Source organism: Myodes glareolus, chromosome 12 (assembly GCF_982192425.1).
Source record: "Myodes glareolus chromosome 12, mMyoGla1.1, whole genome shotgun sequence".
Lineage (NCBI taxonomy): Eukaryota > Metazoa > Chordata > Mammalia > Rodentia > Cricetidae > Myodes > Myodes glareolus.
In genome coordinates, this window is record NC_142037.1 from 45,881,406 (window position 1) to 45,953,494 (window position 72,089).

Below are 72,089 nucleotides of genomic sequence, written 5' to 3' on the forward strand. Positions count from 1 at the left end.
TTCATGAACGACACTTGATTCCTTATTTTGTCTTTGGTTATTTTGAAGGCGTGTACCTTTCCCTCTTCCTTCCCCGTTCCTGTCTCTCCATCTTCCTTCTGCTTTGTCCCCCTCTTCTTCTCTTCTTTTTACTCATTCAATAAACTCTTTCAGAACTTGTACTTAATCATAAATTGTGAAAGTTGTTATTTTATATACCCAGTATAAAATGAGAAGCTCTTCTCCTTTTCTCTTCATCTCCTGCCTTATTGATTGTAGACTAGTTATTTTTGGTAGATGAATTAGTATGATTTTTCAGGATGTTGAGCTTTTGTGATTTTACTTTTTTATCATTATAATCAATTTTTTTTCAAAGATAGAACTGCAAGCAAGTCTTCTATCTTGAATTGTTCTAGGAAAGATACTTTTTACATTTCCACTCAGTTCTGACTTTTACTGATAATTTTCTTTTCTTTTGTCATTGACGTGTATGACTTCTTGCTTTTATTTTGAAATTATTTGAAAACATTTAGTACTCAAACATCTGAGATTTTTTTCATTCAAATAAGTGTTAAAATGTTTCTTATTACCAGATCTTTTAAGATTTATCCTAGATCTGGATTCTTGTTCTTTGATGTGCTTATGTATACATGCACACATATACAGGCATGTGTGTGTGTGAGAGTGTGTAAGTAGTAGGCAGTGTAGACAAAGCCCTGCTCTTTATTTAAACATTAGTGTTTATTTTTTTCACTTACATGATTGGTGTAAGGTATCTGGCACTATAGTAGCACTCAGTAACTCATCTTAGATGATGACTCAATGTGTATTTATCTACTAATATTGTTGATTAATATTGTTTGCTTTTTGACACTCTCAAATTATTATCAAATTTCAGAAACATCAATTTCATTTGGAAAAAAGAGATTTATCTACAAGAGAGAGTTCCAAAATCCCCCAGTTACAGTTTTCCTGCTATGCACATTTGTTTCTTGGTGGTCAGCACTTCAGCTCTGGCTATGAATCATCTTACATGAATATTAAAACTCTTATGTTCATCTTCACATTAACTGCTGTGCTGTCAGGGGTTTTATAATCTCAATAGGGTTACTTGAGGGTAGAGTGTGTTCTTTCTCTCATGTAATAGCAGAACAGGGTGTTCTTGAGAGGTGAGGTGACTAACCTAAGCTGTACATCAGCGGAACAAGGCGTTCTCTGTAGAGTTCAGCTGTCCTGACAGCCGCAGCTTATAATTCATGCTGCATCTTAATGCGGCTTTTAAATATGTATGATAGCATTCTTCTTCACCGACCACACTGTGTTGATTGTCTAGAGTTTCCAGTCTCAACTCATGTGTGTCTGATGCTCTACCATCCTTCCCTAAGTTTCAGCTGAAAATTATATGAAAACTGTCTTCATATATTGGACAAAATACATGATCAGGATTTAATAGATACTTGCTAACTGAAGGAAGCAAGTGTCCTTCCTTTCATGTTGGGCAGTTGCAGTACCATTTTGTGCTGCTTAGTTTTCAGGACACTGGGTCACTTACTAGCTTGTTTCGAAGATTCGTTCCTACATTTATTAGGTACTTACGGCAAAAGATGTCAAAAGAATAATGGATTTGTGTTTTCAGAATTTTAATAGGTAAGTTATACTTGAACACATCGTAAATATTTTTGATATTGTGAATCAATATTTTTAGCGTTAATTACAACAAATAAAGATACTCATAGAACTGGGTGATAGCTAAAAGGTTGAAGTATTGTCCCACAAGTATAAGGACTGGAATTCTGATACCTAGAGACCAAATAATGATCCTGCAACTTTGGCCTCAGAAGGTAGAGAGGGGTTTTCCTGAGCAAGCTGGCTAGGAGATTTGCCACATTATTAGGGAGGTTTGCACTTTCTTGGAAGACCGGGACTTAGTGAGTAAAGTAGATGAATGATAAAGGATGATTGCTAACATCAGCCTAAGGTCTCCTTGTGGTACAAGGACAATGCCATACACATGCATGAAAACTTCAAAAGAAGTTCAAAAGAAAAGAATGTTACTGTAGCCCACAATTTTAATATTCCAGAAAAATTTACATCCCTCCCCCACACTTTGGATACAGTTTATACATATAGCCATATCCCAAATTCCAGGTACTGATAATACTTCTGTCTCATGTTACTAATTAGTAGTAATATATTTAAGAAATGACATTTTTAATAAAATAATTTAAAAATTTTCTAAATCATAGACATCTATCTGATGCATCATTGAAAATGAGAATGTCAACAACAACAACAACAAAAAAACTTTTATGTAGCCTTTTAGACCTAAAACTTAGTTTTACTTATACTGACTGTGGGAATTTCAGCAAAATGCAACAATGACAATACTAGGCCTAATTAAAAATTAACTAACAGCTGTATGGTACTTGATTTTATTACTGTGGGAGTAGCTAACTCAAAAACCAGAATTATGTGATGGCTGAAAGAATGACCTGTATGTTATACACAGTGCTGTGCTCATCTCTGAATATGTAGATTGACTAAACAAGATGGCGAACTGGAATTGAAAAATACACCTCTTTTCACTACATGCAATGACAGGTGGGTAAAAACGCAATTTATATAGCTATGGTCACATATTGACATTTTGGTCAGCTTTAAGTGTATTCTTACTTGGAGAAGGAAAAATGGGGTGAGAATCAAGAATAATAATGAGGACTTTAGACAAAAAAAAAAAAAAAAACCGAAAAACCCAAACAACATCTTTTATTCCTTCCTTCCTTCCTTTCTTCCTTCCTTCCTTTCTTCCTTCCTTCCTTCCTTCCTTTCTTTATCTTTTTTTTTTTTTTTGGTTTTTCAAGACAAGGTTTCTCTGTAGCTTTGGAGCCTGTCCTGGAACTAGCTCTTGTAGACCAGGCTGGCCTCAAACTCACAGAGATCTGCCTGTCTCTGCCTCCTAAGTGCTGGGATTAAAGGCATGCATTACCATTGCCTGGCCAAAACAACATTCTTTATATGTGTTAAAGATGATAGTGTGCCAATGGTTGTGATTATAATGAACTGAAATCTCATCAGCAGAATTAATTATATCACAATGGTCCCTTTTGGATAGACTCCTGAACTGAGTCAGAAAACTTCCCTCTATTCTTTGTTCTGCCATCTTTTCTATGTGACTGGCTAGCAGGTTAAGCCCAAACTAGATCAACTTTTGAATTTGAATTTCCTCCTTGAGTGGCAGGTTTTGGATAGTATGCCCCATACATCTTCAGATTTCAATAAAATGTATTAATTTGTTTATATGCACAGAAAATGGCGTACATAGATATGGTTGCCAAGATTATTGGTGGATAGTTCTTTCTCTTTCTGTTCAGGGTTAGGCTAAGTGCTTCCCTGTTCGCACATTTCAGGACTCCTGATGTTGGACATCTTAGCTGCCAGTACCTTGGCAATACTGTGGTAGTTGCTAAACACACACACTGAGTGACTATACCTAAAGGTTAGAACCTTACAGCCCTAAGCACTGGGATGACCCAGAGTCTGGTTTGTACCTTTAAGAGTTGTTTATTATGGCAAATAGGATGTTTGGATAGATTGTCTTCTGTCTGGACTCCTGACTTCTCATCTCTGAAGTCAGCTTCCGGCTTCCTCTTCTTACCTGTCTGGCTCTTCGTCTGGTTATTGCCTTTGTCTAGCTCTAGTTTAGATGGGATGCATCTTAGACACATATAGTGATTATTGTTAACAGCTGCGAGTACTTAAAAGCTTTGCTAAAATAAAGCAGGGTCCTAATCCGGGGTCCTAACACCTCTCCCCTGTAATCCTGTTGCCAGCACTGCACACGTCCTTGCTTCCAATGGGCTCTGACATTTGCCTTTGCTAACACTGTGAAATCTTGGATTCACTGACTTATACTAAATCACTCAGATAAGGTATACTCCTCTAACACAATAAGTTCAATTTTCAACCTTCTTGATAGAAGGACCTTTTGTTGAATTTCAGTCACTGACATCTAAATGAGACTTCTCTAGACAAAGTTTCTAGGATTTGTAGTAAATTACAATTTTACAAAGATTTGAGTGTTTATGACAGTCTTACATAAAGGAAAGTCTAGAAGACTTTTTTTCCCTTCTTGCATTTTTTAAAATGTATGTGAAAACCTATTTTCAGACTTCATGAAAATATAAGATAAACTTCTGATTTTACTTAGTGGGAGACTGATTTAACCCGGATAATCTATTAGAAAGAGAATTTTAAGTACACACTTACAAAAGGGAGTAGGGCGGGGGAGATAGGTAAATGATCATAAAATTTGGAAATAGAAACCCCAGATGTCTACATTAGAGGTTAAATATAAAGCAGAAAACATTCTCTTTGATGTCACAGCACATTGAATTCTAGTTCTAGTGAAGAATCCAGAGACCCTAACTGAGGTTCTAACCCAGGGACAATTAGTAGGAGCGAGCTGTAACTAATTCATGTGTAACCGTGAACCCCAGAAGTATTGCCTACATGGAAAATTCTAAGCTGTCTCTAAAGTTCTGGAGATCAGAGGAGTGTCCCATAAGCAGTCAAAATTACAAGCTATACTGTGTTGGAGTCTAGAACTGAATTTATATCATGACCTGGTGTAGTTACTCTTTAGCCAAGAAACTATGAAATGAGTCACATATTAGAAAAGTGTGTTGCTCTTTTTTGGAAAAATAAAAACACCTCTATAATACAGAAAGTCTTCAAAACAAATAAATAACAAAACAACACACACACAAAGAAAAATGACAAAAACAAAACAATAAAAGATAAATAAATAGCAACAACAGATAACAAATAAACGAAAACCAGGCTACACAAAGTTCTTTGAGTTGGCAAAAATTTCAAATCACGCGAGGATTGATTACTGTGGAGAACCAGAAATTTGGGCGCGCATCCTGACCAGCAGGAATGAACGCCACTAAAAACGAGAATTCCTTCCCTGGTCACGTCTTTATTTGGAGCCCTTTGATTGAGGAAAATTGGGGGAAGGGAAGATAGACCAGGGACGAGAGAAAGCTTAGAGAGAGGAAGTAGAGTCCCGAGGCAGCTGCTTTTAAACGGTGGAGAGGCTTGAATGCTGTCCTGATTGGTTAATGCCATTCTGCTGGTCTGAGCATGTGCAAGCAAGGGTGCAGGCAAGGGTGCTCAGCCCCACATGGCTACCTCCAAACTGCAGGACCACCTGTGCCTCCAGGTGGCTCCCAACAAGAAATCACTCACCAGGAATTTGGTGTGGGGAGCAGGAAGAAAATGACAAAGGGATATAGGAAGGAATATGAACAAAAATAAGGAAAAATGTTAAAGAAGTCTAAAAAAAGGGGGAAAAGAAGGTTCTGAACTTTCACATAATCCACTGGATTGCATTTTCCTTCATGTTTGTCGTGCGCTCTTCCAATTATGTTTGCACTGTGCCCTGAACAACACAGATAGAACATGAATTCACACACACGCGCGCGCGTGCGCGCGCGCGCACACACACACACACACACACACACACACACACACACACTTTCTATTTTCTTAATTTTAAATGTGTTTACCTATCTTTCTTTTCTCTCTTCCCTTCTGGAAGTGTGTATATAGGATTCTTTTTGTTTGTTTTACTTTTTTGTTTTTTTTTTAAAATTGATTTTTTTTGAGCTCTTCATTTTTCTCTGTTCCGCTCCCTGCCTCTCCCCTCCCCTTCCACCCTCTCCAAAGGTTCCCATGCTCCCAGTTTACTCAGGAGATCTTGTCTTTTACTACTTCCCATGTAGATTAGATCTATATATATCTCTCTTAGGGTCCTCATTGTTGTCTAGGTTCTCTGGAATTGTGATTTGTGGGCTGGTTTTCTTTACTTTATGTTTAAAAACCACGTATGAGTGAGGATTCCTTTTTTAAATAGATAATCTCAATTATATCAGTCTTCCACTTAGCTGAAACCAGAAGTTTCTTTCTCTACTTTATTAATTCATACAAAAAGATTTTTTGCATTCTTACAAAAAATATATATGTACATGCACATATGTATATATACATATATATGTATGTGTGTCACATGAGGACCAGTCACATTCTTTGCAGAACAAATGATTGTAAGCCTTACTTAAATTTTTTCTAATTTCATTAAAAATTTCAAATAAAAATAAACTAAATTTAATTTTTTTTATGATAAAGACCATTTTTCATACTTTTGAAAAGTATCTTATAAAAATCTAATTTCTTTAGAGATTTCATTTTCTTAGACTTGACCATTTTGAGCAATTAAATTACATAAAAAATAAATGTTTAATCTGTGAGCTTCTTCATGTTTTCTGATACCAGGACAAGGTATGTACTTGAGTCATTGCATATTCAAAATAATTGGTACTTTGCATATTCACGACAACTTGTGTCCTACACAAAGTGATTTTTCACTCAGCTACAAACAGTGCCTTTCTAAACTATCTTTTCCTGAGCACTTTGTATTTTATTTCATATTCGATGTTGTAATGCTGAATTCGGCACTGTGGTGATGACTTGTCTCAGTTGAATTCCAATGCTAGCCTTTCCAATTGTTCTGAAATGCACAGTTCCTTACTTATGTGCCATAGCTGTCTCAGAACTTAGAGAATTCCAATCAACATTCCTCAGGGCACTTTGCATTCTTTCAAAGTCTGCCTTCCCAAAGTTAAAAAAAAAATGCCTTTGTTGTTTCTCTTCATGAGTAGAACATCCTCTCGACCATTTCAAATCAAATAATACGTTGATAACTAGATTTGAGATGCTCCTGAGATTCAATTTTAATTTATCATAGTAGGAAATAAATAAATAACGAAACAACAGCATGAGAAAACTTGTTTCTCTTATAGAGTAGGCCGGGAATCTCTCAGAAACAGGAAATAATTGCTGCGAGGACAGAGTGTTTGCTCTTCTCTATAATTAGTTTTCCATTATTCTAATCAATATCAGCATAATTAAAATCTTTCCTGGTCGATATTTCAGCCTTTCCATGATTGTTCATTGTTAGTCTTATGAAAAGTTACTCTTCTTCATTTTCCTACAGGTTGCTTTCAGGTAGATAGTGCATTTCACAGACAACAGTTTCTGATTTTTGAATTAGGGGCTTAGGTAAAAGGAGGGAGGAGGAAGAGAAAAGAACACCCCAACACACACATTGAGGTGGATAACACAGACATTTCTCAAATCACAGCATTTTTTTTGGAGTAAATGTTAAAGCAGAATAGCTTATTCTTAATGCTTTTGTATCATGTTAAAAAACATTTGCAGTTCTTGTGGATACTCATGGATCTGCTTAGGCCTTGAACAGTTAAACTGACCTGAACATAGTGAGTCCATTTCAAGTCTTTGGGCACAAAACCTCAGGGCTGGAGAGATGGCCAAGCAGTTGGGATTGTTCAAAGCTTTTGCAGAGGACCCAGTCCCAGGACCTGTGTCAATCAGCTCCCAACAACATGTAAGTGCTCCAGGGGATTTTATGCCAGTGACCTCCAAGAATACCTGCATTCATGTATACACAACATCCTCTCTAATACACACTCACAAAAATCATTTTCTAAAGATATTATTCTTGAGTTAAATCAAGAGAAAGTATTAATGAGAAAAGCAAAATATTATACTCTATAATTTTACCTATAAGATATCAAACAATACATTTGATAGAAGTTTGCATATTTTTTTCTTGTGTTTAAAGGAGGTAATTATTAAATTCTGTGCTTCCTCTTTGTGCCTCATAGTTGTTTTTTTTTCTTTTAAATTTATATCAGGGGATACAAATTCATGGCCTGAAGAAGTTTTCAGAAATTATCACAATAATATTTAAACATCTGATTTTTTTTCTCAACAATTAAAAAGTAAAGAAATCGTAAAAAGAAAGATTCTGGATTTATTTATTTTTTTGACCATGCACATGATCCATTGACAGTGGGTCTGATTTCACAGGTGAGCAATCTTGTGGAGTAAAAGCTTCCCTGCTAGCTTGGGGTTTTCCTCCTCCCTTAGTTACCTATACTTCTGCCTGTTGTCAGTTCCCGTTCCTGTCCTTTGCCCATAGGTTACAGAGTCCTAAAGCCTTACATGAACACGACAGTCAGGTGAAGAACTTTAAAAGTGTGAGAACACAGGCGTTCTTACCACTAGATTCCACCTACATAGGATAGGATTTAGGGTCTGATCATTTGCATGTAGATAACCATTCCAAAATCAAGAGAGCAGGCAGTTTTTATAACTTAGAAGAGAGCCGTGACTGGGATGTTCGCAGTTCTGTCTGCTGATTGTTCCATTTCAGTGGTTGAAATGTTAAAGAATATCTACCTTCAAAAGAATGGATGTAGATTTATATCTCTCATCCTTCACCAAAATAAGCTCAAAATGGATGAAAGACCCTAACTTAAAACCTGAAATCCCGAAACTGCTGAAAGAAAATATGGGGACATTTAAAGTTATAGACATAGGCAAGGGCTTTCTGGGCCAGCACAGGCAACACTCCGAAGAATCAACAAATGGGACTACATGAACCAAGAAGTCTCCGTACAGCAGGGAAACTATCAGCAAAGTGAACAGTCAGCCTGCAAAATGGAAAGCATAGTCTTTGCCAGCTATACCTCACACAGGGGCTGATATCTAGAATATTAAAGGAATAGGGAAATCGAAAAACAAAACCAAAATCCTGTTAATCAGCAATGGACTGGAGATATGAACAAATAGTTCTCAAAGGAAGAAACATAAAACACCAATTATTATTTTAAAATTTTCAAGATCCATAGGCATCAGGGAATATTCTTGGAGATTCTATTTCAATCCAATCAGAATGGCTATATTCAAGGAAACAAGCATTGGTAAGGATGGGGGGAAAGGGGAACCCTTATCCGTTGCTAGTGGGGGTGTAAGCTAATATAGCCACTATGGAAATTACTCTTAGTGGTTTCTCAAAAAGTAGAACTACCATGTGACCCACCTATACTACTCCTTCTCATATATCCAGATGATTCAATATCCCATCACAGAGCAATCTGAACAACTGTGTTTATTGTGAATTATTCACAACAGTAAAGAAATGGAACATACCTAATGTCCAGCAAATGGAAATGCAGTATATAAAGAATGAAAGAAAATTTACTTCCAATATCCAGGAGGATAACTATATGATTTTCTTCAGGTTTATCTTCTTATTTAGCTTCTCTAGGATCACGAATTATAGGCTCAAAGACCTTTAACTATGGCTAGAATCCATTTATGACTGAGTACATACCATATTCCTCTTTTTGGGTCTGGGTTACCTCACTCAGTAAAGCATTTTCTATTTCCGTCCATTTGCATGCAAAATTCAAGATGTCATTGTTTTTTACCGCTGAGTAAAACTCTAATGTGTATATGTTCCACACCTTTTTAAACCATTCTTCTATTGAGGGGCACCTAGATTGTTTCCATGTTCTGGCTATTACAAATAGTGCAGCTATGAACATAGTTGAACAAATGCTTTTGTAGTATGATAGGGCATCTCTTGGGTATATTCCCAAGAGTGGAATTGCTGGGTCCTGAGGGAGGTTGACTCCCAGTTTCCTGAGAAACTGCCACACTGATTTCCACAGTGGCTGCACAAGTTTGCATTTCCACCAACAATGGATGAGTGTTCCCCTCACTCCACATCCTCTCCAGCATAGGCTATCATTAGTGTTTTTGAGTTTGGCTATTCTGACAGGTGTAAGATGGTATCTCAAAATTGTTTTGATTTGCATTTCTCTGATCGCTAGGGAGGTTGAGCATGACCTTAAGTGCCTTTTGGCCATTCGAAGTTCATCTGTTGTGAATTCTCTGTTCAGTTCAGTACCTCATTTTTTAATTGGGTTAATTAGAGTTTTATTTTTTTTTATTTTTTTTTGTAATTTTATTAAATTATAAAAAGTTTCCATTTACGCCCCTCCTCCCAACGCCCTCCCACTCCCCCCCTCCCTCTCCTCCTCCCTCTTTGTCCCCTAGGGAAGTCAGGGTCTCCTGCCCTGTGGGAAGTCCAAGTTCCTCCCCCCTCACTCCAGGTCCAGGAAGGTGAGCATCCAAACAGACTGGATCCCAAAAATCCAGTATATGCAGAGGAAACCAGTCCCAGTGTCATTGTCAATGGCTTCTCGGAAAGACTGCAGGCCAGCCACATTCAGAAAATCCGGCCACATTCAGAGAATCTGGTTGGATCACATGCTCGTTCAGTCACGGTCCATCTGGCCTTGGTAAACTCTCATTAGATCCGACCCCTTGTATCAGTGGGTGATAGTATCCCTCGCAGTCCTTCGTCATTTTCTTCCTCCTTTTGCTCCTCGTTTGGATCTTGGGGGGCTCAGTTCGGTGCTCCAACGCGGGCCTCCATCTAGAGATGGCTCAGCCGTTAAAGGCTAGGCTCACAACCAAAAATATAATTAGAGTTTTAGTGTCTAGTTTCTTGAGTTCTTTGTATATTTTGGAGATCAGACCTTTGTCTGATGTGGGATTGGTGAAGATCTTCTCCCAGTCGGAAGGTAGCCTTCTTGTCTTACTAACAGTGTCCTTTGCTTTACAGAAGCTTCTCAGTTACAGTAGGTCCCATTTATTCATTGATTCTCTTATTGTCTGTGCTAATGGGGTTCTACTTAGGAAGTGGTCTCCTGTGCCTATATCTTGCAGACTACTTCCCACTTTCTCTTCTTTCAGGTTAGTTATCCTCCTCGATATTGGAAGTAGGCAAGATTGCCAGGCAAACTTGGGTGCACGGGGTGGGGGGGGGTAGGGGGTGGAAGTAAGGGGAGATGGTTAGAGAGAAGGGAGAGGGGGAGGATAGGGGATGGCTTGGGGGAATGGGATGTTGGGGAGGGAGGAAGGATGGATATGGGAGCAGGGAAGTATTTATCTCAACTAAGGGGTCATTTTAGGGTTTGCAAGAGACTTGATTCTGGAGGGGTTCCCAGGCCCAAGGAGAGGTCCCCAGATTGTTCCCTGGGCAGCAGAGGAGAGGGTGCCTGAACTGGCCTTGGCCCATAACCGTACTGATGAATATTTTGCATTTCACCACAGAACCTGCATCTGGCGATGGATGGAGATAGAGACAGAGACACATATTGCAACACTGGACTTAACTCCTTAGGTCCAAATGAGCAGCAGAAGGAGAGAGAATGTGAGCAAGAAAGGCAGGACTAGAGGGAACCTTCATCTGACGATAGATGGAGATAGAGACGGATACCCACATTGGAGCACTGGACTGAGCCCCCAAGGTCCAAATGAGGAGCAGAAGGAGGGAGAACATGAAAAAGGAAATCAGGACCGTGAAGGGTGCGTTCACCCTCTGATACAAGGGGACTGATCGAATGAGAGCTCACCAAGGCCAGCTGAACTGGGACTGAACGAGCATGTGATCAAACCGGATTCTCTGAATGTGGCTGACATGGGGGCTGACTGAGAAGCCATTGACAGTGGCACTGGGTCTTGTTTTGTCTGCATGGACTGGCTTTTTGGGATCCTAGTCTGGTTGGATGCTCACTAGACTTGGAGGGAGAGGGGAGGAACTTGAACTTCCCACAGGGCAGGAAAAGCTGACTGCTCTTAGGACTGGAAAGGGAGGAGGAGAGGGAGTTGGGGGAGGAGGAGAGGGAGTGGGGGGAATGGGAGGGTATGGGGAGGAGGGGAGGAAGTGGAAATTTTTATAAATAAATAAATTTAAAAAAAAACAAAAAAAACAAAAAGAAAATTTACAGGAAAATGGATGGGAAGGATTATATTATGTGAGTTGGCTTAGCCTCAAAAATACAAAAATCACAAGTTATATTTCATATTTTGATACTAGCTTTTTATGTTTCCGTGTATTTAATGTATTAATGTTTCAGTGCATCATGGCTTAACAAAGTACCAGAAAAAGCCAGGTAAGGTTTCCATCTAAGATGCACTCACTCCATCACTCTGGGGCTGAGATTAGCAAAGTGTCATGGTCCTTGCAGCACAAGACTGAAGATGCTGCTGCTTGGCAGTCAGCAAGAAGGAGCTGGCGAGACAGAAGGAAGTCAAACCTATAGCCTCACCTAGTGAAATAGTTCCTCCAACCAGGCACCACTTCCTCTTCAAACATTCGATTAAAGATCATCACTGGATTAATCCCTTATCTTCTGGACCTTGCACCTCTTCTCAGTCTTGAAGTTCACTTCATAATCTCTGGTAATACCATAGTCAGCAGGGGATCATGCCTTTAAAGTGCAAGCCATTTTGGTAGACATTTTATATACAAACTTGAGCAGTAAGCAAAGCCCTTAAACAGGAGATGCAGAAGGTGACGTCTGCATTTGTGTCTTGTATGATAAACACATGGAAGAATCCTCCTCAAAATAAGCAAATAATAAAGGAATTAACAAACAAACAAATAAGTCATTGTGCGAGTGGGCACAGAGTATGAGACCAGCAGACCATGAAAGAGGAGCAATAGGTATTGCAAAAGGAAGGAGGGAAGGCAAAAGATCTTGTGTGTGCTGTGTAAGTGGAAATGAGGTTCCTGAGTGTGAGAGGGCCCAAAGAAAGGAGAAGGCATGGCGAATGAGGGGTTAAAAAAATGAAATAAAAAGCATTATGATGGTTGATTAATTTCAACTTGTCACCAGCTAGAATTACTACCTGAGATGAGATTCTCAATGGAGGATTGTTTACATCAGGTTGGCCTGCGGGCATATCTGTAGGAGATTATCTTGGTAAGTTCATTTATCTGGGAAGACCCAGCCCCTCATGGGTGGCACATACCCACAGGTAGAGAATCCTGAAGTCTGTAAGAATGGAGAAACTGATAAGCACAGGCAAGCAGAAAAGTCGACAGCCATGCGTTAATTCTCTCTCTGTTTCTGACTGTGGATGTGATCTAGCCTGCTATCTCAAATTCCTGCTACGGTGACGTCTATGCAGTGATGAATGGTAATTCTGAATTGTGAGCTTTGTCTGCTAAATTGCGTTATGTCAGGGTATTTTGTCACAGCCACCAAAAGGAAACTAGAACCCATATTGTATTGCAAACATGAAAGAACGTTCCTCTTTTCTTTTTCTTTTGTTTTTAAAATTCAATATTGTACTCTTTGACCCGCACATACAAGATATAGCCTAGTGTTAGGAAAGATTGAGGAAAACATTCCTCCCTCCTGATGCAGAAACTGGACACAGCCTGGATATCTAGGGCCTTGTTAAGTCTTTTGTTTACATTGATGACTGGACCTGAAGATGACATTTCTGGTTCAACAAATTAATAGGTAGCAGCGGTATTTATGAGCTTGCAGTTAGAAGTTTATGATAAAAAGAGAATTCACAGGTAGAAATGAATGCTTGTATCTGAAGGTAGGAAAACCCTGTCCCCAGGATGGCAAGCCCCAATGGACACCAAATTCTAATTAAAAGGTTCTGTTGGTAGTAGAATAGCTAAGAACAATACGATTATGACAAGAAACATTGAGTTACCTGATTAACATTTCTCAGCAATTCCTAGACAACCTTCTCACTGCAACCAGAAACAAGGTACTATTTGCTTGATTGGACTTGGTCCTCTAAACTTCCCCAGGTTTGTATTTACACAGCTTCACTGTTATGGACCTCTTCCCTTTCACATTTCATCAATTACGGGCACAGTTTTACTAATTTATTTTCAGATATAAAATCTGTCTTTAAATCCTATGGGTATCTCAGCATAAATATCTCTGCCTTAAAATATTGTGAATTACCTTTCTCTGAAAGAATATTTGTATCACGTTTTCGTGCAGTCTAAGTTTCTTGTAGAAAAAATATAACTCTGGGGCAAGGGCTCCGTGGATAAAGCATTTGCTTCACAAGGTTGAGGAGCAAAGCTTGCTTCTCCAAAACCCAGGTAAAGTTGGAAGTGGGAGGGCACACCTGTAATTCCAGAGCACAGTGGCAGACTGTAGGAGACCCTGAATTCACATGCATAGGGAGTTGTTCTCACAGATTGCCTTCTGGTATATGTCATGTAGACTTAGGTATCATTAATAAATATACTGGTTGTCTCAATTATGATTTAAAAATTTGGGGTTTATTGCGTATCATTTTCTTATAGCTTCTACATGTTTTCATTTTGAACTTATATAGATTTAGGAAATGAGGTATGTTTTAATTATTTTAATCATTTAATGCTTGGAAATTTGAGGCTTGGTGATTGCTTGATAAATAGACTACGTAGAAAAAGACAAAGAACATTATAAGACAATTTCTACTGTATCTGTAGACTCATGAGACATACGTGGAAAATATAGGTTCCCTCCTCTCTTTTACCTCACTGCAAACAGTATAAAATCTTACTTAATCAAAAGTTATTGCTACATGCATGGAGAGAAAAGTTTTGCCATTTCAAATGATTCACTGCAAACAGATTAGAAAAATAGGATATAGTTTGCTTAAAAAAACCCTCAGTGGAATGAAAGTTTTCTTTATGAAGTCAGTGTCTAGATGTAAACACCCGTACTACTTTGAGAAATTTCAAACAAGGCAACACCGAATGGCCACGCTGGGAAGATTCAGACTTGAAATAGTCATTCCACCTGAGACAGTGGACCACAGCCTTGAAGCTCTGTTGATCAAGGGTGCTGACAACAATGAGAGGCAAACAGTAGGTTCTCCTGTTACAAAACAAACTGGTTCCTAACAACTGGAGAGAATTCTTAGAAGTAGTTTGGTTACTGGTTCAGCTGACTCCCCTGAGCAGGCTTTCTGTTTTTCTCTTTATGTGGACTGTCTTGTGCCTCTGCAAGCAAATGGCCCTCGATGAAAACAGGCAGTGGCTGGGAAGGGAACGAAGATCTCACAGTGCTCTCGGCATGCGGCATTTATTGGAGTTGTGGATGCTGTCTCATCCCCAAAGCCCCAACTAGTGAATCTCAGCAATTCCTTTGAAGTTTCCTTGCTTAATACAGTGACCATAATGGTACAATAGACTCGCAAGGGTTTTATTATTTCTCATCTATAATTTTGCTTTTATACGAGTTATTTGTCCATAGTTTGTTCCTTCTATGCAGTGTTGCTCTGCTTGTGACGACTGATGCATTTCATCTCGGGTACACATTTCTCCTAAAGTCTCTGCTTGCCTTGGTTTCCTAAGGTTGTTAATTCCTTCCTTAGGACTCTTAAAATGTCGTAACCACATTCTAGAGAGCTTTTATTTTCTGTTTACCTATTAAGCTAAGAAGAACCTAACACTTAAAAATATTCTGTATTTTATACAAAGCAGGCGAATAAAATTTATTATGCAGACTTAACTGCTGTTTTTGTTAGGATTTGCCTACTCACAGGATCTCTCTCTCTCTCTCTCTCTCTCTCTCTCTCTCTCCCTCTCTCTTTGTTGTTGTTATTGTTTTTTTTTAATGCAGGGTTTTTCTATGTATCCCTGGCTGTTCTGGAACTCACTATGTAGACCAGGTTAGCCTACAACTTGGAGTTCTCTCTTCCTCTGCCTCCCAAGTATTGGGATTAAAGGCATATGACACCACCGCCAGACATCCTTTCTCTTATAATATGGAATTCCTACATTTCCGTCTCTCTTGTTTCACCCCCGTAAAATTTGTTTAATTTTAAACAGACAAGTTTTATGAGCTAGTTTTTAGTCCTTTGCACTGACCATTGCGTCCTTCTAGAAAATGTCCATAATTTGTTCCTACCATGAAGTTTTGCTTTGTCTATGATGACTGATAGATTTCATCACTGATATATAATCACACAGTATTGTCTTCTAAAGCCTTTTGTTTGCATTGGATTCCTAAGGCTGTTAATTCTTTCCTAAGTATCACCCTCAAAATAAAGGGCTTATGATGTTTAAAATGGAGAAAGCTAACATTTATGTAGTGAGTGCCATGCGGTGGCAGACAAGTTATGTATTTCAGATACTTCGCTTAACAGGTGTAGTTCTGTGTTTCATCTATTAATAAATCCATTTGTTAGATTAGGACAAGAAACTTTAGGTATGCTAAGACCATAGAGGCTTGAACCTGACTTTAGTAATCCCACTGCATGTGCTGAAATGCTCCACTATTTCTGCAAGTATTTTTAAAGCTCTATTTTTCAAAATGACTGTAATATAACATTCTATAGACATAAATACTTCTGTCTTTATATTCCTTATATTGTTTATATAATTGATGATCTCCTGACTTTACTTAGCATGCTCGGTATCTATAATTAGTATTAGCTAGCTATTCAAATACCTCCTTTAAACATCGTATTATTTATAACTGCTGTTTTCCTACTTGGCATTCCTTAGTGTACATTTGTTTTTTATGTACTTGTCTTTCATAGCCATTAAAGAAAATGTTTTAATAATTGTCCATAAGCATTTCTCATTCAACATCATTCAGCATAGTTCCCTGTGACCCAAATTGCTTTCCTGGTAGCTAAAGTTATGTTTTTTAAATATATATATTATATATTTATAAATATATTTATATATGTATAAAATAATGTACACACTCACTTTATTTTATGTGTATGTGTGTGTTAATGAGTTGTCTACATGTGGACTATGTGTGTGCATTGGACTGTGAACTTCAAAAGAGGACGTTGGACCTCTGAAACTAGATTAATGTGGTTGTGAACTGCCACGTGCTGGGAACGAACCCGAGATCCTCTCCAAAAGCAGTCACTGCTCTCCACTGCTGAGGCATCTCTCTGGTTTCTAAAGTTGTGCATTTTTAGATGCATGTAAGAGAATAATATTATAAATAATGCATTTAGGTCTCATGTAGGTAGTCCAAATTCTGCTTAGACTATACTCTTCTCAGGTAATGATGTGTGTTGCTGACTTATAGCTAATTTGTGTGACAGTGTGTTGAGAAGCTAGTCTTCAGGAGGCAGGAATGATGATGATAAGACTATCAACCTACACCACCAAGACCATCATCTTTTATTAAGTACAGGACTCAACGTTCAAGTCCTGTAGGCACTTTAGGAGCATCATGTATCTTAAGTAACTTGGCATGTGTGAGAACCCAGTGGTGCTTGGTAATAAACTTACCATAAATATTTGCTTTTACGATTGTCTTCACCATTACTCTATTATCTCAATTTAAAGTATGTAAGGAATAAAGGGGGTCGTTTTATTAGCCTTACAATATAGCAAAGAGAACAGACTCCTAGAGGCTAAGTTACTTGCCTGATTAATGGATGCTGAATTCATGAATAGATTCAGTTACGTTAATATTTAATTCATAGGGCCAGTTTTCGTATTTAAATATGCTGCACCCATGGGCAAGGCTGTCACAAGTGAACTTCCACTCCTTCTCTGACCTTCACCAGGTGTGAGCTCCTTCCTACTTTGCCCAGAGACTGTATCAATATGGAAAGAATGATCCAGAAACTGTGACTGATGCTTTCACTGCAACTAGTTCTGTTGGGAGTGTCTGTGACCTGAAGAAGTGGTAGCTGAGTTCCTAGGGAGTACTCTGAATGTCTAAGATGTTTTCATCACTTTGCTTATCCCAGGAAAGATACCTGCTAACGCCTTTCCTCCCTGGGGCATTCTGATTTTCTACCCAGGGATGGACTCTGTTTCTCTATGTGCTCATCTTGTCTTGTCCTTTGTCCCTTGTCATCATTTCTCCTGAACCTGACACAAGCTGTGTGCCACCTATTAACCTGTCATATTCATTGATCTCCCTGAGAGATCAAACTGTCCCTGCAATTCCCTTGTCTAATCTTTGCTAGCCAGAGCACACTGACAAAACTGTCTCCTACCAAATGTAAAGTGTAGTGCATTCTCTTTAGCCTCATACACCTTATGTTGACAGTCAATAGACGATTTCGTGTATATTTTAAACGTTGTGGCCTCATTGAAAATGAAAAATATTTTCAGGTAAGTCTGAGCTGATCTCCCAAGGCTGTACAGAAGTGCAAAGAAAGTAAACACATGGATTAAGAAAGCTTATAAACTTGTAGAAGCTTTCCATTGGCATTTTCATTTTCAACAGGAAAAAACATGGTGTACTTTGCATCTCATAATATTTGAATTCAAACTGATTACTAATTTTATCTCCTCTTATTTGTTAGAGAGTGACAATAGAGGACGAGAAAATCTCCAGGGTAGCTTAATTAGTTTATAATGAAACTCTGGTTACTCTTTTTAAATTTAAGAATATCAGTAGAGTCTGAATTCTTTCTTTAAATTTCAATTTTAAAATTCTTTAAACCCTCCTGATGTTACATAAACATATGGTTTTCTTACCAAAACCAAGCCTAAACTTTAGAAAAATTCTTATTTGCTGTTTATCTACTCATCTCAAAAGACTCTCACTATTTGTGCTAATACCGTGTTAGAAGTTTGTTTTCATCAAAATATTCACAAGATTTCATAGGCATATCAAGTAACATAGATTTCCTTCTGTAACATTTGTTGAGAATGTATTAGAAGTCTTAATTGCTACAAAGGAGAAAAACAAAACAAAATAATAATTACAACAAAACAAAAAATAGTTGATCAAATCAGGAGCTGCCATATCCTGGGACTGAAAAATGGAACCCAATGTGCAGTGGCCACTGTTCAGGCCACTTGAACCTTCATTCATTCAAGTATCTCAATGTTGCTGAGGAGTAGGAAACCAGGAGCCTCTTATTTAAGTGCTGATGCTATAATTACTCCAAAAGTAGTTGGAAGTCATGACTTGTTCTGGGAAGTCATGACCAAGCTTTAGGAGGCTGTTTCCTATGGTGGGGAGTCACCTTCTTCCCCTTCCTGTCAATGTTCATCCCTTACATGGCTAATTTTTGTTGTTGTTAAAAATATTATTTCGGGTTGTTAGGGTGCTTCAGTGGGTAAATGTGCTTGCTGCTTGACCCATGGGGCCTGAGTTTGATTCAGGGAACACACAGAAAATGAGTAGAGATGGACTGACTCCATATAGTTAACCTATGATGTATACATGCACAGCATGGGATGCATACCTCACCACATCACACAAATTAATAGTGGATAAATGATTTTTGCTACCCCTTTTAATTGTAATTGTTCCTTGGCACTTTCACACATAACTAGCCACTATCACCCCCGCCCTCCCATCTCCTCTTGACCTTTGTCTACATTTATATTTCCCTACAACTTTCTCTTTCATTTTGTGTCTATTCCTTTTGTTTTATAACCTACCATGTTTAGCAGAATATAAGTTGTGTGACCAAGGGTTTGGAACTTGCCCTTGCAACTGACAATAATTGCTCTGCCTCTTCCCGAATCTGTCAGGGCTCAGTACTTTGGCACTGTGTGGTTGGTCCCTATAAGTTCCTCCCGATTGTTAACAGAGCCAGTCTTTTCTGGGCTCAGCATAGGATCTGCAGTGATTGATTGCATTGTGATTTGTGGGCTCATGTGTGATTCATTAAATCACTAAGCATGTGATTACAATGTTTGTAACAAGGTAAAAGAATGCCGTTTCCTACCCTTTCACTCTGTTTTCTGGCCCTGGCATCTAATTGTCACCTCCTTTAAATTGTTCCTTGAACTTTAGAGAGGGTGGTGTTAATCAATGTCTTGTTTAGGGCAAAGTTCACAAGTGTCACATATTGTCAGTAATGTTGACAGCCATGAAGTCTCTGAGCTTACCACCATTCACTGTCAAGAGTCGCCTCTCATCAAGGGTGGCAGCAGATTTTGTCTGTATCTCTTCATTCTTATAGACAACCAAGATCACTCAAGAAGAATGCATTACGTATGAAAAAATTATTTTTATTTTAATAGCTTAGTTTATTTAATAATATTCAATAGTATAACATTGTTATACAGAATCTTGCATTCAAGATTACCATGTGTTTCTTTGTTCCTTTTGCTAAATTTTTATATTACATGTATCATCGTATAAATTTTAGGATATATGTGTGTGTAAACCTAAGCTATTAGTTAAGGATCTTCTCAAAGCTATGTCTTTGTTTTTAACTCCCAACTAGTGTAGAACCCATTAATTCCTGACTAATTCTCAGACTTGTTTGTATCAATTGATTTGAAAGAAGTAAAGGCATGAACAATGGCATACGTAGAATGGTCCCTGCTATGATAGATTCTTAGCTGAAGCTGCATTGCGGAGCTGCAGGTGAGACATTGGTGTCTTGGAAGACTAGGCTGACATGATGTAATTTAGCGTGTCTGAGCTGGAAGAAGTTAGAGAGGGGCTTACAGAGTGCACCGCCATGTCAGTAGTAGACAATAGGAGTTGAGTATGTTGCCTGACTTTTCAGGAACCCCTGTTCTTGTCTCATTTGGGACATGGGGGTGTTATTTTGTCTTACCTTATTGTGGAGGTGGGAGTTTTTTGAGATTAAAATTTCCTCTTGTTAGATCTTTCGAGTATCTGGCTGACAGGCTGGCTGAGGTTTTATAATCAATTATTTCTAATCATGAAATGTTCTAATTATAAGAAGCAATGTAGTCAGGTATGATAAATTACGTTTCCATTCACTGTGCCAAGTACCTTTCCAAATCCCTGTACTCTGGCATCCTCCTTCTTCTCCTCTGTTTTTAACAATGTAGAAAACTAAGAAGAATTTAACTTCAGAAATGGCATTACTTAGAACACAGATAACATTAGAAATGCAAGGGTCTAAGGTAAATTTCATAAACAGTTACATCATTATACATGTAAAAACCTAAGGTAACTCCCAATGCTGGACTATGCCTCCCAATTTAAAATCTTGAGTTTTTTTTTTCTTGATGAATATCTCTTAAATATCAGAACCAGATTCTTATATGGTTAAAAAAAAAGACATACCAGCAATTCTTTCTGGCACAAGAAGCGAGCTTTCTGTGCTTTCACACACAAAGCCTCATGCTCCAGACTGTAGCAAATAAGATCTAGGCCAGTGGATTTTAAACTAGCTCCTGAAGACTGCAGTTGATGCTCAAAGGTTGCCCAAGGTGAGGAAGAGAGACAGCAAAGGTGAGCCTCATTATTCCATCCTACTCATGTTCCACCCAAACGGATTACTATTTCTCAGAGAGTTCACTTGACTTTAAAACTATTTCTTCATCTACAAGACTTTATTTGAAAAGGAACCCAAGTGCTGTAAATATTGCAATAAATGCTGATATGTTATACATAAATATTCGGTGGATAGACAGTTGCTGGAATGACCATGTAAGGGAAATACTGTAGATCTAAATGCAAAGAGAGTTTTGTTATTTTATTTTGCCTTTCCTGTTAGCTGGGAAGCTTGCGTAACCTCTCTGAGCCTCAGTCCTCTCACCATGAACGTTGTGAAAGTGGAATGTAGCAGAGCTCTGGGAAGTCAACAAACTGCAATCAAACACAATTTCCTGTTGTTGTTGTTGTCCATAAAATAAGACAGCAAATTAGTGAAGTTCTAAAGGAAAAACCCAGATATATCATTACTGATGAATTCTTTGAATGTCTATTGTGCTTGTGAATTTCATGTCAGTTTGATTGGATGCTATGGTCCCTAATAGTTAGTCAAATATTCTGGGATATCTCTCTAAAGGCGTTTTGGCATGAACTAAACATTAAAATCAGTAAAATGAAAAAAATGTTTCTGCTTTTACATAATGTGGATGAAATTGCTCTCCTCATAATTAGGGGTCGGCAAGAGGGAATTCTCCTGCTGGCAATGGCATGCCAGCAGCTCTTCTTGTTTCTACAGAACCTTCCATACTAGTAATTTGAGATTGAATGTCATTGATTCAGAGTATGGATTCATTAGCATTTCTGATCATATGAGTATTATTGCAGTACGTTTATTTGTAGGTTTATAATTTATATATATTAATACTAGGCCTGTATTATATCTGTCCATCCATCCATATATCCATATATCCATATATCCTTCCATCCATCCATCCATCCATCCATCCATCCATCCATCCATCTACCCACCAACTCATCTATCTATCCCTCTCTCTCTATCATCTATCTATCTATCTATCGATCTATCGATCTATCTGTCTATCTTCTATTCATCTCTTATTTAGTCTGTTTTTCTGGAAAAGATATTTGATACAACTTCTAAGGTGGTATTGAAATATTTTCACCTGTTCTTTCTCAAAAAAAGGGAAAACCTATGTCTCCTCTTCTGTAAATGAGGCCTGGATGTAGAGTATAGTTAAAATAGCAGTTTGTGGCAAGATCATAAAAAAGGCATGGTTGCTTTTTTTCTATTTTTGCTTTTACTTTACTTTCTCTATGGAAAGCCACTTCTGCAGTCATGTAAGGAAAATGTACAACTCTTAACAAATAACCATATCGGATGCAGATTCCTAGCTCCTCTTTAAGCTTCAAGGCTCTTGATGATACCTTAATTATATTTTGTAGAAAGATTCTGGTCCAGGAGTATCCAGGTAAGCTGATCTTAAACATTGAAATATTATGAGATGATTGATATTTATTATTTTAGCTACTGTGTTTTCACATTAATTTTTGGCAGCAACATAACACTAATGCTTTTATTGGGATACTGTATTTCTGGACTCAAGATCATTAAAACTTCCTGCACACAGGAGAAAACCAGCAAGGCCCATTTTCACTACCTTTTCCATTTGCATTAGATATGGGAGGGTGGCCAGCATTCAGAAATTTGAAATGTCCTTGTTGATCTGGTTAGAAAGTCAATCCAACCCAAATGAGGGTCAATGAGGGCAAGGATAAAGTAGTGAGCTTGGGAGGGATAAGCAAACCCTTCATCAGCACAATGAAGAATAATTGGCTATGTAAAAACAAAGGTCAAAATCCCTGCATACTTATAATAGTTGTTCAATACATGTGCATTGATTGATGTCGGTTGATTTATTTTGAGTGCTAGACAGATTGTGAGTCATCAATGTTGCAAGGCAGCTAAAAATAAAGGTGCACCAAGACTGGGAGAGTCAATATAACCAGTGAAAATGAAGGAGGAAGTTTGGTGATCTCTCCTCCTTGTCGTGAAACTCTGATTCCTGAAAGGGAAGTGGATACTTGGTTGGTTAAGTAGTGGGAAATGAAGGAGAACATGAAATAGAAATGATGTTGGTGATATAGGAAGTTCTTCTCTATATGTGTTGCCTTTATTGGCTAATGAATAAAGATGTTTTGGCCAATGATTTAGCAACAAAACCAGGTAGGAAGCTGGAATAGAGATATTTAGAGAAAGTAGGTGGAGTCAAGAAGATGTTGAAGGAAAAACATCCCCTGCAGGAGCCTTACCAATAGGTCACAGCCTTAAGGTGACACACAGACTAGTAGAAATGTGTTAACTTAAGATATAAGAGTTAGCCAGGGATATACTTGAGCTGTTGACCAAACGGTGTTGTAATTAATATAGTTTCTGTGGGATTATTTGTGTCTGGACAGTCGGAAAACAAACTATCAGTTTCTTTTACACATTAACACTAGAACTTGATTAATTGCTTTTAGTTAGGACTTCTCTAAGGTTAGGAGAACTTCTGTGGTTTAATGGAGAGAGAGAACAGGATTCTGTTATTTAATGAAGAGAGAGGACAGGCAACTTTAGGCTGATGTTAGAAAATAGACATAGTATAGAGACCATAGTGGGAGACCATGTATATGACTAGAACATAATTTTGACTTTGTTCATTGTTTTGATGAAACATTTACCATGTTTGATATTTACTGGAATAAAAGAAATTGTAGATTGTATACTATATCATGGTAGACTGATGTGGCAGTCCCCTCTGTATGTTGTGAATACCACTGGTTATTCAAGAAACTGGCTTGGCCTGATAGAGTAAAACAGAGCTAGTCAGGGAAAACTAAACTGAATGCTGGGAGAAAGGAGCCAGAATCAGTAGAAGCCACATAGCCCTGCAGGAGACAAACGCCAGAACTTTGCCAGTAGGACACGAACCTTGTGGTAGTATATAAAATACTGGAAATGAGTTAGTACTAGATATAAGAGCTAGCTAGTAATATACTTAAGTGATTGGTCAATAAATGATTTAAATAATATAGTCTCTGTGTGATTATTTTGGGTTGAGCAGCCGGGAACTTACAATCGGCCTCTTTATGACAATAGACTGCTTATCTCTTTTGAAGACTGAGGCTTATTTGAAGTAGCAATGAGCACATTGTTATGGAAATATTTTTACATTCTTATTTTCATAGGATAATCCCTGTTTACATATGCTGTCTTAGTGTAACTAGTATAGTTTCACTTTAATTCAAAGAATTCCATCTCATACAATGAGTAATACAGTTAGTGGAAGAAGCTTTGGAGAAGCAATAGCGCAGAATATTTAGAAATCCGGACTTCACAAAACATCTCTGTTGCATCGGGTAATAGTCATGAGACTTTGAATGATGTTTTAGTATCTTTACATAGTGGTCAATTGAATCTAGGAGTTATACTAGCTATTCATATATTTTAAGTGAAGATTATATGAATAATGATTATAAACAAACCTCTTCACATAGTACTTAACAGGTAAAATCACTCTGAAGGCCTGAGTTTAAGTAATGTTCATGAATAAATGTTCATATAAAAAAGGTACATTGTGGCCCCTTTACAATTGAGGACAGTAAAATATTAACAGATTGAATTTATTCTAAAGGCAAATTATTTAGAAGACAGTAGGAACAAGATTTCGTCTTGACCTGGAATTTAAAGCTGACCCTTGTTTAGCTATTCCAGAAGGTCAGTCGGACTCACAACCTCTCTTCCCTCTTGTAATTTGGATCTTGAGTGCCATTATGCTACTGCTTTGGAGCATGGTAAGTAGAACCTTTAGGAGGTAGGTATGATAAGTAGTCCTTCCATTATCAAGTGCATGGTCTGAATGATGATTGTAGTATCCAGGCCTTTTTCTGTCTTTTGTTATCTTCCTGGGTCATAACATAAATGTTGTGGCATTCCTTTCCTGTCTTGACCATTGAGTGTGCTCTCTGGCATTCCACCAAATGTGCACACTCAATCTTGTACTAGAATCGCTAAAAATATGAACTAAAATAATAGTTTTGCTTCTTTAATAAGTTACGTTATATTTTTCTCAGACATTTCTGTACAGTAATTCAAATCCACCTTCTTTATATTTTCGAGTAAGTTTGTATGCGGTACTATGCATGCATTCTCATTCCAATTCAATTTTCTACTAGCTCAGAGAACTAAGAGACCATGGCTGTGCCTGCCAGGAGTTTAAAGCATGTTTTTCTGTATCTTCATGGTCAGAAACTGAAGGGAACACTCTTGCGCGAGTCCATGACAACTTGGATATGTGAAGACTGCACAAGCGTAGGGTGCTGGCCTTTTCACCTCAACTCTTAAATTACACTTTGCACAGCAGACAGGAACTTAACGACAGTGGAATGCGGTATTTTTTCACATTTTAAGTAAAGATTCAGGTCAGATTTGGAACAGAAACCTCCAATGCTTATGCTTACTGAAGTGCATGGGTTTGTAGATTTCCATATTAATGCTTGGCACTCTGGGGTTAGGGGTTCACGTACTGCAGTAGTGTACCCTCTACTCCTTCCAGTGCGGTTTTCTCTCTGGTGTTTAATTGCTCAAGTTGAACTTCTGAAAAGCTTTGTTTTCACTCTGTTTCCCCACTTGTGTCATGAGAATAAACGTAGATATCAAAATAATTGTGAAGATGAGCGATGCTTTATCTCATATGTTTATCAGGCTATGTCTCAGACACCATGTGTCTGAATTCTACTATTATAACCACAGCTGATGGAAGTGACAGTAAAGACAATAGTAACAGCCAGCTTAGTGCTAATAACGTGGCCAGTTGAAATTGCTAGGTTGCTAGATTCTACTACATCAATTTTTATGCTATTTTCATTACGTTATCAAGATTACCGAGGTTAATATCCCTTCCGGGATGCATTGTTTTCTCCACAGTGCTGTTTTTCTGCCCTCATGCAAGAACTGCCTTGTTCTTCCCTGAGAGGGTGTGTTTCTCTTGTATAGACAAGCATGCTGAGAAGATTTTTACTTTTTAAAAGAGCACATTTACATACCTATCAAGGAAATGAAAGCTTTTCAAGAAAATCCCTGTGAAAAGTCTAAAATTATTAAAAGAATAACTGTTGAAGGAAAAGAAACAAAGCATTTAACCTTTTTCCTGTAAAAGTCAGAGACTGCTCTTCTCACAAAAGCCTCTGCAACCCCCAATTTTATTCAGCAGTTAGAGAAATGAGCTCTCCTCAAGGCCCCAAGATTTAAGCTATATTGCCTAGAATGGTGCTCTCACAGAAGTCCGTCAGTCTTCATCCTCACTGTCTTGTTCCCCTCCTTGCATACTGTGGTGTAAACGTCTAAGGTAAACACAAACATTCATCTATGAAGCCTGTCATGACAAGCCAAGATCTCAAGAGATGTCAATCATCCACAGTGACTGTGGTAACTCACCTGGACTCTGTATATCTCCTGTCAAGACACACAGAGCGAGCCTTATAATCTTCCTATTCTCAGAAGATGGAGGACTTTGCTTCAAGGTAATAAATAGGTCAAATGATCTGATACTTATGAGGCACATTTATTGTTTTTCAAGATTCATTTTTCATGAATCAATGACTTAGTAATATCAATGTTGTTTGTCCCTTATTGTTTTGAAGTCTGATAATCCCACGGAGGAAATAACCACATTTGCTTCATTGTTGGACAATAATTCTACCAGGTACTTCAGTGAATACATGGAGGCATACTCTCACTTTGTTTCCTATTGAAAAAGAAAAAAAAATATTTGAAACAGCTTTCACGTTTGTTGTTGTTGCTTTTCTTTTATCCCTCCCTTTTATTCCATCCCTCTCTTTCAGCCTTGTTTTCTTTCTTCCTTGAACAGTGATTCATGCTTCCCAGGCTGATTGTGAATTGGCTCTACACCCAAAGCTAGTAGTCTTGATTCTCCCACCTCCACTTACAACAGCTTCTAGATTCTAGGTTTTGCTACTTTTAGAGACTTTCATTCTTGGTATCTTAGACATATCTTGAGCTGAAAAATAACTTCCTACTGGTAACTGAAACATTTGTGTGTCTACAGTTTTGAATTGTTTCTTTGTTAGCAGAAGTTCTGAGTGCTTTCATAAAGCAAAACAAATGTCAGCTCAGATAGTGTCATGTTCTTAGAATAGGGAATTGGTTTGTTTGCAGAAAGATGAGGATTGCATTGCACATCCTCACTGATTCTGATTCAGTCTATGTGTATGTGTTTATTTCCTGTGTTAGCACTTGAATACTTCAAGGATAAAGGATGAGCCATCCCAGACTGGCTTTTGCAACAAGCATGTGACTGCCTGTTTACCCCATTTCTGTTTCTTGCTGTTTCAAACTCTGGAAGTCATTCTGGTTCAGAAAGCAGGTAGAAGGCAGGTAGACTTTCTACCCAGTCATTCTGGGTAGAAGGCAGGACAGTGCCTCTTTTATGAGAGACTGTGAGAACACGGATAGATAAAACACATCTATAGAGCTCTTCCTTTCCCAGGGATATTAGCACTCTCTTTAAATTAATCTGTGTCTGAGGATTTTTTTCTGCCTTTGGATTGGCTCCAAATCTACTCATATATCCCAGGCAGAGGGGCTCAGGGGAGTTCAAGATGTACCTGCAGAGTATTGAAAGGAACTTGGGTTATCTTTCTTATAGCAAGTTTTCTGCATCCTAAAGGCTCTGGGAAGGTTTTGAAGTCAAAGTTATTTCAAATTTCTATGGGGAAAAATTTCTTTAAGATGTTCTTTTCAAGTTCATTTTAAACATATAGGCATTATATAATATTAATATCTAACCAATACATTTGTGACCCTAGCTTTACATTCAATACTCCTTGGTGAATACATTTCAAATAGGAAAGCAGGTGAATTATGTGTTCAGAAATGGCTGGGACCTGTGCTACAACCTGGAGATTGTAATACAGTTTTCCATTACTATGACAAAATATCCAAAGAAACAAAGCAAATTAAGGAAGAAGAACTTAGGTTGGCTCCGTTTCAGATGCTTTAGTTGAAGATCATCCTGGATCCCTTGCTTTGACCCTGAGGAGAAGCACTACACCATGGCAATTGGATACTGTAGCTCAGGGGACACTTCACTTCACAGCACCCATTGAAGGACGGGGAAGAGCACAAAAATACATCCTTTAAAGCAAGTCCTCCCATGACTTTCTTATCCCAACTAACTCTGTTGCGTGTTATTTCATAATCCCCAATAGAACCACAAGTTAGGGACCACACCTCCAGCACAGGAGGCTTGGGAGTACATTCTAGATCCAAATTATGATAGCTACCACGAAGTGGGAAGAATCTGGGATTCTATTTTTCTTGCTAGCTGACAGGTTTGCTTGCACGTCTTTTAGTGGAAGTAGAAGACAGGAGACTCCTGGGTTAGAGGCAAAAGTCCTTATTAGTCATGTCACAATAGGCAACATTAGCATTATGATCCCACTGTTTCATATGCTACCCAAGTCCCACAGGCATCACAGATGGATACAGATGAAGGCTGTACAGGCATTGCGTTGTGTCTCAGCTGAAAACCCTCAAGCTTACAAAATGCCAATCTTTAACAAGGCACAGGCAAGCTGCTTAAATTTTGCCCCAGTGGGATGCATTATCTTTATTATACTGGACAGTAAACAAAACTACCTTCTGCTCTGTAATAAGACATTTCTCAGTGTCCCCTGGCTGTTTGCTATACAAATACCCTTGAAAAGAGACTCCTGTACAAAGCTCATCAGTGCATCTGCTTGCAAGATGTGCAAAAATCCAAGGGACCCTTAGAGTATTTTCTCCCAGTGTATGAAAGCCCGAGGAATCATTTGGCTGTGAACTAATACTGAAAAGAGGATTTGAACTTTTCTCTACCCAACCAACTTACTTAGTATTCTATCTCGCTTTTTCGCTTTTACTTAATATCTTGATTTTTTTTCCCCTGGAAAAGAATCTCTGCCAGCAGTCCTTCTGAAGCAAACTGAAGCCATGAGACGCCAATTAGCATTCCGTTTCTGAGACTAGTCAATTCTTTATTTGTTTCTTGAGCCAAGTTTGTGCATTTGAACTTTAAAGATTTTGTTTCATGGTCTATAGCACAGGGGAAAAATGACAAAACCAGCTAAATCCTCTCAAAGCAACAGGGAAAGGAAAGCAAAGTCTTGCTGCTGAACCAATTGATCTCCTCTTTCTTGTTTCCATAGCCCTGCTTAGTTATAGTGGTTGTAGAGATGTGTAAAATTGAGACTGAAGGTAGGTCTAAAAACCTGAGATGATACCAATGGGTTAACATGGAAGTGAATTGTGTCAATGCAAAATCTATTTAAAAAGAACTTTCCTGAATCAAGTTGAGAAAAGGTCAGGCTATGATATTTCTGAGAAGCCAGAGAGAGTCATTGATGTGTCTTTATTACATTTCTGTTGGTGAAGCATTTCTCACGACTTTTTAATTATTTGTTTTTCATTTAGAAGATTGGTTTTTATTATTTCAGCAAACTTTATATTATACTGCACTTTCAATGAGAAATATATTTATCTTAAAGGTAGAACTCGGCACATAATAGCTCATATCTCAAATGAGAAATATATTCGTTTTAAATTGCAGGCTTTGGCACAAAAGCTCATTATATTTGAGCCATGTCAAATGCTAACCTAAAATAGAAGAAGAAAAATTCTTGGGATGACCAGTTCAATTTAAATAACCATTTCCCTCTTCGATTAAATAATCTTTAAGAAAACATGTAAGACTCTATAAACTTATAGGTATAAATATACTAAAATGAATAGCTTTCTTGTCAAAACATTATAAATCATTAAAAATATTTCCCAGTTGATATTTTAACTTTTATCAATTGAGATATATGCTTTACACAGATGTTACATGTTTGTTCAGAAATGAGACAATATTTAACCACAAGACCTCAGTAATTTCAATTTAAGCCCCAGATATATCTTATTTAAGTGTAAATAAAATAATTCTATTTATTAACCATCATAGCAATACACAGTGAGCTCTCAGACTGCCAGAGGCTTTCATGTACAAGTCACACACAACATCCTTCATACATATATAGGGCAGAAGTTGTTCTTTGTGTTTTTCTATCTCATGCTAAGCAGAGTTAAATATATTATTCCTGATATCAATATTTTCTATAATCCTTCTGCTTTTAAACTTGCATGACTCCAAACAATCAGCAGAAAACGAGTAAGATATCTGCATTCTTTATTTTGTTATGTTCTAGTAATGGTGTGTGAAGATAGCGCATTAATCATTAAATTGTTACTTTGACCTTTAAATTAGAGTGTACGCTTTAAAAAGTTTGTTGCTAAAGATAGCTAAAGCAACACATTTTGAGTACACAAGTCTTCAGGTTTTTTTTTTTTTAAATCAAAGCTTGTCTACAGTGTAATGATTATGCAGGAGAGGAACGTGGCGGGTCAAGTGAACATGCACTGGGTGGGAGCCCAATGGCATGTGAGGGACAGACAAATATGCCATACAGAGCTTAGGTAAGAAGTTTGAGAGAAGGGTAAAAGGGAAGGAGAGAGAGAAAGAGAGAGAGAGAGAGAGAGAGAGACAGAGACAGAGAGAGAGAGAGAGAGAGAGAGAGAGAGAGAGAAAGAGAGAGAGGAAGAGACCTGCTTGCCTCTTTAGAAGAACAGCAGAAAGAGAGGGAAAATGAGCAGCACTTGTCTCTTAAAGGGACCTTTTGCACCTATGTACAGACTTCACACAGACTACATAATGATATAGCAGCTGTAGGACCGTAGGATGGCCAGGGTACTTCCTGTGTGCATCCTGCCAAGTGACAGGAGCCAGCATTATGCCTGAATCCTAACATACAGAATATCTCAATAACTTTCACATAGTATTTTAAGGAGCTAGGGCAGAGTGCTTTAAGAATGAAGACATCTTCTAAAATTACAGTGCAAATTTTGCTCATCTATAAAAATACCATTTGGGTATAAACAGTAAATATTTTTTTTTTGCAAAGCATGTACCTGAAAACCATGGCTTTGAAGTAAACCAAAACCAAAACAAAAACATAACTCCCAGATTAAGGCAGGCTGGGAAGGAAGGGATAATTTCCTAGAAAAGAAATAGCATTTTTAATGTCATCTAATGGACGAATGGGACTTTGATAGATTTGTACAAGCCTTGTAAGGAAAAGAAAGAGATCCACATTCTTGGAAACATGCAGGGTCTCCTAAGAATTAAAAAATATTCAAGGGTTAACATCTCTAATTGAACAGTAATGTTGTCAGAGATTTTTACATGTTGTAGAACAGTTTAGAAATCTCAATCTTACTCTTAACAGCCTGGAAACATTTCAGTGTAGAAAGAATTCTAGGATTTTAAAAACATAAATATGTATTTGAGACACTTAGAAAGAGCATCGCAGAAGGAACTCTTCCAGCAGGGTCCTAGGATGTTGCATTTTTTCCAAGCGTGGATGGGGCAGCAGTGATGTGGGTTCCTCGATCACTTTTGAGTACGAAGAAGATAGACAATGACAGAAATCAAAGTTAGGTAGTAGTTTTTCTGGTGATCACCTTAGTGTCATTTCCATTTCCAGACAGTAGCATGAATGACATGAATTATCTGTTAACACACAGCACTCTATACACTGCATATTCTCATGCATGCAGATAAATATGTGTACATACATTCATATGCATATTCTCAATAAAACTCCACTACCAGAAACAATTTTTTTTATAAAGTATGCTTTTGGTCTGTGCTTAGCTTTTCATTGTCTTCAAATGCCTTCAATGTTTTCATAGTATTCAAAGTTCTAGCTAGAGCAATGAGAGAACGAAGGGAAATCAAGGGGATACAAAATGGAAAGGAAGAGTCGAACTTTTGCTATTTGCAGATGATGTAATAATATAAGTAAGTGACCCCAAAAATTCTACTGAGGAATCCCAGCAGCTGACAAACACCTTCAGTAATGTGGCAGAATACATGATCAACTAAAAAAGAATCAGTAGCCCTCCTACATACAAATAATAAAAGGGCTGAGAAAGAAATAAGAGAAACGTCACCCTTTACAATAGTCACAAATAACAAAAAGTATCTTGGGGGTAATGCTAACCAAAGAAGTGAAAGATTTGTATGACAAGAACTTTTAAGTCTTTGAAGGAAGAAATTAAAGAAGATATCAGAAAACGGAACGTTCTTCCATGCTCTTGCACAGGTAGGATCAGCATAGTAAAAATGGCTATCTTACCAGAAGCAATCTAAAGATTCAGTGCAAACCCCAACAAAATTCTTCACAGACTCCAAAGAGCAATGCTCAGCTTCATATGGAAAAACTTAAAAAAACAGGATAGCCAAAACAATCCTGTACAAGAAAGCAACCTCCAGAGGTATCACCATGCCTGACTTTAAGCTCTGCAATAGGGCGATAGTAGTGAAACCAGCTTGGTAATGACATAAAACAGACAGGTGGACCAATGGAATGGATTGAAAACTCTGATATTAACTCACACACCTATGAGCACCTGATTTTTGACAAAGAAGCCAAAATTATACAGTGGAGAAAAGAAAGTACCTTCAACAAATAGTACTGGCATAATTGGATGTCGACATGTGGAGGAATGCAAATAGATCTATATCTATCCCCATGGATAAAAGTCAAGTCCAAATGGACCAAAGACCTCAACATAAATCCAGCCACACTGAACCTCACTGAAGCAATAGTGAAAAGTAGCCTTGAGTGCATGGACACAAGAGACCACTTGCTAAAGATATCACCTGTAACAAAGACACTGAGAAAGACAATTAATAGATGGGACTTCCTGAAACTGAGAAGCTTCTGTAAGACAAAGGACACAGTTAATAAGACAAAACAACAGCCTATAGAATAGGAAAAGATCTTAACTAACTCCACCTCAGACAGAAGACTGATCTCCAAAATATATTTTAAAAAACTTCAAGAAACTAGACACCAAATTACCAAGTAATCCAATCAAAAATGGGGTACAGATTTAAACCAAAAATTCTCAACAGAAAAATTGAAAAATGGCTAAAAGACACTTAAGGAGTTGCTTAACATCCTTAGCCATCAAAAAAATGCCAATCAAAACGACTCTGAGATACCATCTTACACCTCTCAGAATGCCCAAGAAGAACAATACCCATAATAGATTACATATGAAGAGGATGCAGAGTAAGGGGAACACTTCTCCATTGCTGGTAGGAGTGAAAACTTGTACAGTCACTTTGGGAATCAGTAAGGCAGTTTCTCAGAAAATTGGAAATCAATCTACCTCAAGACCCAGCAATATTACTCATGGGCATATACTCAAAAGATGGTCAATCATACCAAAAGGACTTTTGCTCAACTGCTTCATAGCAGCATTATTTGTAACCAACCGCCAGAACCTGGAAACAACCTAGATGCCCCTCATATTTACTCAATGGAGTATTTACTCAGGGGGAAAAACAAACAAACAAACAAAAAACCCAAAAACACTTTATCTTGAAATTTACATCCAAATGGATAGAACTAGGAAAAACATCCTGTGTGAGGTAACTCAGACCAAGAAAGACAAACATGGTATGTACTCACTCATAGGTGGATATTAGATGTAAAACAAAGGATAACCAGTCTATGGTCCATGACTCCAGAGAAGCTAGGTGACAAGGAAAACCCTAAGAGAAGCATCCATGGATCTCTCTGGGAAGAAGAAATTGGGAGTGGTGGAGGGGGAGAAGGAAGGGCATAATGAGAGTGGGAGGGGGGAAGGGAGGGAGGAAGAGAACAAGAAGATGGGAGGACAGAGAGGGAGAGCAAAGAAAGAGATACCTTGATATCTTGAATATTTATAATCATTGGATTGTCTCCATTAATCTCCAATATATTTATCCAAAAGAAATGTTAGACTATGTTCCTATAAAGAAATGTCTGCAAAGGTTCATAATAGAACTCATTATAATGTCTAAAACTTGGAAGTAACTCAACAGCATATCAGTTGGCAGATGAACTATAAAACTGTTTTATATGAATTTAATGAACTACTACTCAGGTGTGAAATGAACTATTGACATATGACATGATTATAAACATGAAGTTAATATTATAATGCTACATGAGAAAATCTACAGCCAAAGTATTTTGTGTATTAATTCATGTATAAAAATTATTCTAAGTGTAAACCAATCAACCCTAAGGAAGTCAGAAAAGTAAGAAGTAAAAAGAATAGCTTATGCCCGTCAGAGACTTATAGTTCATTATGGAATGTTTAATATACTTTGCAGATTTTAGAAAACATTTCTAAAAATCCCAATTGTTTAGTCAGAGATAGACAATTCAGGGTGGATCAAGTTCGGTACCTGAGGATATGCAGGCTTTAACAGTAACCAACTGAGGCACAGGTTTCTGCAGAGAATTCTTGGTGAGAGGTTTTCTCTTCAAGCTGATTTGTTTTTTAACCTCTAGGCTTTCAACTCTTGGTTTAGCACTGCACACAGAGTAACCTGTTGTAACCCGTGGAGGAATTAAAAAAACACTCTGAGGGAAGACCATATAGCCAGTATGTTCTTTTCATGCTTCTGCATACATCTTTCTCTTATATATAAGGAGGATCTGATATGGCCCCTGTTTCCTTGAAATAAAGAATTTATTTACATGTGAAATAGTAAATTACTAACAATAACAAATTTCACTAATACTAGCCAGTTTCTGTTTTTTTATAAACTGCAAACCATGAGTTTAGCTTTGTCTTTATTTAATAACAACTAATATTTATTGAACACTTTTGTACATACCAACCACTCCTCATGCATTATTTTCTAGGTGAGGCTATAGGTACGTTATAATGAGTTATTTTATTGGATTTGGGCTATTTTCTGTCTTTACTTCTGCAGCGTTTTCATGACATTTCCTTCCAAAACTTAATGGTAGATGCACCTTTCACCCACAGAGAGAACAAAAGAATTACCATTTGTATAAAAGTTTATTGTGGTACAACACTGAATTCTTGCACTCTAGGGGCAGATTTGAACTCCTAGTGGCTCAGACTGCTAAATAGGTGGCTTGTTTATGCTTATATGTCATCGTGCGCCAGATTACCCTATATAAAATATGTAAAATTTATTTACAAAAAAAGCTCTCATATCCCTAGTAAAGAGTTTCAAAACGCATGAGTTCATCCAGCAATAAATTTTGTTCTGGGTAGGGATGAGCCGTATGGAAATGCCCATTAACTGCTTTCTTTCCTTAGGAAGCCCTCCTGCCTGTGCTTTATATGCTTGTTAGCATAGTAAATCTATTTCTGTGGTTCAAAGTAACTCAACAAGAAAGACAACATGCTTTCTCTGAAGTTAAGGAAACATGTGGGTATGATGCTGGGTTTTGATGATCCATTCAACCTGGAATTTAGCCTACGCATGATTCACTAAATCTTAGATTGAAAGAAACAAAATAAACTTCATCCTCCACAGACTCCTGTTAAGTTTTGCTTTTGAAACAGATGGCAAAGTAGAAAAGCTGGCTGGAAATTGATTGAATTTGAAAAGTCAGATGTGGAAAAATCAAGTAATTCTACCAGTCCAATAGATTGTTTTGTGGTTTCAGGATTGTTCTTCATAACATCCCCTCAAGAGTATTTTGTACTATCTCATCAGGAACAACAGGTGATTATAATGACTTTTTCTATCTTTTTCCTTGGAGAATCTTTATTGCTCAGTCAAAAAGACTTTACTATCAAAAGTACTTTCAGAAACAATACATGCCTCAACAACATGCCATGAATTTTGCTATCAATTCTTGTTTCTTACTGTGCGCGATTGCTTACATTTTAGACACTTAACCTATTAGCAGAGCCTAAATCACACACACATACACACACACACACACACACACACACACACACACACACAAACATTGGAGGGGAGGGTTCATAAACAGGCATGAAACCTTTTAGTGTAATTCTTTTTCTCCTTTCCTGACTTTTTTTTTTGAAAGTAATTTTATTAAATTATAAAAAGTTTCCATTTACGCCCCTCCTCCCAACGCCCTCCCACTCCCCCCCTCCCTCTCCTCCTCCCTCTTTGTCCCCAAGGGCAGTCAGGGTCTCCTGCCCTGTGGGAAGTCCAAGTTCCTCCCCCCTCCCTCCAGGTCCAGGAAGGTGAGCATCCAAACAGACTGGATCCCAAAAATCCAGTATATGCAGAGGAAACCAGTCCCAGTGTCATTGTCAATGGCTTCTCAGAAAGACTGCAGGCCAGCCACATTCAGAAAATCTGGCCACATTCAGAGAATCAGGTTGGATCACATGCTCGTTCAGTCACGGTCCATCTGGCCTTGGTAAACTCTCATTAGATCCGACCCCTTGTATCAGTGGGTGATAGTATCCCTCGCAGTCCTTTTAAGTTTCATGTTTTGTGAGCATTTACCTCTTTTCAGACTCAAGTGTCTACTCATCTTTCAATCACTGGGCTAACATCCAATCTCAAGATAAGAGAGGCTCAGAAAGAAGCCAAAGTATATAATTTGGAAAATTATCAAATTAATTGAAAAGTTAAAATAAAAGAATAATATATTGATACTGATGCCAATCACAAATCAGGGATAATATAGGCTCACAAGTAGCCAGGATGACATATTAAAAGCAATCAATCTTTTGCTTTTGTCAATTGTGTGGATTAAGGTGATAAGGTATACTGGTACATTGCTACACCAGCCTGTATACAGCTTATATCAACGATAGTCTCTAAGGAGTAGAAAGGAAGTATTATTATAATCCTTGAAAGGACTTGTCTCCACAATAGGGCTGTCACTTCTCATGACAAGTTCCCCCAAAAAAGGGTTTGAGAGGAGATCTCAAAGAATGTCCTCTGAAGCAGAAATGTCACACTGAGAGCATGCACAAAGCTTTCTATTGGAGGAACAGTAAGGGAGTAGTTACCTAGGGCTTATGCATGCTTTTTTCACATAGATAAAAACTTAACCATCTTAAAAAGCTTTTGACATACTTATACCATCTCAAACTGATTTGTCAAACACTACGTGCATTAAAGGCTCTGGGTGTCCCTAGAAAAGTGAAAACTGCAAATGAAGAGGCTTACAGTGAACTGGGTAGGTCTCTGTTCTTGGCATAGTGAAATACATCCGTTATTCTCAGGTTTTATCATGTAAGTTTATATTTCTAACAAAATTAGTCTAAATAAAATGGTGAACATTGAAGAATGTTCTAATAATGCATGGGGAGGTACTTAAAATGGGCTCCGCCTTGCCTGTGAGCTCTTTCTGAACACTGAGTTACCAGATAGTTGATCCAACTTGAGAGTTCCTTGAGAAATTAGCATGCAGACGAGGTCAGAGCCAGGAGACCAAATTCTTGAGATTTTCTATTTATTAAGAATGTCAACTTGAGTTTGATACTGTGTTGAAAACGGCTAAAGTCAGACATGGGGAACAATTAGCCACACACTAAGGCTCTTCCTATTCAGCACATATGACACAGAAAATATATTTTTTGAGTTTTTTTTTACCTTACTTGGTGAGAGAGAGCAAGAGAGCAAGAGAGTGAGAGAGAGCGAGAAAGAGAGAGAGAGAGGGGAGAGAGAGAGAGAGAGAAAGAGAGAGAGAGAGAGAGAGAGAAAGTGTGTGCATAGCACATATGATGGTATGCCTATAGATGTCAGAGGATAACTTGAAGGAATGTGTTTTCTCTGCTTCGACCGTGTGAGTTCTGGGACTTTGTGTAAAGTACATCCACATCCAGAGCCATATTTTCAGCCCTGATAGTCAAATAAAACAAATATTAGAGAAAATTGACAATGCACGAGGTTTGTCATGACATTAGATAAAGAAACAGAGGTTTTTAGCATGCCTGAGCTTATGATAATTTGAAACCTCTGCTTTAGTATTTAAACATAAAAGTAATTTTTTGTGCTATTTGTTTGAAAAACTAAACAAAGTATTGGTCATGCAACTTGTTTGATTCAAACATTCAATAGATAAACTTATACAGTGGCAGCTGGCAAAAATTTATAAGAATGATGGAAGGCAAGGATGCAGAGTTAACAAAAAACTTGAAATATTTTTATTGTGTGATAATTCTAGGCATTACGGTTTGGTTGCAGTTGGAAGTTTACAAAAATGATACAGCCTTCCCCTGAATGTGTAAACACAATGACAGCTGCATCAGTACCAGTACTAGTGTGAGCACTTACACCTACAGAATCCTCTACGCACTGCAGCTCCATGGGGTGTGGCTAGTTTGCGTGCTTCTTCTTTGTAACTGAGGCTCAGAGAAGTTATCCAACCATCCCACAGATCACACCATCAGGCCATGGCTTAGCCAGAAGTAACTATCAGTTTGTCTTTCATGTCACACACTAAGCTTTGCTTCCTGTGACTGGTCAATCTTTGTGAGGCGATACTGACCAGTAGTGCAAAGTATTGCAGTAAAAAGACTTCTGGAATATGCCTCTGAATCACTGCACGTTTAATCACATATTCTCCTTAAAGTATTATCAACTTTTGTGTCAAAGAAAGTAAATTCTTAGTCATTATTAAAGAGGTGTATTAAGAAAAATCTGTGTTTACTTCATCTGCAGGATTTTTTTTAGTTAATTAATTGTTTCATTTCTCACTAAGTATGTAACATGACAGTACTTGTATATTGAATGCATGTGTGTAATTATGATATGTAGGTTATGTAGGTTATGATATGAAAAGATTATATTGATGGTATAAATAAAAGGAAAGTATTGGCATGCCATTAAAATCACTAGAAAAAAGGAGAAAGTGAAGAGAGTGGATTACAAACAGTCATTATTGGGAGCAGCTAGGGACAAGCAGAAATGTGAGGTGAATGTGGTTGAACTGGAGAGCACAGGACAGGAGATGTGATGGGAGTTGAGGCTGGATAGCATGTTTTAGAGGACAGTCTAGAGAAACTCCCTCAAGGTGGGGCCTCTTATAGGCACTGGACTAGGTAAATGACATAGTATGTATATCATTTCTATGTGTGTAACTACTTCTTTGTATAGGCATGGTGACAAAAGGCAGATACCAAAGAGTCACAAGTCAGTGTTTCAGCTGAATAAGTTGCAGTCTTATTCCTAAGTTTTTAACATTCTAGAAAATTTCAAGAGAAAAATAAAATTCAATATGTAAATGTCATTCAATTTTTATAATTTCAAATGTTCCCTGTAATTTCTGTTACTTAATCAACAGTGACTTGAAGCACTTCAGCACTTAGATTCTCATTATATAAAAGTTCTTAGTAATTTTGGTGAATTGTTTTCTTAATAGAATGAGATACCCTTTGGAGCCCTGAGAAATTCTGCCTTCTAAATTATGGGTTTAGAAGAGTTGGAACGTGTCCCTTTTAATCATGTGAAGACTGTCCGTGTGTCTCTTGTCCCAGCTCAAGGGACTGACACAGCACATGCAAAATCACTCATTTTATCTCTGAAGTCTTTTCCATTTTATCACTATGAGAAGATTTTTTTTTCTTCTTGACTTAGATTTGGATCTTAATCACTATCCCTACTGCTGCTCAAAAATAAAAAGTCAGATTTTCTCAAGGGGAGAAGGCACCAGAGCTTCTGGTGCTGCTGAAAGATCACGGCAATGCTGCTTTCTGATTACCATTAAATACTGATGGGCGGCTCTGAGTCTCCTGACCCTGAGACTGGAAGTGAGTCTGGAGACTTATTCCTGAGGGCTTTTGCTGCTATTGCTTACACCTGTGCTGAGAACATTATGGAATATTATTGTATTAGCTCATGTCGTGTTGTTCTGATCAAATATTCAATAAGATACAAGTCATGGAAAGAAGGGCTTATCTTGACTCATACTTTAATGATAGTCTTTCATGAGAGGGAAAGCACGGTAGAGGGAATGGCTTTTGATTGTGGCAAAAGAAGCAGGAGGCTGCTCATCACATCTGGATGGAACTAGACAAAGGTGAGTTCCAGCACTTGGCTGGTTTTCTCCTTTCCCATTTTTCTATAGCCGGGAACTCAGCCATATTCGGGTGGATCTTCCCACCTTTCCAGTAATCTTCTTTATAAAGACAAATGCACCAAAAGGTATGCTTCCCCAACGCCATATGTTTTGCTTATCTGAACAAGCTGACAATATTAACAATAAGAACTGCCAGCTTCACTTATGAAAACTCTTGTGACTGCATATCTGTGGTGACATTTAGACCAACAGTCAATACGGAGTTACCAGTTTAAAAAAAGTGTAGAAAAAAATAAGATAGGAAATAAGGAAGGAAATTTTTATGAGATTTGCAATAGAACAAAACAAACCTAGACTTCATAGTAACAAAGATTTAATTAACTTGGGGTTTAAAACAGCCAGGATTTTGTAAATTTTGAGAGCATTGAATTGTATGCTTTTTTACCCCTCAGACTTCTTTCTGTACTCAATATGAGTTTTGTAGAAAATAATGTTTGAAGATATCTTAGGAAATGTTGAGAATACAGGCGTGTTCGACGAAAGCAGAGGGCTCTGATCCATTAGTTCCCATCTGAAAGATTCCTTTGAGCCGATGTCCTAATATGTAACCCATTAGAATTAATAGCTTCTTCTGCAGACCTGACAGATTTGGGCGTTAATAGCCCTCGGACCACTTTGGTCCAGCTAATAGGACAACACAGAACTGGAGCAAAAGAGTTTGAATGGAAAGATGTGAGGGTCGTCATTTTACTCGGGGAATCCGCAGCATAACGCAGAGAGCTAATTAAGGCAAGGTTTTTAAAGTTCAATATTAGCCATTTTTAAGTGTCTACTGTGCTTTTACCATTGTCTTTTATACATTAGGAGTACGTATGTTCACAGTCAACTCCTATGAAGGACCTGACAAAGGAATTGGAATGGAATTATTACCTTGAGCACAGAATTTTGGTTCATCTCTTATTTCAGCTTATTCCATTTCAAGTTTCTCCCTTCACACTAAGGCCCGTCATTAATGATTCATGAATGAAGATGTTTCTTAGTGTAATACACACTTCCCATACCCAAATTAGATGGTTTGGCCAACTAGCATAAGTCAAGGGGAAAGCCGTCTTTGAGACAGGAACAGTAGAGGTTACTTTGGTCAATACAGTCATTCTTTGTTTCAGCAGCTCTAACAACAACAGATAATTTATTTCCTGCACTTGAGTCATTGCCATATCTAGGACTGGATAGCACATATATTGTAAATATGAAAAATGGCTTAAAACGCTGTATGTCTATCTTCCACCCTCTCCTGGGGAGAGCAATCATTGTGAATAACCTTCCAGTGTGATTCTTTCTGATTTCTTAACACCAACGTGATCAATAGTTGAAGGCTGGCACAGGAGTTAAACACATCTTCTACTTCTTCCTTCTCAAGGGAAAGATTATATTGTAAAACATGTGTGCATAAGATAAAACATAGAAAATTTCATGGGAGGCACATGTTACCGGGCAAGCTCATCCATGGAGCATGCTGGCAAGGCTGTGGAGCAGCAGGGATTTTTAGATTTGTTAAGCCAGGGATCCTTCCAACCCATCTACTTCCCTCTTTTCATCTGCTATTGAACCTTGATCAACAGCAACGAGAGGCAGAAGAAGAAAACTGATTTTTTTTTAAAAAAAAATCTCATTAAAATGTGATCCATGTGTTTATTGATTTGGCAGACAGATATGGCATATGCCAGGGTATCCATGTGCCCAGGAAAGCATTATAGGTCAACTTGTAGGTGCTATATGTCTCCTACCATGTGGGACCTGGTGATCGACATCGTGTTGCCATGTTTGGTGGTGAGGGCCTGTTTCTCTTGACGTGTCTCACGGTCCTAATAATTGTTGAAAAGACCCCAGGAAGGTCTTTCTAGGAAAAAGATTCTAGCCAGTGGATCACTACTCCTGTTGTTTGTGTTTATATGACTTTTTAAAATCATCTTTTAAAAGTTTTCACTTATCTACTGTTTTGAATATTCACTGTTATTTTTTCCCTTAAACTTGTCATGTGATATTTAAATATCACTTAATTAAGAAAATGATTCCGGGTGATTAAAAAATGGAAATCTTTGCCAAATTGTGTTAAAATACTAAAAATACTAAAAGAGCTTGTTCAAGAAAGGCAATAAAAAAACAAATAGATCATTAGCGTTTGCTTGTAAATTTCCTTAATTAAGATAATAAAGTGATAAACGTGTTACTGCTGGGATTGGAGCCATATCAAGGTCACTGATCAAAAAAAATATAATTTAAGGGAATTCCTGCAGATTCAGAAACCACATAGCCGGTTAAAACCCAGAAATGATTGTAATTACAGTCATTCTGGATTCCCGAGGGAATTCCCTCCTATGGATCTGCGAAAGGATTCCATTACCATGTCTCCATTAGGAAAGCAAGACAAGGAAATTCCCTCTTCTTACATTTTTGTCCTAGCTCTCAAGCTCGTTGTGATTGTTTCTCTTCTTAGAATAGTTCTGATTATGATTTCAGCTAGGTGTTACCTGTACATAAAAATTTCACATAGATATTTCCCACTTGGTATACAAAATTATTTTTTTTTATTAATTTATAAAAATTTCCACTTCTGCCCCTCCTCCCAATACCTTCCCTCTCCTCCTTCCCCTCCAGTCTTAAGAGCAGTCAAGTTTTCCTGCCCTGTGGGAAATTCAAGTTCCTCCCTCCTCCCTCCAGTTCTAGGAAACTGAGCATCCAAACAGACTAGGATCCCAAAAGGCCAGTACATGCAGACGAAACAAGTCCCAGTGCCATTATCAATGGCCTTTCAGACAGTCCTCGTGTCAGTCACATTCAGAGAATCCGGTTTGACCGCATGCTCGTTCAGTCCCAGTCCAGCTGGCCTTGGTGAGCTCTCATTAGATCAGTCCCCTTATATCAGTGGGTGAATGCACACCTTGCGGTCCTGACTTCCTTGTTCATGTTCTCCCTCCTTCTGCTCCTCATTTGGACTTTGGGGGCTCAGTCCAGTGCTCCAATGTGGGTCTCTGTCTCAATCTCCATCCATCGTCGGATGAAGGTTCCCTCTGATCCTGCCTTCCTTGCTCACGTTCTCCCTCCTTCTGCTCTCATTTGGACCTAGGGAGTTAAGTCCAGTGTTCCAATTTGGGTCTCTGTTTCTATCTCCATCCATCACCAAATGAAGGTTCTAAGATGATATGCAAAATATTCGTCGGTATGGTTATGGGCCAAGGCCAGTTCAGGCACCCTCTTCTCTGTTGTCCAGGGAACAATCTGGCAATCTCTCCTTGGACCTGGGAACCCCTCTAGAATCAAGTCTCTTGCAAACCTTAAAATGGCTCCCTTAGTTGAGATATTAACTTCCTTGCTCCCATATCCATCCTTCCTCCCCCCCATCCCATTCCCCCAAGCTTTCCCCAATCCTCCCCTACTCCCTTCTCTCTAACCATCTCCCCTTACTTCCACCTCCCCAACACCCCGTGCACCCAAGGTTGCCTGGCAATCTTGTCTACTTCCAATATCCAGGAGGATAACTATATGATTTTCTTTAGGTTCACCTTCTTATTTAGCTTCTCTAGGGTCACGAGTTATAGGCTCAAAGACCTTTAATTATGGCTAGAATCCACTTATGAGTGAGTACATACCATATTCCTCTTTTCGGGTCTGGGTTACCTCACTCAGTAAAGCGTTTTCTATTTCCATCCATTTGCATGCAAAATTCAAGATGTCATTGTATTTTACCATTGAGTAAAACCCAAAAGACACTTAAGGTCATGCTCAACCTCCTTAGCGATCAGGGAAATGCAAATCAAAACAACTTTGAGATACCATCTTACACCTGTCAGAATAGCTAAACTCAAAAACACCAAAGATAGCCTATGCTGGAGAGGATGTGGAGTGAGGGGAACATTCATCCATTGTTGGTGGGAATGCAAACTTGTGCAGCCACTTTGGAAATCACTGTGGCAGTTTCTCAGGAAACTGGGAGTCAACCTCTCTCAGGACCCAGCAATTCCTCTCTTGGGAATATACCCAAGAGATGCCCTATCATACCACAAAAGCATTTGTTCAACTATGTTCATAGCAGCACTATTTGTAATAGCCAGAACCTGGAAACAACCTTGGTGCCCTTCAATAGAAGAATGGTTAAAGAAGGTGTGGAACAAAATTAATTTTAAGATGGAAAATTTTAAATTTAGGATGACATGTTTATGTGTTGCTGCATATGTCAACTCCAAATGCATCAGCTTAAAATAATACTTTATCAATACTTATGCATTTCAGATATCTAGCTATTTTCTGAAGTGTCTGATTACAGGGTTTAGTGGAAAGTGCTAGTGGGCTAATGTCATCATCAGACACACTAGGACAAAGATCTGCTTCTGTACTGACTTAAGTGTCTACGGACAGGCTTTAGATCCTCTGTGGTTGCTGACCATTCTTTGCCATTTCTGTCTCTTCATAATGCAGCCTATGGCATGCTATCTGGCTTTGTCTGCAACAAGGCTACAAAAGACTGGGGCACAGCAAGCGAGATAGAAACAGACACTGCAAAACCATATTCAGAGATGTCATTCTGCTGCTTTGGTATAATCTGTATAGCACAAGTAAGTCTTTGGATTTAGTCTACACAGAAAGGTAAAGGATGGCAAATGGGTGAGGATGGGTCAACAAGAACATCTGAGATGGTGTCTACTACAGCTCTGGAGTACGTATGCGCTTTATAAAGTGATGTATTTATCACTGTCTTTCAGTTAAGTGTTTTCTTTTGACAGAAGTTTAAGCATCATGATCAGAAAATTAATAGTCTGAATATTGGGGGAGCATCAAAGGAAAACCATTAATGGAAAGCTGTTTCCTCCTCGTCAAAGGAGCAGAGCCTACGTTTATGTGGGGACTTGCCATTTTCTATTTCTTTAAAAGTTAATTCTATAATGACTTCCTCAATCAAGATATCTCTTTCCTTTCTTTTAAACTCTAATAGAATTGTCCTCAAGCTTCCCTTTGAGGCCATTCTCCAATGCCTTTATTAATAACAGTAAGAACCCCAAGAGGGGATCCCAGTTTCCCTAGTTTCACTCAATCATTATCAAAGCTAATTGATGCCTTTGGGCAATTGATTGTCTAATTCAATGATTAATTTTGGATATGTGAACTGGACATGGTAATACATCTTAGTAAAATGAATGGTTGCGAGTAAACAGAATTCAAGGCTACCTTAGGCTATGCAGCAGCTTCCAGAAGTACAGATTATGTAGAGAAATTTTGATTCAAAAAGCAATACTGTGTATCTGGTAGACATATTTCAAATGTAATCAGGAGAAGATTTTGTTATTAAAATATTAAATAAAATTGTGTTAGTAGTAAAAATCAAGTTTGATATTTCGGGAACATTTACTCAAGATAGGACACATGTATCTTAGGATCTGGGTATCTGAAAACTCACTAAGTTTAACCATAGGTTAAAGTTTGCCAAACAATGCTCTTCTCATGTTTTCTTCCTAATAGTTGCTTCTGTTTAATCACCTACTTTTTATTTTTAAACAACCTATCAATTTCTAATAAAGTAAAATAACAGCAATAAACCTTGGAACTTTTGTAATTCTGAAAGCATTCTGGACAGTTATGAATATTTGTTTTAGCCCTAAAAATCCCATGTTTTGAAGATGAGGTTGCTTTCAAAAGAGAACTCTCCACAGCAGTTATTGTTGATAATATTTATGCCATACCCAGTGGCATTGTCAGCTACTGTTTAGCAACATATATATATATATATATATATATATATATATATATATATATATATATATATAAAACACAGGTTCGCACTCCCACTTATGCTTTTAAAAAATTGAAAGATTTTTAACATTTTAAACATTTTCTAAATGGGTAATCTATTACATCATTTTCTCCTCTTCATTTCCATTACATTCCTGCTGTATCCCTGTGGTCCCAAAAATTCATGACCCCTTTTTCTTTCTATATTATTAATACACATTTACCCACTCCACAGCACACACACACAAACACACAAACACAAACTTCTGAGTCCATTTAGCATTGCTTAGGTACATGGTTTACAGATTTACCACTATGAAAATTGTGTTTAAACTACCAGATTTTTGAGATTTCATAAATGCAATGTTCCTATTGTGTAAAAGATACCATTTCACAATAAATTTCCTGGCCCTCTAGCATTTACATTCTCTCTGTCCCCATATCTGTGCTGATCCCTGGACCTCAGGTGTGGCGTTTATGCTGTTGAAGTATCGATTGAGGTTAAATATACTTTCTTATCAAATTTCCTGTAATTAGAAAGTATCAGATTCCTCAAAACTATTGCTTCTACACTTCTCTGTTTTCTAGCTAGAATCTTGAAAATTTATCTGACCAAACAGAGATCAATACATTGAAAAGAAACAGAGTATGCTAACACACACACACAGTGAAGATGTTCACATTGTTAAGGTGAAGAGTAATGCGACAGAGAAGTGGGAACTTGAACTTCCAGGTTATCTTAATGAATGACACCAAACAAATGGAAAGCAAAAAGCTTTAGGCTTTTCATGGTGGGAAACTGAAGGGAGATTAAGGTGTAGATCTGAATGGAGCAATGGAAGATACGAGGTCCTTCATCAGTACTTTCTTGTATATATCTGTACAGGACCATCTTGGGTCATCGTCTCTCTGGGTATAAAAGGCTCTCATTCCTTCTAGGTAGGAAAGAAGTCAGAAAACACCTTCGGAAAAGGAATATGTGTTCTGATTTCAGGCAAATGAAGGATGGGTCAGATTCTCAGTCACTTTCAGCTCAAAATAGCTCATGCAAGAGTGGCAAGTTTAGGTGTGGCAGGCTGAATCACTTCGAATTTTTTAATATCAGATATAGTATTTTATGCCCCATTCAAGTGCAACCCACTTGATAATTTCAAGCAACTACCTCCTGAGGTCTTCCCCCTCCCCTTGCATACCCCTTTATTTTGACTTTGATACATGAGTTTTGTTTACATATTGTGAAAAATTACAAATTTATTTTTTCAATTTGTTTTCTTTCTTAATTTCTCCCTCATTCTCAAATTTGAAGTAGTTGTATTTGGAGACTATTTCCTCCAAAATAGGGAAATCATTTCCTAATAGTTTTTTCTTTCCAAAGCCTGTATTTTAATTATTTAGAACTGTCTTTATTGATAATAAGCTTCTGCCCTTCTCAGATATCCAATTATTTATTTGAATTATTTGCTTGAAATTGAGTCTTTAAAAAAAAATCAAAGCTCCAGTCTATTCAGAGCTCTGCTTTTTTCTCTTTTTCCCCTCTCTCAACATGTTTGCATATATGTTTCAGAGTTGATTGTGTGAAAACAAAATACAACTAATATTATCCCATAGCATTCTATTTAGAAACTAGCTCTTTCAATGCACATCAGTCAGGAAAGAAATGTCAAATCTAGACTGCCAAAATTGGTACAGAGAGTCCTTGTAACATGAGAAGGCCAGGCCTGATTGTTTGTGTTTCTGTCCTGTCCTGCCCCCCAGCTGTTTAGTCCCAAAGAAAAATCACACTGAGATCTCTATAAGTTATAAAGCTGATTGGCCTGTTAGGTCTAGACTCTTACTGGCTAACTCTCTCATCTTGATTAACCCATTTTTCTAATCTATTTTAGCCATGTGGCTCAGTACCTTTTCCAGTGGGGCAGCTCACATCCTGCTGCTTCCATGATCTGGGCAGGAGTGGGGAATCAGCTTCCTCCTCCCCAGAACTCTCCTGCTCCCCTTGCATCATTTCCACTTTCTGTCTGGTTTCCCTGCCTACACCTTCTGCCTGGCCAAAAAGCGTTTATTTAAAACATGATTGACAGAATACAGACAATTCTCCCGAAAGTCCTTAATGGTTCACCTTATAATGTTTACATTTACAATGGATCAGAAGCCGGAAATCGTTCTTTGAATTTAAGTCTTCCCAGGGACAACAGTATGCAGAATTATGTTTTCTCTTATAATGTTGTGAGCAGAAGCTTCCAGTCAACCTCAACACCACAGTGACATGGGTAAATAATGCTTTTTAGTATACTGCATGAGTGAGCTCTGGGAGGCAGCAGTGTAGTTGATGCATTAAAGGTGTTTTAAGCCTTTGTTACTCTCATGTATAATGGTTTTTATTTGGACATAGCCCCACGGTAAGCTGACAGCATCTTTATTTGCTTTAGATGCAAAATAATTATGAATCCAAAGACCATTCAAATGACTAACTTTAACACTAATTGGCAAAAAATCCATATTTTGCTAGTTGTAAAACAAACTCAAGTTCTTTATTACTTTTAGCAAAACATGTATTTTCATACAAGTGAAACTTCTAGTGAAAACTGTGATTCAGCAGTTTCTCATGTCTGGAATTGCTATAAAATATATTATCACACCTAAAATGGGGTTTCTCTTACTTCAAACATTGTGTATCAAAAGGGGAAATGAGCGTATTCAGCAGCATGTTCACACAGAGAGAATCACGATTTCTTAGGATTCACATTTCCTTGTCTAGGGTAGGACTCTACTGGAACCTGTGGGAGTGATTGTCAGCCACTCAGTGAGAAGAAGACAGCATTTAATGATAACTATCCTGAGCTTCTGCGTGGAGCAGCGGCATACTTAATGGACCCAGTTCCTCCCTGTCTGACTTTCAAGTCCAGAAGAAAGCCATGGGGCTAAACTGCCTCAGAAATGCTTTTGTGTGCTTTTATGCAACTTCATAAATTTCCAAATGGGTTATGCTCAAAGCTCAAACCAAACAGAATATATATCTAATTTACAGTGCTGTTCGGTGGGATGGTGGCCAGTTCTCTGAGCAAATAAAATGGTACATCAAGATTTGTAGGTTGTTCTCATTGTGAACACAGTGCACTGGGACAAGCATAAATGATACCATTAAAGATTCATTCCACAACCCTCACTGGAGTTCTACATAGCGACATGGCATTACTTTTAATATAGATTTAGAATATATTTTTCTTCCCTTTCATTTTATAGCTTAAATATCCGTGGTTTGTTTGGTTTAGTACCTGCTTATATGATAATCTTTCAAGATGGAATACCTCCCATTAAGGTCTCTCCTTAGCTATTTCTCCAGGCCCTCATTAAGAGAAATGCTTGTATTTCCTTTGGAGTAAGTGCATCTCATAGGCTGTTCACGTAGCCTCATCTGAGACCAGGATGAAATAGCAGACTATGCTGAGTTGATTCTTCAAACATTCCTTGAGTAAGACAATTCATTTTATGTTCATAGTTAAAGAGAGAGTTTTCAAAGTAGCTAGTCAGGAGTCTTGGGTTGAATAAAGGAAGCCTACAACATTAATGAATTACCATTCATCAAATATAAGACATTACAGAAGCTTCCTAAAATATATACTTGCATGAAGGCAATCTTAAACAAAATCGAATAATGAGGAAGAAGGAGCTCTAGTTGAACACCCCTTGTCGCCAAATGAAACTTCTAGTGCTAGAAATGGGTTATGACTAATGGAATTAATGGTTAAAGCAGCCTCATGGGAACCACCAAATAACCCAGACTATCTACAAGGCTGTGGACTGCTCTCTATTAACTGATGGTAAGACGCTCCTGCAGAAGACAACACCTCCACAACTCATTGAATGGAGAAGTTGAGTTGGTGCCTACATCGGGCCTTCACCCCTACTGTCTAGTGTTCGCGGTACTGGAAGGTACTCTTCATGATCCCAAAGGAGACAGGTACACACCAATCCAACTACAAACCCTTTGATCTACAATGGTGTTCTTCTCATAAGATGTGCTTGTGTGATAGTGCCACAAAACTTAATGGGATTGACCAACCGATATCTGATTGGACGTAAGGTTCACTCCATGAGATGGAATTCATACTCTATATGACTTGAATGGTCAAGAATCTGAGACTAGATATATCAGGGTCCCAGAGGAAATCCCAATAATACTGTTCTGCGAAAGGAACACATCAATAAAAATATTCTGACTATCAGTCTGCTATCCTCATGGATCAGTGCCTTACTCTGTCACCATTAGACAAACTTTCTTCTACATCAGATGGGAACAAATATACAGCCAGACAACATGCAGTCAGTGAGAGTCCATTGAACACTCAGCCTAAAAAGGGTGTCTCCATCAAATCCCTTCCCTCAGAGCTCAAGGAACCCCACAGAAGAGTAGTCAGAAGGTGTGCAAGAGTCAGAGGGGACAGAGGACATCAAAGGTATTCTAAACACACTGTGACCAATGCGCATATGAATTCAAACAACACGCCCAGGGTCTGCAGAAATTCATGCCAGAGAGGCTCCCAGTGCCGACAGGAGAAATGGACAAAAGCCTTCATTCCTAACCCAGAAGCTATCTCCAATTGATAACTACTCAAAAATGAAAAAGTAGTTTTCTCCAATGGATTCTCACTGGGTATACAAATGACTCTTAAAGTTCATGCACAATGTTCAGCAGTAGATGTTCAACACAAAACAAATTCAATGAAAGCTTTGTTTTTTTAAAAAATTTTTTTAACCTTACAGATCCTTTGTGTATATTATTATCTTCAGTTTTGTGGGATTTTTATGTGTTTTTATGGGATTCCAGTGTGTGGGAACATTTGTGTCTCTGTATCTATATGTGGTTTCTTTCTGCTTTTTCTTTTGTTCTTCATTTGTTGCATCCTATTCCTCTTTGTTTGCTTTTGTTTTGTCTCATTTATGTATTATTACTCTTAGATGTCTGTTTGTTTTCTAAGAAAAGACAAAAAGGTTGTAGATGGAGATGGGAGAAAAGGGAGAGAAGTTGGGAGGAGACATTATAAGAAAGATATATTCCATGAAAAAAAATTTTCCAATACAAGAAAAACAGAAAGAAAAATAAGAAACTGCCTAAAAGGTTTGTGTAACTTGCTTAGTATTTCATGTACTGGTAAATATTTCAGAAATATTTATTTGTCCTGTGACAGAATATTCCCAGAGTTAATTGACGTCTGTCCAAATGTATACAAAGCATTAGAATTAAGCAACATCAATGCTTTTGTTTATTAAAATATAAACATGTTTATATTAGTAGAAAATACCCTTTAGTTTCCCTCTAGATTTTTCTAGCTGAAGGTTTTATTGATCATTGTGGTGTTATAGATTTCTATGATTAAAGGATAAATCCATTCATTCAACCATTGTAAGTGATGTCTTTTCTTCACAATAAATTTTGCTTGGACACAATTGAATGTACACAATAACTGGTAACAATTTCCAATAGTTTTTGGCCTTGTGCTGAGTATTAAGATCTTTCTCAAAGTAAGAAAATCCACTTCATTTCATTTTCTAATTGTGAAAATATACTATAAAATGATCCACACACAGATCAAATAAGCCCACAAAGTGCAATGTCTCTGCATCTGTATATCCTGGGTCTCTGTAGGTAATATGTGCCTTACTCTTTGAACACACACCATTCGGGGAGACTCCTGATTTTTCTTCTCATCTTTACTAGTTTAATCCCCATGTCTCCTTTGACAGGTGCCTTCTATTCTACAATCTGCTGTAGGGTTTCCATTGTAATAAGATGGTTCTTGCTCATATAGCCACACAACTTCCTCATGTGTGTTATAATGGGACTTTTAAAGCCTTCACCATATTTTTTCTTAGGATAGGAATGCTAAAATATGGAGAAAATGAAGAAGAAGGTATCTGTAGGTTATCGCAACTTCTATTTTACCACTTTTAGATTGTTTCTAGGCATCCCATTGATATCTGTTTGCCTCAGTTTTTCCTGAATATATTGATGGGATCTTCCTTTTCTGTTCATAATGAATAAGATTTTGAAATTTAAAAATAACTGCACATTCTCTTGACAGTTACACATATGCCTCCAAATCTAAATTTTAAAACAAAACTTGTCTTCTCTGAAAAAAAATTCTCCACTACTTTTTGTTTGTTTTAACCACAGATCCTTATGTAAATTCAATTATACAGTGCAAAATCTCTGTGTCAGCCTGTGTCGAGCTTGTCAAGTTCCCCTAGCCGATGATCACCTCTTTTAGATCTAGTGCCTTACTTATCTCTGTTTCCTGCTTTTCCCCATTTCAGATAGACTGTGAAGCAGATCTGATGAGCTTGGGGGAAGAGAGGAGAGAAAAAATTCTCCATAATGATGCTGTACACGTATCGGGTATATATGTATAATATACTTACATTTCATATATTATATATTATATATTATTTATTACACTGTCATTATAGCTTTTACAATGCTGGAAGTTTGAGACAAAATTTCTTTTCTATACAAACAGATGTTTCTCCTAAAGATTTATTCAACTAGATGAGGCCCATTTTGTTATTATGAGTAATGAATTGTTTCTGTTAAAAAACAACTGGTTTTAGATGTTCACCACATCCGAGAAATAACTTTAAAGCAACACCTAATGCTTGAGTGAATAAGCAAGGACCATCATCTAGTTCAAATTGAGACATAAACCTAAATTACAAATGAAAATATATCTTAGTCTCAAAAGCACTTTTAGAAGCGATCTTGAGTGGATGATGTAATCCTGATTTCACTTCCAATAAATCCCGATTAGTAGTGCTGAGGGGCAAAGGGAGAGGAGACAATCCTTCATTTGGATGTACCGTGGCCATGTTCTTCTGCAATACGGTCAATGGACTCATGTGAAATTACTTGTTCCTTCATGACTTACTCTCCCTCCCCAGAGTTTTGAAGTAGGAGATGAGTGAGCAGCGCACAGGGAAGACCACAGAAACAAGGATGGAGCATGTTAATAGCATGTTCCTCTGCCTGTAGCACAACCTGGAGTCATTTTGTGCCCACACGGGTGGCTAAGGCGATAGGGAAAACTCATTTCTTCAGTCCTTTCGGAGTTCACAGCAACAGCCCAGTGGCTTCGGGAGAGTGAAGGAAGGGCCGAACATTATAGCTGATAATGATACAGCCATTAAAACCCAGAAGTAAATGGACAACGGGTCACCAGCAAGCTGCAAGCAAAGATGGAAGTAGTTGAAAATAAAGATTCAATCAAAGAAGTGTGTAGCTTGAAGGGTGTGGTGATGATTGTGTTCAGTCCATGATGGCTGGTTTTTTTTTTTTTTTTTTGTCAGTTTGTTTGACTTTTCTTTTGTCCCCTTGGCAGTTGAATTGTCTGCCTTTTTCCCTTGAAGCTGTTAAGGCTAGAGAAAGAAAACAACGGAGGCATTTTAATTAACTTAGATAAGGTGCTCGATTGAAAAGTAGTCACTCTGAAATAATGCGGCTTCCTCTGCATTGGCAGCAGCAGTTTCAAAGGGTCTACTGGAATAATACAGGAGGCTTACCCTTAAACTAAAAGCAACATGACAGTTACAAGGTCCGTAGTCATGCTGTGTTCAAAAGCTCCCGCTATTTCACTTTCCCTTCGTTTTAAAATAAGCAGAGAAGAGGAGAATAAATACGGCCATGTAGATGGTTTCTTCCTGCGGGACCCCATCTTTCTGCAGCGCGCGACCACACATCCTTTACTCGGAGGACGTAAATGCGGACCTCCAGAGGAATCTTAAAGAAAAAGATTACTAGAGAGGTGGCACTTGTGGAAACATTGTCGTGGTGCGTGCTCATTAGCCTTGGCTGCTGCAGAGCTATTGGTCTGGCAGACTCTGTCTTAAAATGCTATGCTTCTAAAGAGGGCATGGGGAAACGAGGGGAAAAGGCTTCGCTCAGAAATAATCTGTATTCTCTTGCTCTATGACCCTTATTAGGAACAAGGCCAGAAAGCTCAGACCTAATCTATCCGACTTTCCCAGTGTTTTCTGCTTCTCCTTTCTGCTCACTTTCTGATGCTGTCTGTGTGGTAGGGCCTCTCATACAGTCTTCAATGATCCTGTTCCTGTTATAGACAGCTTTGGGATACTTTTTTCCTTAGGTGTGATGAGTTAGACTTCATAATTTTTTTTTCTAGTGGAAAGAATGTGACAAATTGTGGGCTGTCACTGCAAAAAGGCTGCATGGTCCATCTTGAAAGTTCTCTCCCCCAATTTCACAGGCTCGCTTTGCAGGGAGCCAACTCCTACATTATGAGCTAGTGTCCTGCAGAGTCGTTGACAGTCCAAGACAATCTGGAAGCGCCAGCAAAGACAGCCATTAATAGCCTCATGATTGAAACTGAGATTTTCTCTTATTCTATAAAGAATCAACATGTTTGCAACCTCAACCATACAGATTACTACCTTGTGAGCAATCCTCAACAGAACACAGCTAAGCAGTTCCCTGGTTCTTAGTCAACAGACATTATGAACCAGTTAAGTCTATGATTTCAAGTGGTGAGATTGGGGAGTAAGTTTTACTCAGCAGTAAGATCAATTGATGTGAGATTCCTCTCTGTATGCTGCAAATACCATTGGTTAATAAAGGACTTCTTTGGACTTATAGTAGGGCAGAACTTAGGTAGGGAAAACTAAACTGAATGCTGGAGAAAGGAGGTGGAGTCAGAGAGAAACCATGTAACCCCGACAGAGATAGACTTCGGAACTTTAGCCGGTAAGCTGCAGCCACGTGATGATACACAGATTAATAGAAATGGGTTAAATTAATATGTAAGAGTTAGCCAATAAGAATTAGAGCTAGTGGCCAAGCAGCTCACAAAACTAATATAGTTTTTGTGTGATTATTTCGGGTCTGAACTGCAGAGCAACCGGGAAACAAACAAGTGGCCTTCCTTCTACAATCAATCACAAATGCATGCAATATAACAGTATTAATGTAATGTTTTCCTAAGACATGCAGTGTATTTGCTTCTATCTACTACAAAAAAAGAAGAGAACATGGCAGATATTCACATAATTACATGACTCCTTTACTTCTATGACTAAGATTATTTAGCTTCCCAGACAATGTCTCCTTTACTTGTGTTGGAATCCCCATGGCTATACCAGATATCTGTCAGGAATATCTTAAGTGAGGAAGGGTTTGTCTGGGCTCACAGGTATCAGGTACCATGACAGAAACTCCTACTGTGGCGGCCAGGAAGCAGGGTGTTGAATAGTTGTACAAGTTGGTGTTGCCCTCACAGTCCTTCAGTTAAGCTGGGCCCTCAACCTTCCAGGTAGTGCTGTCTACATTTGGGATGGATCTTATCCCTAGTTAATCATCTCTTTAAACATTCTTATAGACACGGTGAAAATGTGTTTTAAAAACCTACTAGATGCTTCTCAGTACAATCTTGTTGACAATCAACATCAATCATCAAGTATTACTCATTTCTGCTTTCTTCAAGAAGGTACCCAAATTCCTTGATTCTGTGTCTCTGTTCTGTGTAAAGATGCTGTGTATTTTAAAACATGTTTTTCCCTGAATTACATTTGTGTGTGTGTGTGTGTGTGTGTGTGTGTGTGTCTGTGTGTGAAAGAAAGAGAGAGAGAGAGAGAGAGAGAGAGAGAGAGAGAGAGAGAGAGAGATTTCTGCTGCAATGAGCAGGTGTGTATGTGTGGGCACAGGCAAGGGTAGGTCCAGGAGACAGGCTTAGGTTTCAGTCTTTAGGAGATTTTCACCTTGTTTTCTCACTCAGGCTTTCTCACTGGACTAGAAGTCACAGATAGGATAGATTGGCTGGTCAGTTCTTCCTTAGGGATCTGTGCTTCCCACCTCTCCAGCCCTGGTATTATAAGCATATAGCAGTATGTCTGGCTCCTTTACATGAGTGCTAAGTGACAACCTCAAGTCCTCGTGTTTGTGGGCAAGCACTTTTACTGACTCAGATCTCTCTCCAGCCTCATTTTGCTTGCTTAGTTTTTAAGAAGTTGAAGTTGACTGTAACTCTGACAAAGACTATTTAGAAGTGAGTTTAAAGAGAATGTCATTAATTATTTTAATAAAAGTACTTGTATTTTAAAACACACAATAAAAAATAGTTCACAGTTAAAGAGTGCAGGGCCCAAGACAGTCATTAACATATGCAGGTATTAATTATCAGAATTACTACACATAAACCTTCAAGGGAGAAGACAGAAGAACTAGAAAATTATTAGAAATTCTTCTGTGCTGAAGTGCACAAGTGGTGCAGTCTGGTGGTTAAGTTAGGGCTATATTTACAGAGCACAGTTCATAATGGTGGGTGCTGTTTCCAACATAGATTACATCCTAATGTTGGTCTATGAAATAGCATTTTGAGAGATGTAGTTTTACCGTTGTTTACTTATAAGTGAGACACTAAAGGGTCAGGGAAGCTGACACGACTGGGCTACAATCAGGCAGTCAGAAGCAGATTAAGGACTCATACCCAATTTTCCTGCTATCTTAGGAAATGCTTAAATTTAGAGTGCCAATAGGTTGAATTCATAGTAACTGAGTTGTCTGCAATTGTTTCCAGGTTGTTCTGTAGTCCTCCTGCCATCCCCGCATCCACCCATTCCTAATCTCACATATTCTAGGTGAGGTAAGTGTGTTAAATGAGGTTATGTTGGCAGCTGATATCTGTAAGTCTGAAAAAAGATGATCAGCTTTCCTCCTGACAAGAACAATGGGCTCTGAGAACAGGTAGGATAGGACATGGGAAACGCCCATCAGCTTTGTAATGATGAAAAACTTAAAATCAAACTATCTCTTTAAATAGAATCACATACCCCTAAGAGAACAAAAACAGCAAAGTTATTCACACAGGTTCTTGAGTTCAGAGGACATTGGCTTATTTCTTTGAGTGTTTTATCCCAATAACAATAAAAATGTGCTCAAACTTAAACTTCCGTAGTAGAGGCATCACGTGTATTGTGAACTACCTGGATTTAAAGCCAAAAAAACAGTTCAATTTCTTCACCCTGAATGCTGCTGTATGTTTTTAAATAAGTTACTTAGTCTCTTTTCTATACAATAAAGATCATGTGTATGATACAATGACCGTTGTAAGGCCAAAACAGAATAAGAAAGATTAATGCTGCTTGGAAAGCCATGCTGTGCTAGAAACAAATTATTTTTTATAACTTTATAAATATGGTTATTGATTCTCTAAAATGCTTGACTCTTTCCCATATAGTTCTTGAATTGGCACATTTAAGCAAAAGTTTTATTCTGTTTAACTCTATGATCTGAATGCAAATATAAGTAATTAATTTAGTGTGTGTGTATATATGTATGTTGTGTGTATATGTGATGCATGTGTGTGTATGTACCCTTAATTATTATGATTGAAATGTTCCAATCTGTCACTTTTATCTCATTCCATGGAGATACAGTTATTTTCTGAACCTGAAACTAGACTAACAGGTTGCAAACCCAGTGACCATCTTGTCTCTGTCCCCCACAGGGATGGAGTTAAAGTACCTATGGTTGGTTTTGTTATATGGCTGCTGGGGCTTTGAATTCAGATATTCAGGCTTTCTTAGTATGAACTCTTACTATCTACATCTCACCAGCCCTAGAGAAATACTATTTTATAACATATTTATTTTTCTTTAAAAATTTCATAGTTTCTTATTCTTGCTATTTTGAATAGCTAAGAGTCTCTACACTATTATCTATTCCAAATAGTAAGTTTTATGACCATGGCTGGTATAAAGCAAAACTATGGATATAAATTTAGAAAGCAGTTTGATAACATGATCATTTAGCAAAGCAACCATAACTAAAACACAACAGAAACAGCAATAGGTTTCTCCTTAAGGCTTATGATCGCCCTTCCTCACCATAGTTTCTGACAATGTTTACAGTATCAGACATGCATTCTCTCCTGAGGATCAGACAAGATCCAACAAGGGCAGAAGGTTATTCCTATAGCCAATCTTGCCCCTATTTCACCAATAGGTGCATCTTTTTCTGGCAGTTTGGTATTGAATCATATATGGCGATATTTGGCTAAGGGCATTGGTGTCTTTTCTCTCTTATCAGACTTCTTAGCACCTTCTAGCACTTTGAAAACTAGTAGAGAGGGAGAAAATTTCTTGAAAAACTCAAGACTGTTTCTCTTTGTGCTGAAAGCAAAGCATTTAGTGTTTTCAACAATGGAGTCTTACCATCTGGAATTACTTTTAAAATAATTTAGCACACTTTATTTATTAAAATAAAAATAGAAATATCTAAAACTGGCTGTCTTTATTCAAAGGAAAATGCAGCAAGGTGGTGCTTTAATCTAGCAGTGTTTTAATGGAGGTGATTTTACCCTATAGGATACTTGGCTCTATCCAGAGATAGTTTTGATTATCAGTACTACAGAAGTAGATGGCATTTATATCTAGTGGTGGAGGCAGCAATGATGCATAATTTACTATGGCCAGTGTAACAACTACAACAAAGAAGTACCAGTCAAATATTCCACCCACTTAGAAGTCCTGGGCCACATACCCTTTTAGAGTACATAGCTATCTCCATATCGGATCTCATCCTGAGGCGGAAGTAATGACTACAGGTACCTGATTCTTTGTACTTTCCTCCCTTTTCCATCTAACTTAAGGGCCTTATCTCCTTCATCCCAGAAGACTACTTATCCATTTATGTCTTAAGTCAAAATTTATGTGGAACCACCGTGGCAGCTCATAAGACACCCTGGACTGCAGAGACATTAATATGCTCCTGACAGCAGTTGTAACTCCTCATCTCATCCGCTGCTGACAATGCTATCGCACAGATTTTAAAAAGCCTAGAAGAAGTAGCCTCCTGAGTCCAAAACAGCTGTCTAAGCACCAACGGAGGTGCTGTGGAAGCAGCGATGTCCTTCGGAGCAGGTGTCTGACAGCACCTCTACTGCCCAGTGCACCCCACCTGAGGTTTGTATTGTCCTTCCTCTTCCCAGATGCCCTGTACTTTTTCTCCCTCTCAGGGTTTGCCACCAGAATGGTCATCTTGTTCAGCTCTGAAGGTAACTCTGCGGTAATGTATTGCTGCTACTTCACTGGTGGATTTTTGTGTGACTCTTCTCCCCAAATTACATCAATCATGATCATGCCAAGAATTTTAACTAGTGATAAGTTGGGCAAGCCTGGAGCTTTCAGGAAAAACCCGATTGGCCTGCAAGTGCTTTTATCCATAAGTCCTAAGGTGTGCTGCAGGTCGGCACTGTTTTGTGGGAGAGCATTTGTGGCTGCTGAGCAACACAGAAGGAAACCACCCTAATTGCACCCTTTGTAGTTTAATAATAAAAACACACTGGCTTGCAAAGGAGAACCGAATACTTGGAACAAAGCAGTTTAGTACTAGGGAATTAAACAGACTATTATATGCCTAATTGAAGTTAACAATAAACAAGTGCCTTTGTCTGCCTATGGAAAATCTAATATTGTGATTCAATTTATGTATCTCTCCGCGTTCGTAAAATGCTCTAGAGGGGAGCAGCCAATGATGACTTTTCTTGTTCTTCTGATGAAGCTGTTCTGCAAAACCTTCATTCAACTATTTGACCCAATGAAGGGTAGTTCTCTGAGTGGCAAAGAGATCTGAGGGAAAAGGATTAATGGTTTTTAAAAGAATGCTTTAATCGGATTAAATGAGAAAGAGACATTTTGGCAACTGTATGTACTTCTAAAATTTACATTTAAAGGGTGTCCTATGTAATCAGAATTCTAACAGCAAGTCAACATCATTCTTCCAGAAAAAAAAAATGACTTTTAAAAATGTGTTTGCTGAAGCTGAGCAGCCCTGAAAGGAGAAAAGAAGAGAGCAATAAATTCAGTGTCTGACTGAGAGGCTCAGCAAACATAGGATATCACTATACTAACAAATCTTAATGAAAGGCTAAATCTACCTGTGAACAGAGGGAATTGATTGGGAATAAATTTACTTCATAAAGACGAATATCAAGTGATCATACAGTACTGTTTTGTCAAGTTTGAAAAAGCTTTCTCATTAAAAAGAATTGAAGTCCCTTGTACTTTATCTTCTCTGTTACTTTAGGGTTCTGGAAAGATTTGGTTACCAGTCGCGTGACCCATGTTAGCAACAAGGAGAAAGGTAGGAGTAATTGAGACTCCTAGCTGAGCTGTTCTCACCTCTGTGCAAAACCTGGAGGTCTGAGTGAAAATGGTCCCATGAGCTTTCCTTCTTTGCTTTGTCCCCAAAGAATTAATTACAGCATCTGCCTTAGGGATGTCTTTGGGAAGGAAGAGTGTATCCTTTAGGCCTGTGTGGTCTCAGAAACATATTTGTGGTTTAAATGGCACAGAGAAAGCTTTTGACTGCTCAATCTCAGGAAAATGTGTGCACTGGTGTATAAAGCAGCTTTAAACAAATAATTTAGCATCTTCACTAGACTAAAGAGTAAATTCTCAATCCAAAGGTGGATGCTAAATCATCTGGCTCCTCAGCTTGTGTGTACTTTAAGATTCAAAATATCATGAAATTTAATGTCTTTTATTTGTTTTATAAATAGCATTATCTTTATTGTAGGGACTTGGAAGGAGTGAAGAAGGATAAAACTATGTATTTGCTGAGCCAGGTTTTAGAAAGTGTCAAGTGAGTTTTCTAACAGCCACCAGAAAATAGGCATATCCTAGCCCTCACTTCCACACAGCTGGATGAAAGGCTAAGAAGACATGGAGGGCTTGTTTTCCAAATAATGAAATACAGAAATGAATTCAGTAGGATCTATGCAGATATTGCTTCCAGATTCACCAATTTGAAAATCACTTCACTAGGAATAATATCAGGTCAAATGACCAATAGAGAGCCTAAAAGTGTTAAATTTGGTAGCCGAACCAAAATCACACGGGATTCCTTTTTAAACCCACTGCTTGAGTTATTTTATGTCAAATATGTTTGTGTGTGTAATAATTTCCTCTAATAGGATAGAATATTATCATGGGATGACTAGTATTTTTTAGTCTCATCTTTGGTATGTTTTGAATTCTAACCTAAATTTAAATTAACTTTCTCCTAGAAATTGACATGAAAGATGTAGGATTATAGTTAATGCACAGTTAAACTATAAAATCGGTAAGACAGAGCATAGTAGAAAAAATTGTCATAACTGGACTTAATCCTGATGTACTGAATATTTCAATATAAGTGAAGAAAAAAATATATCTAAGAGTAAAGGGCTCATTTAAGGCAATTTGGAGAAGGAGAAAGAGAAGGTCGGAGGGAGAAGGGGAGAGAATGCCTTTTGCTGGGATCATCAACCTGTCTCACAGGAGAGAAAACCTTAGTCAGTAGACTGAGAAACTGAGGAATCTTCTATTCAATCAGTCCCTTAATTTCTCTGATTTCTGTTGCTCTGATCCTTTGCTTGAGGTGACTTTGAATGACTGTTACTGGCTAGGTAAGTCTGCATAGGGAGCGGGTGCCGCGTTCCAGAATCTCCCCATTTTTCAGTTCCTGTGAAAATAACGTCTCCACAGCATCATTATCCTCTACTGTACATACAGCATTAATCATAGGAGGAAATGATGAAGCTAATGCCAGGATTCTGATCTATGTGATACTTAAAATTTCCCACGAAATTAGTAAATTATCACTCAAGCTTCATAGATCACATTTTATGAGCCTAGCTGAGGTGACTCTATCTCTCGGAAGTATATCCACTCATTATTATGCTGGCAATATAAAATTTCTGTGCATGCTACGCCAAAAAAGTGGCTGTAAAGTAGGTCACGTGATTACAGCAGAGATTAGATGACGGAAAAATGAGATATAAAAGAGCATATTATATGATGATTTCAGGAATATGGTTGGATAATTGTATGGGCAACATTCCACGGAATTTACTAAAACTTCTAAAATAGTCACCAAATGTTGCTGCAACAAATTAGAGGAACATAAGGAAACATGATCTGGTCATGCAAATTAGTGGAACATAAGGACATCAATTAAAAATTCAGAGACCTAGAGATCATTCCCCCGTGTCTCAGAACTATCGGGGAGGAACAACAGACATGAGATCTCTCTATTAATGGAACTTTACTAAGTGGCGGCATTTTCTACAGAGTCATTTCTAAGAACATATTAGAATTTATTCCAGGATAGTTCTTAGAAAAGAACACATCTATCAACCTCAAAACTAGAAAAAGTAACAAGGAAAAATTGCTATTGAGAGTGATATGGGGTTGTAGCACATAAGAGAGATAGAATAAGGAAGAGATAAAATGAAAGGGAACAAAATGATAATAGGCATTCATTGAGAACCCACAGGCCAGCCAAGATCTAAGTGCAGATCCTCTTTCCCTCCACCCATCCAAAGGAAACCCCGTAGTCTCATTTCCAGCTCTCCAGCAGATCACCTGCAGCAGCCTGTCTTCTTGCCCTGCCCCCATCTGTGGATCACACAGACCTTCCACTCCTTTTCAATCCCCCATGCTTGAATTGATTTGTCTCAGCTCCCAGCTCTAGCAGGAAGTCCCTGAGAATCCACAGAGAACTCTGATCAGAGAAGTAGGTAGTCTAACTACAGATCTTCACCCTCCATTTCTCTAAATCCAATCCCCCCCGTATCATCCACAGATCTACTACAGAATTCTTCTGTAGCATTTTCTCACTCACTGCACCTACTCTCAGGAGACTAAGCAGATCCTGGTTGAACACCCTGATTTCTTCCCTCCTTTGGACCCCCTCAAATTCCCTTCTTAGGCCATTCCTATTCCTAAGTATTAGTTATCAATACCTAGAAACACATTATAAAGGAACCACCAATGACCAGGCCTATCATAAATCCAGAAGAATTTCCTTCCAGGCAACACACAGCCACTACATTAAGTTAAGAACCAGAGATGGCACCAGAAACCAATAACACAAACAAACAAAATAAAACAAAACGAAATAAAACCCAATCACCCAGCATAGTTAGGACCAGATATCAGCACCTAGTATTACATTCTTCCCACAACCAGAAGCCTGGACCCCAGGACAAAAGCAGAATTAATAACACCCAAGACAACATATCTTCATTATTACCCAGCAATCCTGGGTATTACTACAGTAGGTCCTGAGAATGGCAATATAACTTCAGCACAAGACAAAGACCTTAAATAATGTTTATGGATGTGATAGAAGTCTTTAAAGAGGAAATCAATAAATCCCTTAAAGATATCTATGGAAACACAAACAGTGAAAGGAAAATAGAACAACTGATGACCTAAAAGTAAAAATAGAATTAATAAAGAAAACCCAGCAGAAGGAAATCTGGAAATTAAGAATTTAGGAACTTGGCCAGAAATCTCAAAGGCAAGCCTCACCAACAGAGTATGAGAAACAGAAGAATCTCAGGCACTGAAGACATGGTAGAAGAAAATTCTTCAATAAAATAATAGAACATATAATTTAAGTACACATCAAAAAGAAGATCCAATTATAATCTGGCAGACCTCATCCCAAAGAAGCAATAATAGTCCATCCAATAAGAACGGGGAATAGAATAAATATTTATGGATGAATAGATACTATGGAATGGGAGGATCAAGTAGGGATGGGAAGGGGGAGAGGTTAGTGGGAGAGAATATGGGGTGAGACACACAAAATAAAGGGGCACTCGAGGGATAGTGTGGAAACCTAATGTAGTAAAAACCTCATAAAATAGATACATATATGAAGTCTATCTAAGTAAAATCACCAAATAATGGGGGCAACGGAGCTCCAACTGGTCATCTCTTGTTATCAAATAAAGTTTCCTGCATTGGCTTTGAGTTATATCTAACTGAATATTGGCCAAAGCTGTCCCATGGGAATTTCCAAACAACTCGGGTTCTTGCCAAGACTATAGGTTTGTTCCCCAGAAACAGACATCAAGGTCCCATTGCTGAAGACAAAACCAATACAACTCATTGAATGGGAGGATGTCAAACTGGTGCCCATATAGAGCCTTCATTCCTAAGTTTCAGTGTCTTTGTTACAGGAAGGAACTCTGCACCCTGTCCAAAGAGAAGCATTAATATCAGGACAATCACAAACCCTTTACAATGGTGTCCTGCCCACAAAATTATACTAGGGCAATGGTGGCATAAAACTTGGGGGAGTAAACAACCAATAACTGATCTGACTTAAAGTTTACTCCATGAGATACAGCCCATACCTGACATGGCTTATTGTGATCAAGAACCTGAGACTAGATAATCCAGGGACTTAGGGCAAATCTGTATAATAGTGATTTTACACAAGTAGTGATAAAATGACTATTAATGGTATTTTGCTGTACTCATAGATCACTTACTCATTTAGCCATCATCAGAGAAGATTCCTCCTGCACAGGTGAATATTTGAAACACTCAGCCCTAACTTTTATGTCTCCATCAAATCCTTCTCTTCAGGACATAGGGAACCCTGAAGAAGAAGAAGCAGAAAGAAGGCAAGAGTAAGAGGGGATTGAGGACCCCAAAAAAACAAGGCTCTCTAAATTATACAATTAAAACACATATTAAGTCACAACAGAGGCAACATGCAAAAGTTCTGCATAGAGGTCTTTGGTTATATATTATGGCTTCCAGTGTAGTGTTTTATGGGATTATTGAGTGTGCAAATAAGTATGTCTTTATTAATCATGTCTTCTCTTGGGTTCTTGTACTTATTTGTTTTGTACAATTGTGGTGTGTTAGCTTTTTGATTTATCTTTTATTTTAATGTGCTATTAACCCTTAGAAGCAAATTTGTTTTATAATGAGAGACAAAAGGGGAATGGATGTGAGGGGCAGTGGAAAGGAACTGGGAGGAATAGAGGGAGGAGAAACAGGAATCAGAACATATTATGTGACAAAAAGCCTACTTCAATGAAGGGGAAGAAAGAAAATGATAATAGAGTTGTTTTGTTTTTGGCAACTCAGTCTACAGATAGAGAGCTGTAGAGTGGATACAAGTTTTGTGTAGCTGTGGCTGTCCTGGAACTCTTTGTAGAGCCCTGGAACTCTTTGTAGAGCAGGCTGACTTTGAACTCACAGAGATCAAGTTGCCTCTGCCTTTCGAGGGATGGTATTAAATGTGTGCTCCACCACAACTTCCTGGTATATAAAAGTTATATTAATCATTGATAATCTCTGTTTTTTGAAATGTGTATATAAAAGACGCAGAAATATTTTGAGTCATATATATGTATAAACATGCATAACTATTTATACACACATGTGTGTGAAACACACACATGGCACATACACACCTATTCTTTTATCTTTAGAATTTTCTGAGTTTTGTGTTAGTTGTTTCTTTTTGCAGAGAAGAGAATGAAGGCTTATGAGGGACAACATTCGACCTAAGCAGGATTTCTAATACATTGATCTTTTATTTTGATCTACTACTCTACTCAATAGCTTAAGAGCTTAACGTTACATTGTAGTACAAAATAAAGGAATAAAATACATACCGAAGTATGCCAGTTATTTGTGTTTTGTGAGCATAAATCCATTTTTATGCAAGAAAGTTGACTTATAAGACAGACTGGATAACTGGATTTTAAGCAATGGCTTGAAAGATAGAAGCTACGCAATTTGCAGATAAAGGAGCAGAGTATTTTCTTTGTTTTGCAAAGTACAGGCAATTTATCAGCGTCTTTTCAAGGAAAAGCAAAATTTGGGGAATAAATTGCGCTAGATAATTTAAAGTGTTCTGTTTGTCCTTGAAAGCTATGCATAGAAGGTCGCCAAGGAATGCATATGAATAAACAGTCAAGGAAAAGTTGATTGTGCTTTTTTTTTTTTACTTCATCCTGTGGTGCTTTATAAGTCTTAATGCAGTTTAATATATTTTTCTGGGAGGATTCTGCCTAAGTAGGCAGGCTGTACGTATCAGTCTCATCAAATGATGAGAACAGTGAAACTTAGAAAGATGACATCACCTAGACCTTCAGGGGCAGACACAGGGGACTCCCAGATCAGTCCTGTATTACTGAACTATAACTTGAGATGATGAATCCACATTTTGTGTAGGAAGGATGATCAGACTCAAATACAAAATCAGTCAGACAAAAATCGTCCTTTCTGAGAATACTAAGTATATAATTAAGAAGACTTGAAGAAAGGATTATTCCTTAGTGACTAGAACTGGACACTGGATTCAGCGCCTAGTTTCTGCTCACTTTGGGTATATTTCTGAAGACAACCTACTTTCTACAATAGGGCACAGGTCTATGGACAGACTGATTTAGGACACAGCAACACTCCACTTTTCTCCAGTCACCTTTAAGTTATAGTATTATTGCACTGTCAAATTAAGAGGACTGGCTTATTGAATCACAGCCACCAGAGAGTGGCCCTGAGAAAGTTACATATCCTCCTTAAGCCTTACTTTCCTTTTAAGTAATACAAGTGTAAAATACTAACACTTGCAGTGAGAACTGTTGGTCTGACAATAACAATAAATTTTAACATACCCCATAAAAGGTACTTGCTAGCACCTTACCAGCACATTAGTATAGCTCACAGCACTCAGTGACGTTTCCCTGTGGCTTATCAGAGTGACACTGGCTTCTAGGAGCTCCAGGAAATATCGGTTCATAGCGCTGTCTTTAATGTACTTCAAGTTCAACATTTCCAACACAAACTCCTTTTCCCCTTCTCTAATTAAATGAGCAGCACCATGCTCTCCCTGTTTGTGCAAATGAAGTGCCTCCAACAAAACATCCTTCTGTTCCTTTGCTCTCATTGGCTGGCTATCTGTCTCTTAATGTCGTTAGAATTAACGTTCCCCATCCTCCCCGTTTAGTACAGCACTAAACACTGCTAGTATGAACTGCAGCGGTGTTCTCTTAAGGGTCATGTTGCAACTATTCTTACTTTCCTTGAAACTACTCTCCATGAGACCATGGTAAAAGTCATTTTTTTTTTATGTAAAAGGTGAAAGTCTCATTCTCTTTCCCTTAAATTGCCCCGTATAGCCAATCAGATACATTTCAAACTTTCATAGGCAAGCCTACAGCTTTCCAATTGTTTGCTGCCTTCACGTCTTCAATGTTATCTCTCTTTGTGGTCAACTTTCTCCCACACTGCATTATTCTTTGTTTGAGCCTTTGTTAGTTCACGCTGTTCCCAGTATTCATCTCCCTGAATTCACCCTGAATCTCAAGGGCTATCTCAAGTATTTGATCCTCTTAGAACCTGGTCCAGCTGTCCTCAGTAGTCCCCTTCTCTCAGTTCCCACAGGATTCTTGCATAGTTAGATACAGTGCAATGTCTACAGCTTACACCCTCTAGAAGATGCGGATGACTGAAGAGGACACATTCATTCCATTGTGGCTCCAAATTAGTAGCCGACAAGTCCTGATTGTTGGCTTGAACTGGTTGGCTTGGATTGTCAAAAACTTGACACAATCTAGACTTAGGAAATGTCTCCATGAAGAATTGTTTAGATTAGGTTTATCAGTGGGCATGTATATCAAGAATTGTTTTGCTTCTATTAATTGATATGAAAAGACTGATGGTTTGTTTCCTATTGCTGTCATAGAATACTGATGAAAGCCAATTTCGGGGTAGCTAGTTAGGTTACATGCTCCCCATCATTGGGAAATGAGGATTTTTATTTATTTTCTATTGAAAGTAGACTCTTCCCTCATACATTACATCTTGTCTGCAGTTTCTTCTCCCTGCACATATCTCCTACCTCCCGTCTCCCCCAGATCTACTCTTCCTCTGTTTCCTCTTAAAACAAGATATGACAAGGCAAAAGCTCTCTTATTGAGCCTGGGACGAGGCAACTAATAGGAGGAAAAGAATCCCAAAAGAAGACAAAAGATTCAGAGATGGTCCCACACCCATTGTTATGAGTTCTATAAAAATGCCAAGCTTTCAGATATAACGTATGCAGATGACCTGGTGCAGACCCGTGCAGGTCCCACCCTTGTTGCTTCAGTCTCTGTGAGCCCGTGTGAGTGTTGCTTAGTTGATTTGGCAGGCCACGTTCTTCTGGTATCTGCTATCCCCTCTGACTCCTACAGGATTTCCTCACCTCTTCCTTGGGGTTCCCAATCTCTTAGGATAGGGACACAATGGAGAATTCTAATTTAGATCCTCTCTCGGCATAATGTCTTAATATCTGTATGTGGGTCTCTGTGTCTACTCTCACCTACTGCTGGAGGAAGCCTCTCTGATGATGACTGGACAACGCAATGATGCATAAGTGTAACAGATTATCATCAGGAATCATTTCACTAATTTGTTTTTTTGCCAGTCTTATTTGGTTCTACTCTAGGTCTTCGGGCTGTCCATTCTCCCATTTCTGGCCAGCTGGGCAGTATAGGTAGTGGATTTCCATTCTTACTGTGGATCTCAAGAGAAACCAAACATTCATTGGCCATTCTGTGCTACCATTGCCTCAACACATCTTGCAGGCAGGACAGACTGTAGGTAAAGGATTTTGTGGCTATGTTAGTGTCCAGGTTTCTCTTTTCATAGCCTGTGAGTCACTTTTTGCCAATGAGACTAGAACAAGCATAGGGGTGAGGGCTTCATACAGGCACCAGCTCTGCCTTTCTGCTTTTGATGAGCTGTGTGGGTTTTGTCCTCGGCAATGAGGCCCTGCTTTCAATGTTCAGAGAACGACCTTTTGTCCTAACATCAGTTTGGATGGTTTGGCGATATCTATGGAACCCCTTTGGCTAAGAACACAACTGAGTGCAGCCCAGTTTTACCACTGGTTCTTTGTCTGACTACAAAAGATAGCTAGTTCAGATTTTGAATTCTCTATTTCTAGGAGTCCTCACTAGGATCATCCTCATAGATTACAGGTAGTTTCCATTGCACTAGATTTCAACTCCCCATTGCTCCCCAATTCACGCTGTCTCTATCTGCACTCTTTCTCCCTATCACCCGACCCCTTCTACTTCCATCCCCATCTACTCCTAGTCCACCTATAAAATTTATTCTATTTCCCCTTCACTAGAGCCCTCTTCTTTACCTAATGTTTCTAGGTCTGTGGAGTACAGCATGATTATCATTAACATAGTTAATGTCCACTTACAAATAAGTTCATAAAATATTTTAGAGTCTGGGTTACCTCACTCAGGATGACTTTTTTTCTAGTTCTATCCATTTGCCTGAAAATTTCATGATGTTGTGTGTCTCCTTCCTCCTCATGGATGTTTGGTCACTGGTCCATAAGGGCAAACTGAGCAGAAGCAGTGAGCAGGGTTCAGATGGCTGTGAATAGAAGGGAAATACCTAACTGGGAGTCAGCTTCAGTGGCCAGCTCAGATCTATTCCAGATGATAGGGAAAGTAAAGGATAGAGACAGTGGCTGGGACATTACCTAATGCCTTTGGCAGCAATGTCCTACCTACAGCTGGAGCACAATACCTAGTTATCAGACAGACAGCAGTGGGGGAACTCTTGCAGGGAACTATGTTTAAGGTCATGGATAAGTCAGGCATCCAGCCTCAGGGACAGCTTCCATATAAGGTCAGGTGGAGAGCACTAAGCTCTGCTGGGGGAAGGGAGTCCAACAACTGTGCTGAGCAAAGAGATCTGTCTGGCCATTGTGGACATTTAGCAGCAGAGCCATTCTGTAGATATCATTTTATAAACAGATGATTAATACTCCATTGTGTAAATGTACATTTCCTTTATCTATTCTTTGAGAGACATTTAGGTTGTTTCCAATTTCTCACTAATTAAAGCCACAATGAACATAGCTGAACAAGTGTCTTCATGGTAGAATGGGATATCCTTTGGGTATAGGCCAAAGAGTGGTATATAAGTCTTGATGTAGATAGATTCCCAATTTTCTGACAAACTGCCCGATGGTTTCCATAGTCACCGTACACATTTTCATGTCCACCAGTGTTGTAGGAGGACTGTTTTTTTTCATGTCCTGGCTGTTTAGCCCTGAAATAATCACATAGAAACTGTATTGATTAAATCACTTCTTGGCTCATTAGCTCTGGCTTCTTATTGGCTAACTCTTACATCTTTATTTAACCCATTTTCATTAATCTATGTATTGCCATGTAACTGTGGCTTACTGGGTAAATTACCAGCATCTGTTTCCGGCGGGCTACATGTCTTCTCTCTGACTCTGCCTCCTTTCTCCCAGCATGCCATTTAGTCCCCCACCTGCCTACCTAAGTTCTGCCCTATCAAAAGACCAAGGCAGTTTCTTAACTCATTAATGGTAATCAGTGCATACAGAGGGAAATCCCACATCACACCAGAAATGGAGGGGTGTTTCCCTTGTTCCACATTTTTGCCAGGATGAGTCGTTATTTTTGATATTGATCTTAGCCATTCTCGTGGTTGTAAGATGAAATCTCAAAGTAGTTTTGATTTGCAGGGAAATTAGGTTTTTAAATTGAAATCTGTCTTCTTTGCTATTACCATTAGGTTATTGTTTTGGCAATGGTGGCAAGATGTTGCCGAGAACTCTCATAGCTCCTCCCTCACTTGTTTGGTGAGTTGTTCTACCTTGTAGCAAGTCATAGGTTCCGGCTCCGTGCACGCAATAACAGTATTCTCTTCTTCTGAATGCTCATTTTTCAACTGTTCAGGTGGTCACACGAAGGATCTAACATACTCTCCTGAATACCTGAGGGTTGCTCAGCAGATCAGAGGAGTTTCTTCTCTAGACAGATCTCTCCTCTCTAATACTGCTTTGGAGACTCCTATGTGTCTTGTCTGTAGCCCCACTTGGAGTTCAAGAAAGCCTGTGTGATCCACCATGCTTTGCCTGGACTCTCCTCTGGATTGTGCCCTAGATACTGTTCAGCGAGTAGTTGTATCAATTGTCATGTGAGTCCTTTATCTCAGAGATCATTGCTTTGAATTCCTGATGCCTAAGATCTGGAGACCTTTTCGTGTGTTTCTTTGAATCATTCAAGGAAAGAAGTAAAAGTATTCCTTCTGATTCTACCATTGTTAGAAACAGAAAATCCTCATGGTAAAAAACATTATTTTGTAGTACAAGGAGATAATGATATAACTATTCCATTAACAATTTCAGTGAACTGATAGTGTGTTGTTCAGTCGAGGTGACTATTGTCTGGCTGGTTTCCAGAACTGCTACTTGAATACCCAATGAACAGCAGGTCTCCACTTTCTCTTGATTGTCAATTACCATTTGACCTCCTGCTTCATAGACTTTAACTCATATAATTTGGATTCCTTGTATAAATGCCAACATGGAGTATTGTTCTTTGGTGATCGATTTTTTTTATTGTGTGTGTAGGTCAGAGGGCAACCCTCAGGAGGAGATTTTCTCCTTCCGCTTTGTGAGTTCCCAGGCTTGAGCTCAGGGAATCACACTTAGTGGCAAGCATCTTTGTGCTCTGTGACACCTCACTATGTGTGTGTAATTTATTAAATTAGAGTTAATTAAACAAATCAGAGCTAGTATGACTCACATACATTTATTGTAGTGTAACACAATATGCACTGAAAAAACAAATCAAATCAAATAAAAAAATTAAAAATGTAATCTCAATAAAATCAATGTAATCTAACCCATCTGAAAACAACTGCTTAAGGGTTCATTTTAAAGCTATTTTGATTATATGTAAACATTATTTTATAATTTTTCCTCATATAATATTATAATAATTAATCTTGGAATATAATGAGTATTTATATGTGATTCAGTAATTTCCTCAAGCCTGATATTTAATAATTCCTAGTTAGTATTATTCTGGGGTATGCCAATATATTATGTTCTCAAATTATACAGTTTTATGTGCTATAATTTATTGAGCCAATCACTTATTAGTCAGCACCTACATTTTATTCAATTTTTTAATATTATAAATAGTGCTGTGTGATCTTTCTGGTTGCTAAATAACTTTTGCTATTCATCATAGTTTTCTATAGAAATTCCTAGGAGTGGAAGCCCTTACTGAAAGGATATAGACATCTGTTAAACTTTACATGTTTCTAAAAAATATTCTGCAAGTGTAAAGTAAGAGCCCTTTGTTGCCCTTTCTGTATATCCAGGATATATACAGTGCTGTCTAAGGCTGCCTTAACCAATAATATTTTAATTTTTACTTTTAATTAATATTCTTGACCTTTGTATCAAGTCAACCTTTCTTCTGCTTTACAAATGACAATTCTTTCATTCCATTTTTTTCCCAGACAGTTTTTATGTCAGGGTTTAGAAAGAAAAACAAAATCCAGCAAGATATTATGACATTGTTAGTTTTCCCAACTCAAGATCTTAGGACTAAAAGTCATTTGCTTTGACAATTCTCCTACTTCCTCTTTCATTCTTGTTTAACTGGAGTTTTTGTGCCTCAAATGTTAGCTCTCTTTTTTCTTCTTAAAATAAATATAAGTTTTATACCTTAACACCCCCATAATACAGTCCATGACTCCAGAGACTGAAACAGAATATACAATGCTATATATAAGCACTGTATCTAAGACAAAAAGACATCCTAACTACTGACATTGTTCTTGTATTTGCATTCACACCTTCTG